Genomic DNA, 72,089 nt, shown 5'->3' on the forward strand with positions numbered 1-72,089 from the left:
GCTGTTCAGACAAGAGCAAAGATGATTTAGAGGAAGAGGAGTTTAAAGAAGCGCTTCTAGATTGCATTGAAGAATCGATCCAAAGTATCCTGGGCGAAGATGGCGTGATCTCTAACGGGATTTTTGAAGACATCCAAGAGTTAGTCAAACTAGCTAAGGATCTCGAATTTGATGAGAATCAATCCTTCTTCTCCAAAGTGGCTGCAGTCACCGAGGGTCGATGTAATAGTAAATTTGTAAACAAGCTCATGACCCAATTGGAAGGGCCAGGAGGAGTGTCTAACATTGACACCAAGGAAATTGCCAATAAGCTAGTCAACGTCCTTGGCTCGAAAGTCGAGCTACAAGACGCCTTCAAGGAGATGTCCGAGAAGAATCCTGATTTCATCAAGGAAGTCTTGGAACAACTCAGCCACGAGGGTCGACACTCCACCAATGAGAATACCGTTGAGCTTCTACAAAATGCGATCGTCAAAGCCGTGGAAGACAACTGCCAAAAACAATTAGATGTACTCATCGATCAACTCCAGGAAGCTGGCGAGACTGGAGCCCTCACGGATGAGGATGTGAGGTCAATGTTGAAGCAAGCCATTGGTTTGGCCAAATATATGAAGCGACCGCAAGTTGTTGATCAATTGACCGAGCTACTTCATGACCCAGTCATGATCAATGCCATCAAAGATGATGGAATGACCCGAGACATCTTGAGAAAATTACTCGTCTTGCGGAAATTGGCTGGAAGGGACAAGAAGAAACGGCACAAGTTGCAACAACTGGAAAACTACAACTCCGATTCGGCCAGAGAGGACGACAGCTTGAAAGAGTTTGTGAACCAATCCAAAATCCTGACCACCTCCACGGGAATGAGTGGGAAGCTGAAGAAATCCAAGTCGATGATCAAGAAGAGCAAATCCATGATCATGACGGCAAAAGACATTCCCATGACTGCCTTTATGGCCATGAAGAGCAACACCGATGAGAAGGACGAGAAATGGTTGCAGAATTTCCTGTCCGAGTCTGTGATGGAAGACATTCCTTGGGAGTGCTCCAAAGCCTTGATCATTCTCAAAGAAGGCCTTCAAGCCATCATTCCTCGCGAAGCTTCTCGAAGCATACTTCTTGGTGATGCAAGTTACACTTTGATTGACGACAATGGGGTGGAATTCTTCTTATCGCCCAGCGACAAACAGCGAAGAGAAAACGGAGATGCCAGTCCCGAGAGTGCAGAGCCCAAGCTCAAAACCATGAGAGATCTGCTCCAATCCGATCCTGACTACAAGGGCAAGTTCTCCAAACTGGGATCCAATTACGTCGATAGCAAGGTGAGAAAAAAGCTAGTTCAATTAGAGATAGTAATCCTTCAAATAAATCATTTTCTTTGGCTGCGGTTTGGGGACCGATGAAATTGGATGGGTTTCATAAACGGAACACTTAAGGGGATTGTGATCATATGCGCAAATTAAATGAATTCATGGAACAAATTAAGTGTAATTAAAGATAAGCAATTAAAGTAAAATGGTATAAATAACTGTCACTAAATTATTGTATCACACTTAAGCTTGTTGCTGCCAAGTTTTTGACTGTAATAACTAAGGTTCACATAAATTAGCGTAAAAAAGGACCTCAAATATAGGTGCAAAAAAACAAGCTCAGGATGCAAATAAGGATGCAAATAAACTTCAGAGACGCTTTGTATTGTTTTGGCATTCTAAAGTATTTTAAGGAATTTGTTAAGCTGGACACACGTATATTCTAATAACAGTATGCCCTGTTCTCAGTGGTTCAGCGTCTGAAGAGTAATCTAGCTAAACTAAACTTCCATAACATTCACAGGTGTTATCAAAACAAAAGCTTTGACTTGTTCGCTATTATTTGAAATCGACTTCAGCCAATGCCATTCTTTGAAAGCGCTTGGTGGGTTACTGTTAATGGGGTTTTGTTTGATGAAATATGCTTATTCAATGTTACCAGTATGTTGTACAATCGTTTGCGTCCTAGGAAAGAGATGGCGGCGGGACCCTGAATTGTACAGGCTTAAGTCAAGGGTGCCAATTTCTCATCAAAATAGTGAAAATACAAATTTTTCGTCCAAACAAAATCAGTCAAAAGAAGCCTAAAATGCATAAAAATGTGAAAACGGACCAAAGATGTAAATGATGCAATAAAGATTCCAGATGCAAAAGATGCAATTAAGGGGCCAGGATGCAAATGCATGTTATTTGCGTAAGTTTGAGAACAACTGGAACCCTGACATTCATAGTTTTTCCAGTATCCATTGATACGTAATTTTATGTTAGGCATTCTATGGTGGCTTGACCTCTGGCATTGGTCACTTGCTTCAGGAGTGGCAAGGAGCAGAGGTCTAGGGGGTTGAAGGGATGCTGATTTTGAGGAAGTTGGGGAACAAAACTTCTTGACAAATGGGCGTGGTCAGCCCAGAAATGAGCAATCTTTGGCAAACGTCTTACAATTTGGGGAAGAAAACATCTGCATTACCATTGTTATAACATGTAAAAATACATGTGACTCAAAAAGCCTCGATATGATACAAAAGTTTCAGTTACAGTTTCAAAACTCCTTGTCAGAGATCATTGTTTGATGGAAAGCACTTAAAAGCACATTGCGTACGGTAGGGCATAACCACAAAAGAAAGAAATGAATTAGGGCAGAGATGGAAAAAAGGAAGAAGCAGAAAATATCTACAAATAGAGACGAAAAGTAGACAATATTTGATATACATTTACATGAATGATGTATCTATAAACCTATAAAGTTTTAGTGTTCTCGTGTGAGTTGTTAATGGGGTAATACATTTGAGTAGCAATAAATATGAAATGCTTTGAAAATGATTCCGCCAGCAAATCTGACTTGTCCTTTTATAAAACAGATCAATTTGGGTTGGAATATCAGCAAGCTGGCAGCTAATACTTGACACTGAAGACTAACTTAAAAATGTTTTGTCACTGAGGTAATGGCTAAGCTACAGTAGTGTAATAATTGTAGGCTGAGGGTCGAGAGAGGACAATAGAAGCTAATCTCAACTATGTATGCCATTATATGGGCAAAGCTGTGAGTATAAGTGTTCCTTCAAATAAGAACATGAGAAAAGAATTAGGAGTCGATGGTTGACTTAGTTTCAATGTCTCATATAGGTGGATACAGTAATTGGCTGATGAAAATTCAATACGTCTTGCCAGTTCCATTTTCTTTTCATAACGAGACAGACTTGGTCGTATTGAATATAAAGACAAGAGAAGTATGAAATCATGTGAATGAAAAAAAAGAGAAGTCGGTCTGTCACCCTTGTCAAAAGTGTCTTTTCAAGATCCTTCTAAGGACGCATAGAACCACATTCCCAGATGATAGGCCAGAGCAATGTAACAAAGAGAGTCAAATTCTTTGTACAATGGGCAATACCCGACCAATTCTTGCAACATCCATTTTGCTTTTTTTAGACAGATCGACAAATTTCGGGAAACACTTGTACTTCATCCAACTTGGCACTTTTGGAAGGCGGAAAGTTGGAACGGTTTTATTGTAGGGTCGATCACTTTGCTGAAAAATCAGACTCGCAGCAATCAATGAAAAAGTGAGATTCGTTGGGTTCCCGATAGCTAGATAGAGCATCCTCATCGTTTTCAATGCTTTGTCAAGGTGAATGAACCATAATGCTATGAGACATTTGGTAACAAATCCCAATTTGTTTTCAGTTAGGATGTCATTTTTGAGCAAATTGGAACTTTCGCTTCCCCAAGCCACCCCTTTAAGTTGTGCCATAGATCACGGTTTTTCTTGCAGTTATTTCTTTTACAGATCAAAGGGCCTACCATGGACTCGATTCCATTCAAAGGAAGTTTATCAAGCAGCACTAAACTGAACGGCGAGACGTCTTTCGGTTCCAAATTGAGAAGCTCAAAATCTCCGTCGCCTTTGGATGACATAAGAAAGCCTCCCAAACCAAGCGTCAACTTCAGAATTGCAACCGATGCGGAAATCATGGACTCCCTCGAGAAGTATCGACCCAAGAACCATCGACTGCCCAATGTGCCCAATTTAGAGGCAGGCCCACCCGTTGCCGATTGTAGTAATATTAATGACTTGAGGGACTACTACGCAGGTTTGGGCACCCACCAACGTGCCATGAAGCGTTTGAGCCTCCTCAATGGAGGCCATTCAAGAATTCAGGACGAGGATGAACCGGAGCATTTCGAGACTTTCAAACCACAAATGCCAAGTAGACGCTTCTCTGTCGATAGCTATTCCAATCCAGGTCCGAGAAGCTTTTCGGTTCGGCCCAACGAGCCTCATTTTCAGCGCGGATTGGACAGGAATGATCATAACAATTGGGAGGAAGAAGACACTTTCCCCGGTCGACCGGGCCCAAATGGAGCGAATCTGGGTAGAAACATGGACAATTATCGTCCGGAGCGGGATGAATTCATGGACCAAATTGGCCCTTCGTACCCACGAAGGCCAAGCGCCATGAGGCAACTGAGTCGCGAGTCCGACGAAACGCCGGCCATGTCGGCCTACGACATGTCAGGGTTGGACGATTCCACCAAGAAGATTTTGGACAGGGCCCGGTCCATTCGATCAAAACCCATTTGGGAGGGAGAGGCCGATAATGGTGGACGAAGGAACAAGTATGATGAATCCACTGGGCACACCAAGAAGATGTATAATTGGGATGACGATACATTTGAATACGTCCCTGAAGAGAAGGCTGCACCAGCCCCTCAGGACGACACCATGCTCAGTTCCAAGACTAGGACCATGTTAGACAAATTGAAAGAGTCGACAATGGCTCTCCAAGGTCTAAACGAGCAATCTACAGATGATCCGTATGCCCGGCCATTTGGCCAGGGTGTGGAGGCCCCTCAATCTCGAGCAAAGAGGCCCTCGAGGTTTCTTCGCAGCAACAGTGCCATGGACGGGCCAAGGGAACCGGCCAGGGCTCCATCGATTGAGCCGATCCGTTCACGATTTGCAGCTTCGCCGTCGCCACCCAATCATCGACCCTACGGAGCCGCCATGGGTTTGGCGGATAACATCTTAAGTATCCGCTCTGACAACGGTCGAAGGTCAAGTCGGGCGCCTGATGACGATCCTTATAATGGGTATACCAGAAACACGAAAAGAGGCGAACCGAGTTATTCCCAATCCTCACGGGGACGAAGCTCTCAATTCGGAAGGGATACAGCCTCCCCGGAGAATGACAATTATCCTCGGTTCACTTCTAGTCGAGATTACAATCATCGGCCAAGACGCGAATCGCCCGAGCTGCCAACCAAGAGCGGGAACAAATTTTCGTCTTCCAGAGGCAGAAGAGGCGAAGACGACGAGGATTTTGACTCCATGATTGCCAATTTGAAGAAGAAAACCTCGGGGAGGGACATGTTGCAACGGGTCAGCCAAATTGAAGGACGTGACGTCACACCTCCTCGTCAGGCGGGGGGTGGGTCCAAGTATGGTCGACAAACCTCCGGTTATGGCGATGATAGCGATAGCAATGACGATAACACGCGGTTTCAACAAAGGCCGGCTCCGGGTCGAGCCCGATATAGTAAGGGACCATCTTATTCATCCCGAAACGACTTTAGCGACGATGAATCGGACTTTCCGACCAGACCCAAACCAACGAGCCGATTTGCCAGGAGACCCCCACCACCACGTGACTTTGATAATGAGGATGATGACTAAAATAGGGTCTGTTTGCTTGTCTTACCACGATTTGTACTTATTTATTGTGATAAATGTGTTTTGGAATAAAACCACCTTTTAGTTTAAGAGTGTGAAAAATGTCCCTACGGTTCATGAACGAAACTAGCACTTTTCAGAGAAGCCCTTGTTTGTACACTTTGCAAACCAATGTATCAGAAAATTACACAAGACGCATTGACCCAGCTTCCGACTTGAAAATGAAATATAAGATGACAAAGAAGTTCTGAGAACTCTCTATTCTCCACAACTAAAACTAGGATTTAAGGTGGATTCTTGGATACAGTCATCTCTTCTCCTCTCGTCTCACCTTTCTCATCAAAAGTCAAAAAACTTTTAGAGATTTAAGAGAATTATTCGATTCCATCTTGGTAGCTTTCTATGTCTCGCAAAATTATCAGGAGCACTTTTGATCTTATGGGTTTCTTCAGTTATTGCTCAGACTGAACGGTAATATCTCTAAAAGTTACCAGTATATGTATAAAGAAATTCAGCTTTAGTAAAATACCTAGAAATGCGAATAAGTTCATGGTGACCAGATGGTTTAGACCAATAAGAGCTGAGCGCATGGGCATGGGCCTATTTGGAAGCTAAAAAAATTAACGAAAACTGATCAAAATAAAACATAAGAAAAAGATATAAACATTAAGAAATACAGTTTTGATGTTTTATGTACCCAAAAAGATGTTATGACCAAAAGCAATCTGAGAGCGCGTGGTATATTAGACTGAAAATTTATTGACTTTTAAAGCATAAATAACATTTGCATCTGAGTGAAAATGTGAATAAGTTAAAGCGAGAAGTCGAACTGATCAGAGTTTTTTGGGGAAAAAAATATGACATTGGTCAAAAAGGCTTATCTCGCTTGGCCTGCCATATGATTTTGGATGTCCTAATTGGGGATCTTCCCCGCTTTGTCATTACAGCCAATATTGATTCTTACCTCATTCTAGCTTGAGAATTACCACAGGTTCGCCTACTTAAGCTTTACAAACAAAAACTTGTGCTGTACAATTGAAATACAACAAAAAAGCTTCGGTTTGGCTAGCCTGAATTCAAACCATCGGAACGTGGACGGTTTACCAATACGCTACCCAAAGCTAGTCTCCCTTTATATGGTAGATCATTTGAAAATTATTGGGTCTCTGGCAGTCATAGTTTTTTTCGCTCATAAAGTACGACGTCTGTGAATGCTACCACGTGTTAACATTTTATTTTCAAGAGTCTTATTATGATTGGAATCCAAAGATGAATCGTTCCTTCTTCCCCGAAGATCAAGTCGCACTCTAGGGCAATATCAAAAAGCCTTCATTGTTAGTTGCTTCATGTATGTCATGATGGGAGCATTGTAAATTTTAACTAGAAGCTAAGGATCTGTTTTCCCAAGGAACCTACCCATAATGCAAGGAACAATATCATTAGCACTCTCTCAAACTTCAAGTTCGCGCTAAAATTAGATTTTTCTTTCCTTAAACCTTCGGCGCTTCCTTCCTCTCATTGCTCACAAGAGGGTTTTTTGCTTCAAATTTTCCCCCATTTTCAAATATTCCCGACCTCTGCGCTAATTTTGGAGGAGTCACATTGCAACATTGATCCTCATCCATCCTAACATCTGGAGAAGCATTTTAAAAGAAATTTACGAGCTAGACCATTATTCAACTTGTAGAGAAAGGGCTTCATTCAAGTTTCTTGACTGTCTGCATCTGCATGATTTGTGGAGAACAAAACCACACCTACCATTTTTCACATCATTGCTGCAATTTACAAGAAACTATTACATTTTGAACTTTCTTATACTCTAAAGATCTGGCAACTGGATTTGAGACAACCCTTTTAAATTAATCTCTCCGTCGTTCTCAAGCGCAAAACACCGTTATAAGTGCTTCTCACCAGACAGCAAAGATCACGCGCATGGCTTTCCTCAATTTGTCATTTCAAAAATGCATCAGGACTCTCTGGCGAGCAAAGAATGCACTAGTTAATAAGCCCAAAGAGTCGGTTAAAGTTTTAGCTCAATTTATTTTTTAGAGAGCTGGGATCGAATCTATGAATCCGAGTTCAACTCGATCCCGCGTTAATCAACTGCTACAATGATCTCTCCATCACATTCTTTTCACGTCTTGGATATCTGACATCTATTCAGAGTATCGAACTCTCCCTCGTGCCACATTTGTTAGATATTCTAAGTTGTTTCCTACTCATGCGGAGAAGTTAAGCAGAAGGCGGATTTAAAAGTTGAGCACATAGAAAATGTGTTTTCACATAATTTGATGTTTAAGTGAAACACACTTTTTCATGACATTTTTGTTCAATTGCCACTTTCTCCTCAATTTTGACCTAAAAACAGTATTTCAGCTACACATCACTTTCGTATGAGTTCAAGGAAATTTTATCGAGCTCATTATTTTCAAAAATTGAAACATCAATAAAAAGTTAAACAAGCAACAAGATTTTTCCGCATTCTGTAGAATTCATAAAGCCTTTCAAAGAGAATTTAAATGTGGAAAAATAAGACCTTCACACAGCTGGAAAATGGGATAGCCCCACAATAGTGTTATTTTTCAGTTGGAAATTTTAGGCATTTTATCTGCAAAGAAGATGTGAGAATGACAAAAGATATGCATCAGTGCAAGGTAAGTAAGTTGCAAAACTGTACAAAAAGTAAGCATTTGACATTTCATTGTTATAGATAACTATGATTGATAAAAAACTAAAATTGAGGCAAGTTCAAACCATACAGGATGCGTTTTTTTTTAACGGTCCAATAATCTAAATTTTGCAGGAGAATAAGAAATGAAGGTATTGTAAGCTGTACTCAAGCTTGCAGAGCAAGATGCAGTGCCAATAACTCAATGCTTTGCTGAGCAATAATGTTTTCACATAATCATTATACCTCACTTTTTGCAACCATACCTATCAAACGCGAGTAGTTACATTCAAAACTTGGGGAAAAGTCACGTTATTCCTAACGTTTTGCTAACTTCTTCACTTTTCATCGCTATTTTGATCACATAGAAATGTCATTTTATGGCTCAAAACATCCCTTTCCACTCCGCCCTCTAGATATTAAACTACTATTATTTCCCATGAGGATCCTTATTTACCCAAGTCATGTGGAAAACTCTTCTCATTGCCTTTGTGTTACCTATTTGGAACTGTTTTCCTCCCTGAACAATTGCAGTGGTTGGTTGGTCTGCTGCACATTTCCCCCATTACACAAAAATCACGAATCTCAAATAAAGATGCCACCAGATTCCTTTCAAACATTGGCACCATTTCATCTTTCCACCGCTTTTACCCCAAAAGTCGATTACGGGGACAAGTTCCGTAAACAAGCAACCGAGTGCCCAAGAAACTTGAGGAGCGAGCCAGCTAGCGAGCGAGCACCTCAAATGTTCCATGTCCCTGCCCAAATTCCAGCCTTGCTTGATGGAATCTTGGAAATGGAATAAGATGCTCCATAAGCTGCTACATATACATACACGAAATGTAATGCACCACATACGGCCCAACGCTTCATTTTCTTCCTATAACCGAAACCAAAGGGTGCGCAGTAAAACTGAGCTACGATCAGTCTTCATAAACGTATGTACGTATGACTTTTGAGTAGTACGAGTACAACAATGGCACAGGAAACATGAGGAAGTAAATGGACATTCGCAACGAGTCCACCCAATGTAGAATGTGTACGTACATCACCAGCTTGGACCTTCGGCGTGGATTCGTCGGTGAAACAGGAACCTGTCCCAGACCTCAGAAGAGGGGACGGGGAAGGAGGGTGTGCATGTGCCTGACCTGGGACGGACCGATTTCGCTGGAGTTCCAGCAATGAATCGGCCACTTGTTCTCTCCCATGTCAGGATAAATATAGGTGTCGCTCACTTTTTTGGATGGCACAGTGAAAATCCCCAATCTTTTGGCCAATTTCCAGCACCGCCACGACCCAAACGGCCACATCGGGTGCTCATTCCATTGATGAGGAATTCTTCGGCCTCAAGTCTCAAGGAGGAAGCACAACAAGTACGCAGCCTCACCTCTGCGAATCTCGAGAAGGCAGCCTCTTGTTAGCTAGAACCCTATGTAGTACGTACGTACGTACGGACGGACGGACGTACATTTTGTACATTTAGTACACACTTACGGTAGTTGGACGTGCAGGCAAAAGAAAGTCGAAAAAGTCCACTTCACATGGAGTGAATGCTAGTTTTCCAATGATGGCTGCCTAGTTAGAGAGAGAAAAGTCCTGAATCCTTGTGTGAGAGTTGAGTGTCCAGAGATTCCCATCGGACTGGTTGGCAAGCTAGAAGATCCAAGGCAAACGAGCAGTGATTGTGGTTGTTGATTGTTGGATCGGTTGTGAAATAATAGTTATTGAACCCTTGCTTAGACGCCCCATTTGGTGAGTAAATTCCTTGGTTCATTAACTAGATGGAACAGAGTGGTTCCCCGGGAGCTATGTGATATGTCATAGGTTGCATATTAATGTTGTTTGCCCTTGAATGGTCGCATGGGGAGCTGTCAATCATTGTTAGATGTTCCTTTCCAGTGATTCCAGGTGGAAATAGATATGGCTAAATTGGTGTTCACCAAGCAAGTCCAGGGCCAACTCTGTGACCGTAAGTACAAACACCCTTGTTTCTCTTGGTTGATGTGTGGTGTAATCTGTTTTATGTAACATTAATTAGGCCTGAGGTGAGGTAATCCCCACATGGTTTCCCTTCAAAAGCTCATTCACATTGTAATTGTATAGCCTGAATCCGGAAGTAAACTCATCTTCAACGGGAATTTGAAACCTATTTCACCACATGATAATATGTGTTATATGACATATAATCCATGCTCGAAACATTACTATTACTTCATTGGTTCTTTACTGAGTTTTGACCAAATCTGGTCTTTCCGTCATCCATCCACGCTCAATGGTCTGATTTTATTACAAGGAACTAGCATAATTTCTTAAGATCTAGAATTCAACGTAACTACCTCTAAACGAGCGAAATGCCAGTTATGTTACAAACAAGTAAACCTTTTACCTCTATATACCACAATTAACCGAGTACTTGATAAGATCAATATTGAGCCTTGACCTTGTTTTACTTGATGAAACTGATCATGGGCGCTAAATTTTCAGCTGGAGAGAAGGCTCTTCTGTCTTGCGCTACGGATGCCAATATCCCGGGCCTGACAGCCACATGGCTCAAGGATAACAAGCCTTTGGATGACAAGATCGCGGATCGTGTGAAGGTCATGGCTAAAGAGAACCACTTTACGCTGGAGGTAAATGGCAGCGATCCGGAAGACAGTGGGCAATACACTTGCCGCGTTTCCAGTCCCAATGGCGACACCATCACCTGTTCGGGACATTTGGAGGTCCATAAATGTGAGTTATGCTGATGGTGAGGGTACAGTCTTTATTAAACCTCGAGCACACCAGCCCCTCGCCTAGGGCTTCTTTATGGGCCATTTGTTGAATTATTGACTGCAGTTGGGGGACTTCTGCGATCCTTCAGAGAGAAGGGCGAAAGCACTCCAGAGTAGGTAAAGGCCGGGACCGACCACGTTTATGAAGATCCATACAGGGTGAAACGGGTAGAACCCTTGAACAGGCTATGGAGTGACCCTTAGACTGGACACACTTCCTCACTTGGGGAGGAAAGCGAGGGATCCAAGTGGAAACTAATTTTGTGACCTTTTTAGGAGCCGCAGTAAAATAGTTATGCGATTAGTTTGCCTCACCCAGATTCGAATGAGGTTCCAAACTAAAGGGAGGAATCACGAGCAACTTTCTTCTCTTGAATATGAACTTACATTTTTCCTTGCCTTTAATGTAGGATTGCGCACATTACAAGCATCTTAAAGTGCGGGGGTCTGACCACTAGGCCCACACATAATTGACATACGGCGTAGTTCTCTACCCCATGTAACAACGGAGCTCATATCATCGTTCCATAAATAGATATTTCTATTTAAGGTGTTGTAGCGAAACAGAACCAAGAGGCTTACCTATTGTGTCTAGATATTGTGCAAGATATTTGATTCGGTCGTCAAGCCTTTAAATTTGTCAATCTATAGTTGACAAGAGGTTTCTTTCTTACTTCCGGTGATATCTCATTTCCAAGGCTCAAGAAAAGATATTATTTTTTTAGCAAACTGTAATGTATAAATATGTTGACTAAAAAAGACGAAATAGTATTCTGAAAGTTTGCATTGTACGTTGGCCAAAGGTTCAAGAATGTAACACGAAGAAGTGTTCGCAATATTCATGAACGTTTTTCGACTTGCTTTAGATGGGATTATGTCTTTGTTCTAACTGGTAAAAGGGTTCGAACTCTCATGTTGGTACTCTTCATTAAAAAGCTCCTAGTGTGTTCTTTGATGGCCAGTATAATTTTTTTTTTAAATCAAGATCGGAACAAATCATTTCAAATCAATTAAGGCCTTATGGAATGAGCATGCTTGAGCCGGGTTCTAATAGTTTTTAAATGACGAAGAGCTGAAAGTTGTTGAAATGATGTTGGATTTTGGTTTGTACGTGCCAACGTTCCAGCTTTGACAGAATGACTTTGACAAACATTTTATCATGGTGACATTGGTACAAAATATTTGACAGCACGTGTCGAACCAATGGAGGGTCAATGATTTGCATCTTAATTGGGTATGAAGAGAATTTTTTCCAATCGAGGATATTTAACTATAGTTAAAAAGTGGCTATAGCATTCAGACAGAAATGTGATCAATCCTGTCTAGACATTGGATGAGGACTAGATTCTCCGAAAAAAAGGTTTTCTCAGCAAAGTACAAATTTAAGATTGAATAACTTCATTGCAATTGATGGAATCCCAATCACTTACTATACTCATCTAAAGATCCGACCGTGTTCTGAAATAACGTAAAGCTTCCTCAATGTACCTGCAGTAGTTGCAATTATGTGTTCTGTGATGTTCATAAACTACATACAGTTTATGCATATACCCATAACGAGTATGCTTCTTTATCCCTCAGAACATGGTAACATCCCTAGGCAGTAAAGCGAATGATTTTAAGTTCGCGTCGTGAAGAAAGTTATATTTCTTAACTAATATTTGTTGATATTTGAAATGGTGTTGAAAGCATAAAGTTATAATATGAGGAACTTTGCATAAGGCTTTCCGGCTTATATTGAAGCCGTCTAATCTCTCAACTCGTTAAAATTCTTTACAGCAGATCAACTCTTTTTCACTGAGATTTACGTAGAAATGCCAAAAGCTAATCAATGCCTTGATCATATTTTTTTCATTGTAGCGCCAGTGGTTTTTAATTTGCTTTGCACTGGATTCGTTTATGCATCTGATGATTTTTGAGAAAGCTTTATTTGTGGGCTCTACAGCACAGCTCCACCAAAGGGCCAAAATAATGCTCTGGATAGTAAATAGATGTATTATAGCATAACATAAAAATGGGATGCTTCGCGGAATAAGGAAAGTTTCATTCTAGTGAGTTTTCCGTTTTCTAGTGACCCCAGCGGAAAAGAAGGAACGTGAGGAATCGAATCATCCTGTTTTCTTGGTAAAGCTCCGAGACTCCGAAATCCTTCACGGGTCCACGGCCTCATTTATGATCCATGTTAAAGGCAACCCCAACCCGGATGTGAAATTGTAAGTCGTAGAATTTGTAGGTAGATAGTTTTGAGGCTCAAAGAACTAAAGCACACAACGGTTTATTTTGGTCTCAGTTACAAGGACGGAGTTGAAATCAAGGAAGATAGTCGGATTTCCGTGAATCGTGATCATGCTCCCCATGGGAGCTACGAGCTCACTGTTCATCAAGTGAAAGAGGATGACTCTGGAAGTTACTCTGTGGCTGCACTCAACACCTGCGGAACCGCTGAATGTGTGGCTGCAGTCACCACCAAAGGTACATCTGGCTTATTTCTTAAGTTAGTCAAACTATTGCTAGCTTTTGGTTCATCCATAACTGTTTTTAATCCTTTATTTTGCGCTGCTCTTGCCTTAGACGCCAAGGACGTGTTTGCCTTGCTTCAAGGCCACGAAAAGAAGGTGGCGGCTGGAGAAGAACCCACATTCACGTGGTTCAAGTCGGGACAAGAATTCGACCCTGAGGACAGGTTCAAAGTCTTGTTCAAGGACGAGGAGGACACGCTTGCGTTGGTGTTCCAGCATATCAACCCCGAGGATGCTGGCCTCTACACTTGTGTCGCCTCCACCTCCACAGGAAAAATCTCTTGCTCAGCCGAACTCTCTGTGGAAGGAGGGGTCCAACAACTCTTGAAGGTCAGCAGGTTGTTTTTCAGACCCTCCGGGTTTCAAAAGTCAATTCATTTGCTTTTCGGTTTCAGGAGCCGGAACCGCCGAAGATTATTTCTTCTTTGGGAGACGTCGACTCTGCCGTGGGCTCATCCGCCATGTTGGAATTCAAGATGAAGGGTTATCCCAGACCCAACATCAAATGGTCCAAGGATGGGAAACCGATTCAAGCCGGAGGCCGTTTCAAGTTCGTCAATCCTGACCCTGAGACGTGCGCCCTTATCATCACCAAGGTCGAAGCCGACGACGAAGGCAAGTACGAGGTTGTCTTGGAGAACGACCTGGGACAAGCCAAGACCGAGGGTAAACTAGTTCTGGCCGGAGCCCCCCAGTTCAAGGAGAAAATTGGGGATCAAACCACCGCCATCGACGACCCGTGGAAGATCGTGGCCAAAGTCACCGGCAATCCTCAACTCACATGGTACAAGGACGGTGTCCCAATCAAGGAGGACGGACGGATCAAATGCGTCAAGATCGACGATGAGACCTTTGAGCTCCAGTTTACGTCAACTCAAACCGAGGACAATGGCAATTGGGCCGTAATCGCGAGAAACCCTCAGGGTGAAATGTCGCAATTCTTTCAATTCTCGGCTCAGATGCTGCCTAGATTTGAGGTTAAGTTGTCGGATGTGGAGACCAACGAGAACAAGGAGGTCGTTCTTAAGTGCAAGATTGCTTGCATTCCTCCGCCTGAGGTCACATGGTTCAAGGGCGGTACGGACATCACCAAGGATCCTCGGTTCAAAGCCAGCCGTGACAAGAGTGGCTTCGATTGCTTACAGATTCCCAGCATTTCTCGCGGAATGGCCGGGGAATTCGAGGTGAAGGCCACCAATGACATGGGAACGGCCGCTTGCAAATGCAACGTTAAAGTCAATAGTAAGCAGGCCAATCCAATTTCACTCCAAGAAAGAAAGCGTATTGAGATAAGTTTGATTTTACCCAACAGCCAAGCCCGTGTGTGACGACATGGAAGACTCTGACGCCTTTGAGAACGACGAGTTTGCGTTCAAAATCGAATGTGACGGCGATCCCAAACCCGTGTGCAAGTGGACCAAGGATGGTAAAGCCATCGATTTGGCCGATGGCCATGTCACCATTTCCGAGAGTAATGGTATCTACTCACTGAATTTGAAACCCGTGAAAATGGACGACAAGGGCAAGTACGAAGCAGAATTCACCAATCGAGCTGGAGAGAAGAAGGTTGGAGCCAATCTCAACGTGTTAGGTGAGCGAATATACAACAGAACCATGGAACTCAAGCCTAACTGAACTGAACTGGACTGAAACTTGAGACTCTATCGGTATCTTCACCCTAAATTGACAATAGACCCACTGTACTCGTATGTCGGAAATGGGCTAAATGAGAAGGGCACAAACAAAGCCAATTTTCGTCCTGAAGTAACATGCAGAAATTCCAAAACCCTTTGTCCATTCAAGCTCGAGTTAAATCATTTATCATGGTACTGCCAATATAATTTTGGAACGCAAAATTTTGAAGATGTATTCAATCGACAGAAAAAGTCCCATTGGCTCAAGTTATTACGTAATAATAATGATAATAATTATACACTTTATAGCACTGCTTCAGCTTAGCTGAAAAATTGGTCGAAGGGTATTCCTGGTCAAAAAGGAAAAAAAAAATGAAAACACATTTCGAAATCTAGAGCAAATCTTGTACAGAGATGATTTTAGAACTAAAAGAGGAGAGAACAAGAACTTCAGCTTTTAATTATCATATTCTAGTCACACTCTAACTTGAGCAGCTCCTAGGGAAGGGCAAACTTGACAACGATTCCTTGAGGCCCAATCTCAGCCTGACTCTAGGCAATTAGTGTTGATGACATGTTACTGTACACACACCTTACCTGTGCGGACAAGAATGACATCCATTTTTTGTTCATTTCTTTCTCGATGAAGAATATGAAATTTCGAATTCTGCTTTGGATGGGACTTAAAAGACCTGTAACAATGTTACGAGGCTATCCGAGCAAATCAAATCTTGATAATTGAATAATACAATGTCGTTCAAATTCATCACAGAGGCTGGATTTGTCGACAAATCAAATCATGAGTGAATACGAAATTGTGTTTGTGCCATTTTTCGTCAATCAAGTTGAATGGAGACAGCACGTCTTTGACGCTTTTGGCTCCATGTGTACATACAAATATGATATAAAAGTTTTGAAGCAGCAACTTTGATCTTTCCCATTCCTGATGCTAAAAGCGTTTTCATTCTATTGTCTTTCACTTTGTTCCAGCCGAGGATGAGTTGAAGAAACCTAAGTGCATGGAGGACCTAAAAGACAAGAAGGCCAATAAAGGTGATAAAGCCTTCTTCCATGTCAAAATCCGAGGAGAGCCCACCCCAACAGTGAAGTGGTAAGAACTTGTGCAATGAAGACCAGTTCCAACTACGTAGAACAGTGATGTTAGTCTAGGAACACAGGAACAAGAAGACAAGGTGTTCCCAGGAATGTGTACACAGACGAATAATCCACCGAGAAGGGAGAATGCATTTCCCGGTCTCTGGGGAACGATGAATTACTTAAACTGAGAGAAGTGCCATCAGATTACAACCTGACGTTAGAAGCGAAATAAGGCAGTGGAGGCCAAGTATTCTCTCCTCATCATTACTTAACAGAATCTCAAAAATGTTGCTTAGGTCCAGTGAAGATTTTATTCCCTCCGACTTCGTGAAATGTCATTCATGAAAAGAGCTAGTAGAGAAAAAGTCTAATACTTTCATGCGATTGAAGAGACTGATTGATTTCGATCTAATCCGTGTGCAATTTTAAGGTTTCTGAACGACAAAGAGTTGACCGAAGGCGGACGCTTCCATATGTCCGAAAAGGACTTTGTTTACCGTCTGGACATCAAGGACATTTCAGAAGATCTCGTTGGTAAGGTCAAGGTCGTAGCCATGAATGAAAATGGAGAAGACTTGAGAGAGGTAAGAATGAATGAAAAGCTGCTATAGCGCTTACTTTTCAATAGGTCAATCATATGAATTTTTTCTCGCACCATGCATAGGCTGCTCTTGACGTTTTGTACGAGCCAGAGTTCGAAACTATGGGCGAATTCAAGGCTGGACCGGGAGATGTGGCGAAGGTCGTATGCCGAGTGAAGGCCTCGCCTGATCCCGACATTTTCTGGTCCCGAAAGGGTGAGGATGGAAAAGTGGAAAAGATTGAAATCAAGCCTGGTTCCAAATGGGAAAGGTGATTCAATACAATTACCTTACTTAATGGGTATATAATGTATGTGTGGAAAACATGTGCTGATATGCTATCCCGATTGATAGATGCCATTTGTCAATGGAAAAGGATGGACCCTGGGAGGTTCACACTCTCACCATCAAGGATACAGTCTTGGAGGATGCTGGTGAATATCAAGTAAATGCCAGCAATCGTGTTGGCAAGAAGGAGGTCATCGGAAGCCTGAAAGTGGTCACCGAGCCACCAAATTTCCCTGTCCCGTTGCACGATGTCAACACCAAGTTGGGTTCCACTGAGGTGTTCCAAGTTGTGGTTGGCGGTGTCCCCAAGCCGCAAGTTCAATGGATGAAAGGCGACAAAGAGTTGAAGAAGAACAAACGCATGCTCTTGGAGGAGGAGGAAGTTGACGGGGGCAAGATCAAGTACAAACTGACAATCACGGACATTGACATGAAGGATTTTGGCGATATCGTCTTGAAGGCCACCAACATGGCTGGAGAGGCTGAGTCTGTGAGCGTATTCCAAATCAACCCTGTCAAACCTACCATTGAAGCAGACTTCCCCAAGATTGCCGAGATGAAAGAAGGCGGCGACTTTGTGCTCACTGCCAAAGTGGACGGATCTCCCCCTCCAACGGCCATTTGGTTGTGTGAAGGAGAGCCCGTTAAAGCCGACGGCAAGAGAATCATCATTACGGAGGAGGAAGCCGACGATGGCAATGGCATCGTGACCACGCTGAGGATTGTGGGTTGCAAGGACGAGGATAGCGGAAAATATACTCTATTGGTGAAGAACTCGGCCGGAGAAGCTCACATGGATTCGGTTCTAGATGTGGCTGGAAAGCCCAAAGCTCCAAAGGTCATCAAAGAAATCGAGCCGAAAGAAGTCACCATCCCTGGAAAAACTCAACTGAAACTCTCTTGCAAAATCTCAGGTCAGCCCACACCTGCCATCAAATGGTTTCGCGATGGCAATGAGATCAAGGTTCGCAAGGGCGTTTTGATCTCTCAGGATGCTGGTGGAGGGGCTACCCTCATCATTGAGAAGGCCCAAGTCAGCGACGCGGGTAAATACACTGCCCAAGGTATCAACGAGGTAGGACAGGCTGAGACTTCGTGCACAGTCCATGTCACTCAGCCCAATGAAGAGCCGAAGTTCACTTCCTTGCTACGGTCGGCGAAGGCCGTCGAGGGATCACCGGTGAAGCTCGAAGGAAAGGTTACCGGTCATCCCATGCCAACTATTAAATGGTTGAAGAATGAGCAGGAATTCATTCCTGACGGCAAGCGTGTCAAAGCCTTCATGAATCCCGATGGAACCTTCGGTCTTATCTTTGAAACCACAGTCGGTGACGACAAAGGTGCCTACACTGCCGTGGCCGTTAACGCTGAGGGAGCAGAGGCCAGGTCAACTGCCAATGTGGCCATTCGAACCAGAATGAAGGAGGGCGTGGAAAAAGCCTTGCCGTCTTTCGCCAGGCCTCTGGGAGACATCGCTGTGGATGAAGGCCAAAAGCTCAGGATTACCACACCCATTCGAGGTAACCCCGTCCCGACTTTTTCTTGGACCAAGGATGGCAAACCATTGGATTCTGATCGCGTTCATTTCTTCAGTGATGGAGAATTGGTAGGTGTTCAGTGCTCATGGATTATAAATGGCCACGTAAGCAGGTCTATTAATATTTCTTTTTTTTTTACGTGCTTCTAGATTGGCATGGAAATTTCCGATGCCGTCTTAGCTGATGCAGGCAAGTATGAATGCCATTTGGTCAACGAAGTTGGTAAGACAACGGGGGAGTGCAATGTGACCGTGCACAAGATCTTCAAACCACCTGTGTTTACCAAGCATCTGACCGAAGTGAAGCAAATCCCGGGCTGCGATGCGAGGTTCATCTGTGAAGTAGGAGCCAATCCAAAACCAGAGATCCAATGGCTCTTTAATGGTAAACCAGTCGAAGATGGAGGCCGTTATAAGATCAAGACCAATGGTAACATTCGATCGCTAAACATCAAGAAGATCACGGAGGCCGACATGGGCGAGTACAAGTGTGTGGCCAAGAACAAAGAAGGTGAAGCTGAGAGTAAGGCCAACCTCGAGGTCGTTGAATATGTGGAACGCAAGCGCAGCAACGCTCCTGAGTTCTTGAAAACCTTCGGAGATGAACTTGTCTTCCGAGGCATGAGTGCCAGATTCACCGCTTTGGTCAGTGGCGATCCTGAGCCCGAGTTCGAAGTTCTATTTAACGGCGAGCCCCTTTTGGACTCTGACAGGATCCACATCAGCCGTGATCGATCGGGCTTAATCCGAGTGAACCTTGTGTACGTGGAAGAAACCGATATTGGAAAGTATGGCTTGCGAGTTTGGAACGAGCATGGCGAAGCCTTCTGCGAGTCCAAGCTCATGTATGACGGCCTTGAAGTCCAACCTGACCAATCATTGGGTGATTGCTACATGGGATTCGACAAATACAGCATCAGTGGACTTCCGATTGCCTTGCCGGACAAGCCTCTGGTCACTCAAATGTCGGACACGAAAGTAACTCTCACTTGGAAGCCGGCTCTGGCTTTGGGACCCAATCTGGCACCCTACTACATGGTGGAAATGGCCGAGTACCCGGAAGGGGATTGGGTCGAGGTTTATGAGGAGGTCAGGGGCATTAGCTGTGACATCAATGGCCTCACGCCCCTCCGCGATTATCGCTTCAGAGTTTCTGTTCGCAATCGCTTTGGACTTAGTGACCCATCGCCCTACTGCGTGGCCCATAGGACACTTTTGGCGGATGATATGATTCCCAAGGACCTGTTTTTGGAAGAAGGAGCCAAATTTGACTTGTCGCAGTCATGCCGCTTTCCCAAGGGCTTTGACATCTACAAGGAGCCCTATGAAGGGTTCACTCATGCCCCTCGGTTTTTGCAACAAGAGGATAAAACGCAATACGGTGTGAAGAATGCTTCACCTGAAATCATGTGGAACTTGTACGGTTTCCCCATGCCCGATGTGTCCTTCAAGTTTGAAGGTCAGGACATCGAGATTGGGGACAAGTTCTCGTTCAACTACTCAAGGAATGGCGTGGTTAGTCTTCAAGTGAGGGCGTTCTCCGCTGCTGATGTGGGCGTTTACGAATGTGTGGCACGGAATGACTCAGGCGAGGCCAGTCAATCGGTTCAAATGCTCCTGGCCCAACCTCCAGAATTCATTCGAGCTCCCACCGAAGTCAACTTGGTGGGGGTCAATGGAGGCAAGATCGAATGCCAGATCTTTGGTGTGCCCACGCCCAAAGTGGTGTGGTACAAGGATTATCATCCACACAAGGAAACATTCCGTGTTCAGGCCTACCATTACCCTCCAGATGTGTACACCATGTACTTCGAAGACTACATCACCAAGGACGAAGGTCTTTACACTGTGGTGGCTTCCAACATGTGTGGCTCTATTAACCACTCGGTGATTGTGAGGATCATGGAGGACGAGAGGGAATATGAATGGATGACCTACCGGAGGACCAAGCAAATTATCCCCAAAACACGTGGGTTTGATAAATACTATCACATGTGCGAGGAAATTGGCCGTGGCACTCAAGGAATAACTAGCTTCGTACAACAAATCATGCCCATTGAAGCCGACCAATCAGGTCACCACGTGGTTGAGGAGGCGGATTCCAAGTACTGGTGGCTTCATCGCGGAGTAAAGGAACATGCTCCCACCATTGACCCAGTCATGATCCCGTATCGCTTCACTGGCGGTAACTTTGCAGCCAAAACAATGCACGGCACCGGACAATTCAAGTCATGGATGATGAACGAGTTCGAGATGATGAACTTGCTCCATCACCCCAAGCTGATCCGCTTGGTGGATGCCTATGATGCCCGGGATGAGATGACCCTCATCACGGAAATGGCCACTGGCGGCGAGCTCTTGGATGTAGTCACCTCCGAGAAATACATCACCGAGATCGAGGTGGCCATGATCGTTCGGCAAATTCTCGAGGGCTTGGAATACATGCACTCCAAGAGCATCGGTCATCTCGGTTTGACCCCCTGTGATGTACTGTTCACTCGACCTGGAGGCACCGACCTCAAGATTGCCGATTTCTCCCTCGCCAAACGAATTGTGGGCAGTGTCAAGACTGAATACGGCCAACCCGAGTTTGTGGCCCCCGAAATTGTGAACGGTGAAGGAGGTGGTTTTGGATCTGACATGTGGTCAGTGGGCATCATCACTTATCTCCTACTGTCTGGGGTCTCTCCCTTCCGTGGCCAGGTAAATACAGGGGGCTTTTGAAAAAAAAACCGTTTTCTCACTATACCTACCTATGATTTCTGTATTACTTTGTGTATTCTTTGTGTCTATGTATTCTGGGTATCAAACTGAGACAGCCATACCATTCATTAGGAAACAAATGATGGCCAAATATGTCAGATTCGATTCGATGCATCACGCTCTCTTTTCTGCAGAATGACCGGGAAACCCTGCAACGTATCCAAATGGGGGATATCGATTTCGACTTTGAGTTGTGGCAAAACATCTCCCGAGAGGCCAAACATTTCGTTGCCAACATGCTGGTTTACAAACCCGAAGAGCGAATGAGTGTTCGCCAAGCACTGGCTCATCCTTGGCTCCAGATCCTCAAGCAACCTGGCATCGAAATCAGTGAGCAGTATCAAATCTCCACCGAGAGATTGAGGAACTATTATAATGGGTTGAAGTAAGACTTGAACTGCGTTAGTGTCAGTCCCAAAGATACGAGTCACTGATGGGTGATGCACTTTCTAGGGAATGGTATGCCAACGCCTCCTGTGACTTCTTTTACCGTCGACGACCTTTGGCCGGGGCCTTCACTCATCCCTCGTGCATGGTTTATCCACCTGGTGAGCCTGAGCCCATGCCTGAGAGGACCCCCGAACCACCCAAATTGGAGGAGAGAGAATGGCGTCGACCATCTTACACCATTGAGCCATTCGAGAACCCATCCAAGTAAGAACTTGGAGGAAAACTTTTATCGATTACTCCCGATCAATAACATCCTAATCCTAAGAACAGTCATTTGAGAAGCCTAGGATATATTTTTTTCCCTTTTCGGGAAAGAGCAGAAAACTCCGAACCTCTACCTTAATTGGACTATTTCCTCTCCAGTTACCAAATTGGACCCGACTCGTACTTGCTTCAAGTCAAGGATCCCGGGTTCCCGGCACGGCTCCGAGAGTATCTGGGTGTGGCTCGAACAACCAGCAGAGAGTTTAGGGATGTGACGGTAAGGGTATGATATCCCAATATGCTTACCCTCAGTTATTGAACGCCATCGAGAAATTGAACGTACGAGAAAAATGATAACATGAATGAACTGTCATTGCCCTTCAACTTCCGAACGTTCTGTTGCTGAATCTTGAGAGGAAATCGCTTTGTCATTTGCTTTTCAACATGCACATAATTGCTTTTCATTTACTTGAAGTGCCCCATTGTGAAAGAGCGGAGGCGATTCATTGACGTCATGGAAGAGGAAATTGAGATTCGTCGAGAGGATCGCTTGGAGGCTTGGGGTCGAGATGATTTCTCGATTTATAAGCCCCACAAGGTCCTCCAAGTTCAGGAGGGTGAAGAAGTTACCATGGAGGTGAGATACTTTGACATTCAACGGGTTACCTCTCCTTCAGCTTTCTAACAAAACTGTTGTGACTAAGATAGAATGTGCCTTCCTGAAGGTCAGTCAGTGGTACAAAATATCAAATCCGTACGACGATAACAATCACATCGACTGCACGTACGTTCGTTTCCCTTTGACAGAATAAAGGACAGATATCTTTGATCAAAGGACGCTGCTAGTACACGCATGCTTAGGCCACCGCACAAATAACAATATGCCTTAAAGGCTATATTGGGCCTGAATATATTGCTTTATTTAAAGCAACATGACAATGGAGGCAAATACCCCAATACAGACGATACTTTCAAGTTCATTCTGAATGCAAATCACGATCGTCAACGCACGATGTTCATTTTTTAATGCTTTGGCCATTCACCGATGAGGAACGTGACTATTTCTGAATAACCACGATCGAAGGATTTCCCTCGACATTGCAGTACACCAAGGAGAGGGAGGTGATCGATGGAACCACGCCTTTCTTCAGAGAGAAGCCCAGTGATTTGGCTTTGGCTGAGGGCGAGCCTCTGGAGATCACCTGCATGGTGGCCGGGGATCCCAAGCCCTCGATCCAATGGTTGAAGAACGACCTCGTGTTCATGGATGACTCGAGACTCTCTTTGTCCAGTGATGACGTGGGACGATCCCGATTGATCTTGGATCCAGCCATGCCATCTGATGCCGGTCTGTACAAGATCGTAGCTCGAAATGTGCTCGGTCAATCCGTTTGTAACGTGCGCGTGGTTCTCGGAGACATACCTGAATCGCCGGACAGTCCAATTGTGGAAGCAATGACTGACACGGACATGCTCTTGTCGTGGAAGACACCCAGTCGTCTCAACCATTCCCCCATCATCTGCTACAAGGTCCAAATGGGCTACATTGGTGAGTCCAGCTCTTTTGTAATCCGTGACTTGGGGGTGCTTCAAAAGTATGACCTTTCGCATCAGATACGGACATTGATTGGGTGGATCTGGCCGACGACATCAAGCACGAGTATTTTGTCATTGACAATCTCCGTCCTTCCAATGGCTACAAGTTCCGAGTGGCAGCTATGAACAAATTTGGCTGGAGTATCCCGTCCATTCCATCTGGCATTGCCATGACACCCTCGAGTGGATCCAGCAAGGCCGAGTTCTACGACATCTTGCAAATGCTTCAGGTAAATATTCATAACAATGGACAAAATAGTGTGCCATACAATGGGACAAGAAAGCTTTGGGCCCCAATCATGCCTCCCCATTGGTTTGTGTCAGTACAACAAAGGCTGTCGTTTAAAAAGATATCCGAGTGATCAAAGACTCCAAATAGATTGATGTAGAATCGTTGTGCTATCCCATGGTCCTTCGAGTTTTCATGTCACACTGTGCTTACAGTATTTGAGGGGCAAGGGGAGACTTCCGGGATGGAAAGGAGTTGTGATCACGTGGAGAAGGGAGGTCAAATGGGTTGGGAATTTAACAGACTTGAGATTCATCTGAAGAGGGTTTTTGAATTTACGGAAAATCAAAACTAAAGAAAAGAATTATGTTTTTTCAAAAAAATGGTTTGGTCATTCATAAGCTATTCAACGGATGTTTGTGAAATTTTACTCAATTGATAAAATGGGCTTGCTTTTCCAATCGAGTTTACAGTATGCATATACCCAATTATGGTCCAATATTACAAAACAAGATTAGTCCCTTCTGTTTTCGTTCAATGTCATATTTGGGTATAAGACAAAAGGTGCATCTCCACCCATGACAGGCAAAACTTGGTCTGACAATTAAAGCTCCATCGACTTCATCCAAATGACCGTCAAAACTATTTGTATTTGAATTAAAACTTCCCCAGAAAGGAAGCGCATATAGAACATCCCAAATAATTTCGAAGTTTTCGTCACTGGAAAACTCGAGTTGTATCTCCAAGTCAAGAACAACAGTTGCGTTCGTTCCGTTCAAAGTAGCATTTTCGAGCCGCACCAATTCACGTGCATTTCTCTTGGCGTATTCTATCACAATCTATAAAATCATCAGGTCAATTTAGGACATGATGGAACCATTGAAAGACCTATCGTCCAAATGGATGACTTTGAATTCACCCAAACGCCTTGGTATTTCCTCATTAGGCATACTTTCATTACACCCAAGTCGTATTGCTTTTCAGTATATTGATTCGAAACTGATACAAAACAAATATTCACAATATGGGGGCATTTCTATAATTCACATCCTCCTTTGAAAATGGAACTGATTTTTCACGCTGCTTAAAGGAAGCCTAAGGAATTCTCGGAAACGGACAACTCGCCGTCAATCCAATGTAGCCCACGAGATCACGTCAGATTTGAAATCTTTTCCAACATTTGGACTGAGAAGCTAAAAATAGCTTTGGAACTACAGGGGTTACGTCGATCCACGCCGAAACCAGCGAATTCGCGCTCCTAATCCAGCCTCGTTGTCTACCAATTCCCAGGGTGACAGATCAATAAGTTGGCAATTTACGACTGAGAAGAGAAAACTAACTCTTACGAGTTGTCAAGGAGAAAGAAAGACAACTTTTGGTTCCCAGTTGATTTGATGGTACGACGCTCGAGCCTCAAAGATGTCTCAAAAGAGTGAAGGGACATCGAAGAGAAGATTGATGGCCCGGTTAAAATTTTGATACTTCAAAAGCCAGTCCGGAATTTGGTTCAATTTTCCGTATCTCACAGACCGATAATTCGAGGAACTGGCCTAATTGCCCCTTTTTCTACACAGCCGGTCTCGATTTTGCATTTGGATTTAGATTTACTGCAACGCTTTGCTTGTCCCATAAGGTCATGAACCGAATAGCGGGTTAGCGATAAGCGACCTTAACTATTCGCTTAACCATTCCCACCACTGGCACCAAGATAAAAGGTCTTCTTTTCACTTATTCTCCATGACATTAAGCAATAAGAAAACGTCTTGACAAAGAAGTCAATGTCAGTTTTCAGTTTCAAATCGCACTAGGGTTCCACATTTTAATCTTCAGACCATCTAAAAAACAGTCCAGGAAACCTGGCTGCCAACCAACATCTGGTTAGCCAATAAAGAGTGTCAATGCGACATTGAACCAACAGAGCTATTCAATGCAGTAAAAGTATATATTGTTCTCTTGGCTCGTAGGAAGAAATCTCTGGGCCTATAAAAGGAAACTTTAGTCTTTTTTTGGCCAGTAACATTCCTCAGTAATAACAATAATGACAAGGAGAATCCGGATATTTTGTCTCCTTTTTCGAGTGCCAAAACAACGTTGTCACAATTCAAGATGTCGGTCGTCTTCCATGGTTGCAATTTTCTAGTACAGGCTCTCCGTGCGAAGTGAAAATGAACAATGTTCTTCGTTCATGAAGCATGGAAAGACTTCTTCAAACATTCGAATGTGGGACAGAGGTCCGTTTGGAAAGGTATTTTACGATCTCATGGAGGTCATCCAAGACCCGCATTGAATCATGAGGAGCCGAAATCTTGGTCGAGGTTAAATGAAGTGTTTCTCCTTGAAGGCCTATATTGCTTGTTTTGGTTCGCAATATCATAGCGCCATCGATGGCTGCTTTTGAAGTGGGACTGAGAGACGTCTATTGAATGTGGGATCAAAATGATCGGATGGGATCTCTTTGACCCTGAGGACAAAAACAACCAGGTTCCTCCAGGGAATGCACCAACCAGGCGCTGTCATAAAACCGCTAGTACCTTATTTGAGAGCACTTGGGCCTCTGAAGCAAGACGAAGAAGAGATGGCCACATTTTAGCCAGAGACGTGCAGGCCCAATCTACAGTACAGTATGTAGTAGTGGCAACAATTGAAAAACTAGATAGCCTGTATTGCAAACGAAATATCGGCTCGATCTAGTCAAGGATGTAACCTAATCTAACCTAATAAGGGTGTCTCTGTCTTAGCAGAATAATTTGAGGTCTCTTAACCTGCTTAAAGTGATGAAGGTCACTGAAGGTTTTAAGTACCTATTTAGGGACTGTACTATAGTTCAAACAATCTGTATGGACTAATTAATCTAGGAGGCTGCATGGCATACATTTAGCATGGAAAAAACGAATATTCAAACAACAAACAGAGAAATCTTATGAATGGTCCTTTTGACGTCTTCAGCCGAGTAGTTACGTAGCTCTTTTTTTATGAGACCCCTTGTCACGGAAAAATATAATGCAATCTTAAATGCAGCATTTTACCTGAAAAAGCATGGAAGCATATCGGTCACCCTTCGAGTCGCTGGTTCCACTTCGATGAGTCATTGAATGAAGAGGAAGGTTAGGTTACCCATCATCAACTAAAAGGTTAATATGAAACTTGAGACCATTGCTCAACTAAAGGAGGGATTACTGTAATATTCTACTCTAATTATTACATTAAGATAATCTATTCACTATAACAATGGACTAGTTGCAATTTCTGATGCAAGAATGAGAGTTCTTTGACCGTGGGAACTAGGTCACAGTTTCCGCCGAATAGAGGATATTCAAATATGGAACAATTATGCTGGGTTGAGCCAAAGCTCTTTGCTTCCTGAATTTCTTTCCTTCAAACATCCCACGAAGTCCAAAATACATTCTTCAAGAATTTAGGAGGAAAATTGTGAAAGTTGTGAAAGTTTCTTATTCGCTCTTCTGGAATGCAGTGAGAGTGGGCCTACAACATAAACCGATGAACGGAAAGACGGCCATTTTTTGTAATCTATGGTTGTATGTAAATAGAGCTCAACCTAAACTATCAATTGGAAAATTCGTTTGTTTTGATAAAGAAAACATTCCTATGCATTCGTTGTCTGAGCATTGGTATATCTCCTTTAGTTACTTATTGGTTGATTGAAATACCTTGGAGGCAAATACGGGGCTAAATGATCGCGCTTTTTGTGATATACGTATTAAATCCATGTCCGTAAAATGGTTTTGCCATGGTACTTGTAGCACTGAGACTCACTCACCTGCACTTTTCCTTGCCTTTAGGCTCGAGAGGACATCAACCTGGACTGTGAAGACAACATCCTCTCCTATGAGAACGAGAAGAAGGCTAGCAAGATGTCAAATGAGACGCCCAAGGAAGTGGATTTCATGTCCGAACTCATGCTAGGTCAGTTCTCGCTCACTTGCAATATCAGTCACAAGGGTAAAATCTCCACGGCCAAAATCTACGACAAATCGGATCCTGACGGCGCGGATGCGGCTAAGCGAGAGTTCAAAAATCTCAAGTCTCTTCGCCACCAAAGAATGGTAAGTGATACGGAATCCCTTCAAGTTAGAGAAATGCTTGTACTTTTGGACTGCTTCCTCAGTTTCAAATTAGGCTATGAAAGAACAAAATTTAGCGAAGTTTTAATCTTGAATGGACTGATTATCTTTTAAGGTACTACTTCCATCCCAAACATGAAAAGACCCTTTACGATGAGAGAAAATCACACTTGTTATGGGACATATCTGAGTTGACTATTAGAGAACGGATTTTTCCCCGTACGTTAGATCAATGAGTACAAATCGTAACACATTTGGTGGCATGTATTGTGTAATACTGGCGATCATTTCGCAAGCAAAAAAAGGCTCCTTGGCCTAAAAGTACAATTTTTCCTCAAGGGTTGAATCGTTTTGACTCATTGATTCTCAACCAATCATCTCCGAGGAAACAACATCATCTCCTTTTTATTTCGAGCTGCCTTCTCAAAAACACCGAATATGATCTTACAGAACTTGTTTTTGAATGAACTATTTTCAAAGCTTAACAGTTATTGTATCTCTGAAGTGCATTATTCTCTTGCACGTTGTAAAAATGAATGCAATGTACCAATAATGGGAACTGAAGTTAGTTTGACCTCAATCTCAGTCTCAGATGACCAATTCGAGAAGCATCTTTCTTTTGTAGATAGAGTACATCCATTTTCAGAAACATTCGTGAGTTTTGGCATTAACAAAGGTTTAAGGGCAATCTTGGTGACCGGAGAGGATTAGGGCGGGCCTCAGAGGCTCTGGAAGTCAAGTGAGGATAGTGTTTACCTTGATATATCGGATCAATCTGCACTCACCATTGACTGCTACGCTTACAGTGAGCAGATTAACACTACCCGTGATAATTAGGCCATGTTTTTCATCTCCTAGACTTATCCGTGCCCATTCGGAGAGTTCTATCAGCAACTTTCAAGGGTTTCATTGGAACTACCAAAGACACTTTTGAGTCCTACTACTGGACACTCAATAATAAGCCACGCACCCTGAGGCTTCTTGCCACCCTTCCAGCAATTCCCGAGTCCTTTCCAGGATGTTTATGTTCATCAACCCATTTCCTTTCATCCAGCCTATAAAAAGGAAGATTTGATTGGAGTTTCATAGCTCTTAAGTACAAAAGATGCAATCAATTCCACACCATATGTTCATACACGAATGTAGAACATACCTTTTGGCCTTGGCTGCATGACGTCATGGAAACGAGCATTGAAAGTTTGAAATAGCACTCCAAGTGTACAGTGAGCAACGTATTTTAAAAGATGTTACCACTAGCCGATCAAGTTCTTTGTCACTATTAGGAAACTTTTCATAAGGGTTTCACTTTGAAAAACAGATCCTGGGTATTGGATCAATTGATCTCTCATGAATAATACATGGGCCTTTCCAACACATTTCCATTGATCTTGCGTTCATTTGATTCTCGCTACATTGTCTCCCTCCAGGTGACCCTTGTGGAGGCCTTCGAGAACGACAAGATGTGTCTCTTGAAGATGGACACCTTACCCGGAACGGATGTTTTGAGTTATTTAGCCGAGCGTGCCACTTATTCCGAGCAAATGGTGGCAGATATAGCCAGTCAGGCGATTGACGCCCTCGGTTATATTCATTGGCGAGGCAAGGTCTATCTCAATTTGGAGCCGGGAAACATCATTGTTTGCTCGGGTCGCTCCCTTGGCAAGACTGTCCAAGTGAAATTGGCCAACTTTGAGACCGCTCAAACGGTGGCCGAGACCGGAACACAAATCAAAGGATCCTACAACTTCGACTATGCCGGTAGGTGCTTCACTGCTTTGAGGATAGGATCGAATATACAAGTATATGCCAATGGATTTATAGCAAAATGGCCTTCATTAGCCTTTCAAGTCGTGATCAACAATTACACAAGAGGCCTAACGTAGCGCAATGTACAAAAAAGGTCAACGTCAAGATTTACAGTACCTGTACATATATTATGTGGGTGGTAATTGTGAGTTGAAAAGGTTCAACTTGGATTATTTTTGTATAACCCAAGCAGAGCATGACTTTCTAGCATGATTAGACTCCTGGAGTGTTTTAACATTGAAAGACGTGCGTCGACAAGTGTATTTAAGTACAATGGTCTAAAATCTCGTTGATAAAGCCTCGGTTCGTGACGACATTTGTACAAAAGAAATGTCAAGCCAGCATTCCACACTTACGCAAGCCAAACATGTACTGGTCATTGGTATTCTGACTAGCTCTCTCAGATAAATCCTAACGTGCTTATGAAAAACAGAGTTGATGAGTGAGATCAGGATCCAATTTGCTCGAAATTATCTTTTCAGCTCCCGAGATCCTGAAGGAGGCCCAAGCATTTCCCCAATCCGATGTGTGGAGCTTAGGTGTTCTCTTGTACGTGCTTCTGTCCGGTCAACTCCCTTTCAAGGGTGAGACAGCAGAGGAAACACGGGACAATATCCTCAATGTCCGGTTCAAATTTGAGTGGCTTTACAAAGAGACCACCATGGAGGCCACCCGATTATTGATGTGGATCTTTAAGAGCACTCCTTGGTAAGTAGACATTTCATAGATTGCCTTGACTTGCCATGAACGCTTCTTCGCCTATAGTACTAGAGTAGTTGGTCCATTTCTGATTTGAATTGGAAAGGTGTCATAACAAATTCAAAAAGAGGATTGCACTGTCATATCTTGTAATGCCGCCAAACAAGCGGCCCCACGTTTGACCCGGGAAATTGGTTTACCTCCTGGGGTCTTCGATCGGGTCGATAATTCCATTAGAGAAGAAACCCTAATATCGTTACCCCACCTGATGTTCCTCGAAACTTTCCATTCACATTGATCTTCATTGATTCACTTTTAGGAAACGTCCCTCATTGGAAGAGATCCAAACTCACCGTTGGCTGAATCCCTTTGATTATATGGCGAAGAAACGGGCCAGAGCTTATTTCCCATCTATCAGGATACAGGTATGATGTTCAATGACCAATTTTGAGTAACACGTGCTCCTTGATCATAGCTATTGTTGAGTCTGGTACCATGTGTGTCTAAACGCACACGGTCCTGTTGCACATGTTGTCGCTTCCTTCTGAGACTTGAGACAAGAAAGGAGCCAATTGAGCCGTTGTCGTGCAAATGATATGTATGACCAATTCCTTGGGTTCATGGGAATCTTGTGTACGTTGCAGAAATTCGCCCGAGAATACCACCGATCTCGCCCACGGATGGAAATGGATGCCGCATCGTTTTTCTCCAAGATGCTTGATTAAGCGGCAACAGGCATTCCCGATAAAGGTCGTTCGACGAGGAAGACCATCCCATTGATAAATCCACAGCAGCAAAAACCTTATGTCTTCCCATTTGATCTTAGTCTTTGTCCTTTTTCTGTCTCATTGTCTCTCTTTCTCTCTCTCTCTCCCCCATGTCAATGTCTGAATAAAGTATCACTCTCCACTTGAAAAAACGTTGCAATACAATGGTGACAGCTTTAAAAAAATACATATTCTAAAGTTTATTTTTATTTTTCGGGACGTAAAACTTGAGTCAGCCAAGCAGATACTTCTTCACGTTAAAAAGAACATGAACAATTAGTTTCAGAGTGAGAGGGCTTTCTTGTTATGCTTTTATTAGAACAAGCTATCAACCTTGAGTAAAAAGTGTGCTTCACCTACCAATTAGCACTATAGCGTCCGTGGGCCACTCACTTTCATTTTCACATAAGGGAATGTGTTCTTCATTCACGTCGTGCCGACGCTCAAATATTTACGTCAATCCTTCAGTTTGCACTTGTTTTTTAACTTTGGCCGTTCACACAGTCTTCAATGTCTTTTATCTTTAAGATACAGATGGAAATGTTTTAGGTTCACCATGTCAGATTGTTGTACACAATCAACTTGGAACATTTCCATGTATTTGAAAGCACCAGGTTATGTGCAAACTGGGATGGTTTTTCATCGTGAGGCTTCTTGCATGTGGCTTTCACCTCATATTAACAGGCGGAAAACTAGCTCAGCTGATCTAAATAAAGCGGGAAAGGGTGTTAATTTGCTCTTTAAAGAAAAACGAGTTATCCATTCGCAATAAAGTTATATTTTTTGGATTTTTCGAGTTCTTGCAATATCCCATTAGGAACGACAGCTGGCAACAAATGAATAACACAAAAGGTTCGTTGTCATGAGCCGATGGAATGAATTTCATTATTTTGTATGACCCCTAACCTTTCGATTGTCGAATATTTTGCCGGACCACATTCCAAGTAGAAAGGCCAGCAATCTCGTTTGGAAGCTTGGATTTGCTCCTTGTCTATAGAATAATGTCTAGTTCAAAGCGATTATAAACTCGCCGGAGAGACTGATCTAAGTTTAAAAGTTTAACGTACCAACTATACGTAAGTCCTTGCTCGACCTCTTTGATCCCATCCTGTTTGATCAATGCCTGTTGACCAAGAGTTTGGCATCGAAGTCGGGGCACAATTTCATTTTCGACAGAGTGAATCCTAACGACCATTTGTCAACTCATGGCAAGTCTTTCAAGTCCACTTTTTCTTCTTACAAAGTTTTCTCATTCCTATATTGGCCTTCAGTGATCCCAAAGTGTCGTCGTCGTCCTCTTCTCCAACAAGGCCCTTACTTCCTTCCCTCTTTCATGCTCTTCGTTCCTCTCTTTCTCTCTCTCTCTCTTTCTGACAGAGCCTGAGACTCTCGCTCCTACTCCTTCGCTCTCTGACTTTGGTGCGTCAGGGTCTGGTCTTGCTCTCTTTAAGCGGTCTTTGGCCTTCTCATTCTGGAGCTTGTTGGAAATGAGCGTGTTTCTATTCAATCTCGATGTTTGTCCTTGGGTCAGAGAGTCGCGGTTGGAACATCAGAAGAGGAACAAGCATTCATTTTACCCGATCTCGTTCCTCGAGGAGCAATTAAGATGTGAAAGTGATACTTAGTCAGCCAAATTCAATTCCAAATCCATAATGTGCTCGTAGTAGAAGCTAAAAATAAGGCGTGATACAATGTATTAGTCACAACCAAACTATAGGTAAGGATCACTTTTAGCTCTCATTATGTAATGGGCAGGCAATGTAAGGGCAGGATTAAGGTGGGAGTACTCTGTTCAGTGAGTTGCATCTTAACCACTCAATAACTGGAACAGGACCTTTTGAGACAGTGGTTAACACTTTTGAATTTATCACTCCATGGCAATTCAAGCAATTTGTTGTTCGATCAGAAAGAATTCTTTATTTTGTTTGCCTTTTTACTGACATGTTTGCCGCCAATTTGTGTATTGGTATATTAATCAAGTGACGTAAAATTTTCATTTATTACAGCATTTATCAGATCCAGCAACGAACCAGAGCCGACGGAACTAAAAAAACACTGAACATAAAGCTGATTCGAAATTTTCGTCAAAAAATTAATCAAATTTAGCAAAAGGCTACGAACATATACATATTAATTATGAATATCGATTGGTTATATTCTATTATAATTATAGATTGATTTACTGCAAGGTTTCATGTCATCATTATGGTTACAAAAGTATAGGGAGTGGAACGCATGGAGGTGTTCACTACACAGAAGACAGACGCCGGTCATAGACGGACAGGGCTGGAACTCTTTTTCGGGAGCATGTAACGCAGTTATCTGTGTCCAAAGTCTCCTTGAAGATGTTTCGTCGTCTGATCGGGTCAAGGGGGATATGAGAAATTGTGTGGCTCCGTCAAAAATATGAAGGGATGTCGGGCAAGGGATTCGTCTAGGATGTCGCAGCAGGTAGCTGATCGAAGAGAGTATTTTAATGAGGCAATCTAATTAAAATGTAATCGTGTGTTGAAAATCTGGCGTGGTCTGTTTTTAATGTGAAAACCGCGGTAGAGCTGTCGATTGAAACTAGCTCTGGTTGATACTTATTCAATCAAATGATGGTTTTAAACGTTTGAGAAAATTTCCCAATAACAACAGTTTGTGGTCATAGGGAATTTGAAACTAGGAGCTCAATAACCTGGACACAAAAGAAGAAAATAGAATTACCTAAAAAGCAGAACTTTGCCAGCGAAAGGGCTAGCTTATCCCTTGCTTTTAAATTGGCAAAGCAAATTATATTTTGAACACGAAAACAATACTTCAATCTCCTCTCCGTTGAATTGAGAAACAAGATCGAGAATCTTTTTTGCACTTTAGAGCTGCACTTGGAATTTTAAATTTTAAGAATTATTCTGTCAAGATTGAGCTAAGCAAGAGCTTTCCCTCAGGAAAATCCCCGAACCATCATTAACACAAGCTTGCCGATGTTTGCAAGTTTATTTTCTTCTTTTCTTTTCTTTTCAAACTGTACCATTTTATTACAGTACTGTGCGTACTGTACCCTCACTTAACCTTAAGTCCCTATCTGGCAAGGGATTTATCTGATGGGTAGGAGTAAATGGAAGTGCTTGGCATTTCGCATTGAAGGATAATTTTCTGACGAACAATGGAAGTCCTCAATGGAGCATGTGACGCCGTTTCTTGGCAAACCTCCTCAAGAGAAAATAAACCCATTCGTTTCGCAATATTCTACTTGATGGCTTAATTCTTTTTTTGCTCGATCAAAGTTCATATAATAATTCATTAAGCTGCATTTTTATAAAGAGTCTCATAATAATCTTGATAAAAGACGAGCCCACGATAGTTGAGAATATGGTGTTGAATTTTGAGCAAAAAAATATGACCTCATATTGAATGAAAAACGATGCATTAGAATTAGAAAAGCCCGATGATTTAGAATACTTTTGAACGAAAATGTACCGATTATTAGCAAAGTCGTGCTGAAGTTCGTCATCGACCTTGTCGTCACTCCTTGTCTATGATTTTATCCTCAGCTTAAATACTCATTTAATCCCCTTTCATAGTGGAATAAAGGTGAGCAAAATTAGTTTACAATTACATGGAATGAAGGTTCCGCAGAAAATTTTAAGTGCCCCGGATTTTGAGTGTCAATCCGATTTGGTTCAAATTAGAGGGCTAGTCAGAGAAACAACACTCACGATATATAGGGGGATTGGCTTTGAACACATTTAGTTACGTGATTCTCAAAATGAAGTTCCGAATTCAGGGAGCCAGTGAGTTGATGGCTCATTTGTCTGCTTTGATTGAAATTGAGTAACGAAAGGGAAGTCGATCAGCCCGACACCCTGTTGCCCAAACTACCAAAATGCGTTCAAATCAAAGTTTCAAGTGGCTTGGTTGGAGTGTGCCTTTCAAAATGATATCGATCAATCTATTTGATATATCAATCATTTGTCATTAAAAATAAATGTCACCTTAAGTCGCTGAATTTTTTTTGCGGACTTCCTTACCGCTACTGGGTATGGAATTCTCAGCAGTTCAAGACGAAAAACTTACTCATTTTAATTAACTTTTATTATCACTTATTAGTTGGTCGACCAACGAATTAGAGTTGGCGGATCTACCTAGCCCTTGAATATAGGGTTGATTAGGAATTTTAGTCAAAAACTTACTTGTCCAAGCCTGATTTAAGGAATGCTACTGGATCAGCACCTACATATTCCCTAAGAATATTTGAGGGGATAGCAAATCAAACAATAAAGGAGCCCGAGAAAGAAGAGAAGTTGAGTTCATTGTTCTAACCAGCCTGGATTCTCGAAGGCTTGAAGGTGCTCTCAAAACGCACGTTTGAATTTGAATACAATATATGAACATTTTCTAAAGCCTGATGAAGGATTTGGATTTGGCTCTGGAATTGTGCCCTGGTGCCTTTTCTTCCCAACTGAATTGGCTTTCGTCAAGTGATTGCATTGTTTATGAGCCATTTGCAGTAAAACGTACGGCTTTTACGGCGACTCAAAGCGGATTTTATAACACCCCCTAAGTAGTCATAGCCAACAGAAACGTTCTTTCGTTGTGCCATATGAAGCGATAAAACGGCCAACTTCAAACTCTCCTGGTGGCATTGTTCGCTTTTCAGTTTTAGGCTCATACTATTTAATGCCATATTTTTGCGTCGTTCTTCCTTTTTCGTTCTCCTTGGCCAAGATGCCAAGCTCATCAGAAAATTCATAATATTCCCTGGCGTGTTTTAGATTGAGAGGCAACCACAGATGAACGTGGTCGGTCCATTACAATACACTCTAAATTAGGTATCTGGGATGGAAGCGAACAAGTTAGGAACCAAGCGAGCGACTGGCAGTACGATTACCAATCCTGCGAAATAACCTTCCCTTACATTGGATCCAAGGGTTGGTCTTTGAAATTGAATGTTTTTAAACAGAAACGTATGGAACAGCGGCGAAAACAGACACCGTTCGTCACATTAGCATCAAGTTTTTAATCCCCTTCGTTCAATATTTCATGAGACTAAAAAGACTCGGATTGTCTTTTATTTCGGCTTACTTGTTAAAATTCTAGGATTTGAAACTCTGGAGGGATGCTCTTGGCCTTTCTGCCGTAAAGACTTCAAGTTAATAAACAAGCATACATTGGCTTTGGAGTCATTCCAGTGCAAAGAAAAGTAATAAAATACACAATGCGAGTAGTATCTGTGTTAGCCATGAACTAGTTTAACCAATATCCTTAGCGACTGCTGTGTGAGGATTGATCATATCATTCAGCACGAAGCTAAAGAAAGATTGAGTTTGATATACGACTTGAAGTGCAAAAACAAACATATTGTTTATTGTATGTCCTGCAAAGTTCGACGAGAATCGGAAAAATACACACGTTCATCTTTCGGCATGAGAATGTAAGTTTCAATTACACAAATCCCCTCTGTATCGCAAGAACAACCAACGTGGACATAACAAGTTTCTCAAGTTTCATTCTTGAAGTAATATTGGTCAACTAATGAAATGTATTTGCTGGTTGTTAATACATCAGCTTTCTTTAGATCGCGTACTTCATAATATGTTTAGATGTCATCGAATTAGGTCTCTTGAGGGGCATTGAGGCCCGCTTGTTTTCACCTGAATTATTCTCATTAAGCAACCCATTGTTCCGAGATAATGATGCCTCTATCATATTCCCGACTCAAATAATGAAGATAACTAAAATCGGTGTTGTAGGGCTTTGAAGCATTTCCATCCTCACTGTATCCATCAAAGGTTGCTTTAGGTGCCGAACTAGAAAATGATTTCTCTTTGCTCTTTATTCGAAAGACTTAAAACGACTCCCGAACACTTTCCAACGAATGAAGTATGACCAGCTACTCCTTAGCTGAATACATGTGTCTTAATGCAAATATATATTCGATTCACACACTCTCTGATGCTTTGCATGGCTTTCATTGCTTCAAAAACTTCCTTAGTTGTGTCTTGCCAAGTAGGACATTGCTTAAAATACTCGGATAAAAAACAATTAGATCAAGTTTCAGTTCATTATTTTGCCGACGGGTGAATGCGGGAAAGAGTTGTTAAAGATTGCATGAACTTTTCAAATTACCAGTACCATTCTTCACCATACGAACAGGGACAAACAGATTGAAAGACAAAACCGAAGCAAAGTTTATGACTGGTGACTTTCTCCTTTGCTTCGGTCCAATGGACCAATCCTGTCAAGATGCTGAATTGATTTTCGATTTACTCATATGGAACAGAGTTTTGTAGTATCGCCAAAAATGAGAGGCGTCGGGGATTATTTGGCCATCAGAGGTCGTGTCGGCTAAGAATATTGAGAAACCCAGGGTGACCACGTGATGGTCTCTTTCTGGGGGTAAGGACGAGAGGGACAGACACATAAAGTACGTTCTTTGAAAAAAGAAATGACATGATCAGAAAGAGTCAAGTTTCGGAGAAGTAATGAGGAGAGCCAACAATTATGAAAGCCAAAAGCAATGAGGGACAGCTTCTTCAACAACACTTAACAGGACACAACCGTTGGGGGGGAAGCTTACACTTCTTAACTCCCCCTGGGACATTATTGATAGGAATTCCCTTATCTTGACTTTATTTGCTATTGTTTTGTCTCCGTTTTTATACTTGCTATGACTGAAATAGATATTGCATTGGTAATAGTTATCATTATCTGAAAGCACATTGTCAGTACATGTGAGTCTCTTCAGTCTTGAAAAAGAATGAGTTAAGGATAACTGAGGCTACGTCTCGGTTTAGTTTTTGAAGAAACGATCGTCAAGTTGTAGATTAGTCACCAATGCTGCTAACCACTTCAGAGTCTTTCAGATATCCATTTCCCTGCTTTTTCAGTTTTCCAATGTTGAATTAAGACACCAACGTTTTGACGAACGTGAAAATGATCCAAAGTGATCCAAGTGCGAATTGCGTTTCCATTCTTGCTAATGGATCATGGGAGCAAGTGGTAAGTATTCTGGTGGATTTCACGCACACACCCAGGTCTCAAAACAAAGAATACAGATAAAGCTTGAGCCCTGATCTCGATTGGCAAATCAATCAACTGATCCATGAGCCAATATTGACTGAGTGAACCCACCCTCACCACTGTTTTGTTCCTCGATTCCAGGGTTTCAACGAAAACTGCACCAATCTTCTCCGGCCTCACATTCCTTCAATGGCCGCCATCTTGGAACATATTGCCTCGCCCAACTTCTCACGAGATGACGAACTTCCAATGTCGTTCCAAGAGCCTTCCATCGATCCGTTGGACTCTACGGAATCGAGTTCGGAAGAGAGCCCTTTCCAGATGACTCAAGTGGCCGACACAATATGGACGTTCGTGTTCAGCACCATGATCGTCAGCGCCATTTTCGGCAATCTGGTGGTCTTCTGGATTGTTTTGGGTAGAAATTACACAAGCGATACTGGGCCTGGGCATCCCACGCCCATTCGAACAAATGTAACGATTTACTGGGTTTTTTTCTAGCTCATCGTCGCATGCAAAACGTGACCAACTATTTCTTGGTGAACCTAAGTTTGGCAGATCTGATGATGTCTTGTTTGAACACAATATTCAACTTCATCTTCATGAAAAATCGGTTCGTCAGTGTCAATGACTCAAATCAGCCATGAAACTTTATTAATTGGAGCCTCATTTTTGTCCCATTTAAGGACGTGGATTTTCGGTTCAGTCTACTGTACCATCAACAACTTCATCGCCTACTTATCAGTCGCAGTGTCAGTATTTACCCTTATGGCCATATCCATTGATCGGTAAGTACTGATAGGATGACAAATTTCCTCCTTCTCTTCCTCTTCTCTCCTTCTCTACTATAAATATGAATTTGATTTTGGTGTCACACTTGATAACTAGAAAAATAACTGCGAACCCCTTCCATTGGTTAATCCAATCAGGCTTTTGAAGCTCGAGAGCAGTTTTTCCAAAACTAAGAGAGAACAAATTGGATGAGCCTGAGACTATTCCTGTCAAGGGCACGTTACAATTAGGGGTTGGGTAATGTCAATCACGTTAGGCAAGCTCCATTCCATCTCGAGGCAAATTTGGGAGGAAAAAAACCAGGCTGGTTTGGTAGTACGACAATGTTGCAGTGGTTGAATAAGCTCTCACGAAACATACAACCTACTTTCGTTGGAGGGTCAGAACGCAAGGCAGGAGTTCTTGGACCCACAGTAACCACATTCAACGTATGTGTATTTGAACATAAGGCCAAAGCCCGATAAAGGTTGATTAATTATGTCTTGGGAAAAGTGTATGAAATGCAAATCTACTAGAGGAAGTGAAAGCCTAAGCCATGCTTTTCATTTCTGTGTCTACAGGGTCCGTCATGAGTGGCTTGAATACTTGAATAAACCAATTTTAAGGCCAAATGTCTCTCTTTATCTATGAAAAATAGCCATTAATAGGTTGAGTTGGCAAGACTCATTTGCCTGACACCATCAGATGTTATTCAGTCATGGGCAACATTTGTCAAGAGACCGTACTTTTGCCAGTTAATCAGCAAGTCTTTTGCAGCCACCACTTCTTCAATATATGTTCATGTGCCGAACAACTTTGTATACTGCCTTGACCTTGCATCCAAAACAATTAAGAATCTACTTGATGGTGTGCCCTGGCATGTTGCTTGATCTGTTTCCCACCTTGCCGCTTTATCATGCAACTAAGAATAGTTTGTAAGTCTCAATTTTTTCAACAACTCAGTTTCAATTCTATTTCCAATGACTTACTTTCTTGAACGTTGCCAACGTTATTGGGGAAAAACAACAACTAAAATTATGCTTTCAAGAAGCACTTGATGTTGGCTACGTTGCTCATGGACAGTTGATTGAAGCAAATATTTTACTTGCGAAAAAAGTTATGTACTTCATAGCTTAATTTGCTCTGGAGTCAGGAACAAATACGAGCGCCACATTTCTGGTGAACCCTGTAAGCGTTCTCCATTCATGATTTTGTCCTTGGATTTTCTGACCCACGTATTGGACGTATGTGATTGCAGGCGCTGACAGTTGTTCGTTGTTCCTTTTTTCAGATATATAGCCATTGTTCGCCCACTCAAACCGAGGATGTCCAAAACGTGTGCCCGCATATTTTTATTGGCCATCTGGGTCACTAGTAGTATCCTGTCACTCCCATCACTCCTCTATTCAACCACGTGGACTTTTGCGTGAGTATTTGCAGACTCCAGGATGGAAACTCAAAAAGGTTTCAAATTCCACAACTAGAGATGATGTCTGACGCTCCAGAAGGGAAATAACTTTCGTGTCTCATCATATACCTTCCAATTATCAAAAGTATTGAAAATTACTAAAACATTCATTGACACTTTGAGATTGCATCTCCCTCTCAACATCCTGGGTTCATTTCGTAATGCATCACTTTGAATACGAAATAAAATGCCATTACCTAGCTTTTGGTCTGAGGACGTGAAACCTTCCAATCTATTTATGCAGACAATAGGCCAAGCTCAGACGATCTTTTTGGTGCGATTCTTAATAGTTTTTTCAAACTCATTTACATTAATGGATTTGGGGCATTGTGTAACGAACCATGCATTTTTGAGGATGGCCGTTTCTCTATTTGGTTCATAAAGAGGTTTCTCGTGGGAGAAGACTATTTGAAGTGGAAACACAACTTGCTTGCATAAAGAAGTCTTCTACTGTAAATATAGGACTAGATTCGCTCTCTGGATCAAAGTAGGGAATGGACTTGACACAAATGTCTGTCAACCTGTCCGACAAAATCAAAATTCGCTAATGGGAGGAAAACGTTGCTCATGTCTGAAATGGCTCTATCCATACTCAAGTAGGGTGTACTTCAAATGAGACACTGCGTCTTATTTTGCTACCCACTCAAATGCAATATGCATTAGGTGCAAAATGAAAATGATAATCTTTAGGAAACCCAAAGCTAGAAGATTTAGCCAAACTTAGTTCAGCCATTCCCTCCTCAAATCATAGCCTACTGACTACACGCGTTTCAGACATTTACAGATGTAGATGTACAAAATGGAAAAATATTTTGCCAATTCATTTTTAACAATCATCGTACAAAGAAAGTATCTTTAATGACCCGTCAGTTTAACATGTTCCAGATATCGAGAGGGTCAAAACCTTACAGTGTGCCTTCTTCTGTGGCCCGATGGACCACCCACAGTGTCAAAGCAAGATTACATGTGAGTTCAGATCTCACACTCATTTAGAAAACATTGGTAATCCTAGAATTGAGGTGAAATCATGGCTCAACTCGTTTCAGGTACAACATTCTCTACTTTGTCCTGACTTACTGTGTTCCAATTATCGCCATGGGAGTCTGTTATGGCCGCATTGGAACAGTTTTGTGGGGAAAGGGAATAATACGCGAAAATGCTTCGAGTGACATGGCTCAGGAGAGAAAACTTCTTTCTAAAAGAAAGGTAAGGCATGAATATTTGCCCCTTGATAGAACAGCTGGGAGCATATTTGCTTACCAAGTTCCAAGAACCATAAATCGTGTGACCTCTCCGCAAGGTTGTTGTAGTTTTCTAACTGCAAACAAAATAAATTTTTAATGTTCCACTACATCGCCTCATTCAACTTCTATCAAATTCGAGTATGACGACGCTTTGGTCAATTAGTTCATTTTTCCTAGAAACTTGCGATACATTGGTTGGACTTAATGTACTCCTGTGAAAGTCATCCTTGGTGTTTCCTACACTACAAAGCAAGGAACTAAGATATCATATTACCTTTTCAAGTGCCGCGATACCATTTGACTTGTAATGTGATACAATCGTTCTCCATCATTACAACCACAGCTGGAGATGATTTCAAGAGTTACCATTCGGTAGTTGGTCCCTAATTGAGGATCCATTTTCTTCCACTTCTAGGTTGTCAAGATGTTCATCGTGGTGGTAATCATTTTTGCGGTGTGCTGGCTCCCCTACCATATCTACTTTATCTACACGTATCATCACAAGGAAATCGTTGCTCAGCCATTCATTCAACACGTCTACTTGGGCTTCTATTGGCTGGCTATGGCCAATGCCATGTTTAATCCACTCATCTACTATTGGATGAATGCTAGGTGAGCAAATCAGAACTCGCCGAACAAAGTTTTATTTCTTCAAGTTCGCAATCATGGACAAAAGAGGGACACGGCATCATTTAAGAGGGAACGGCCCCAAAAGTTTGGTCGGAATCCAGCAGTCTGGTTTCTAGTTGCCTGTCTATCTCTCTGTTGGATTGGAGAGCTAATGAACTTGGAAAGTTTCCTTTTTGTTTAAATCGCCGGGACCGAGACACGCAAGGTACACGCTAAAGGTGACTTATTTGCGCATGATGAAAGATCTTTTTGCGATCAAGTACCCGCATCCAAAGCCACAACATGGAACTAAAGAAAATCACGACAACAAAGGTTTCTTCTTCATGGCCGCCAGGGGATTAAAACACTTGTCACCGAAATCCTGTCGTGCACTTCTTCTAAAGGCAAATTTCAACCAAACTTGGTGAAAATTGACTTTACTTAGAAATGAATCCATGTTGAAATTGCGGTAAAAATGGACCCTATTTCCAGGTTTCGAGGCTACTTTCTGGCTCTGATCTCATCTATCCGATTGATTATTTGCCAGCCAAGTCGTCTGTTCAAAAGATCAGATTCCAAATCATCTCTCACCATTGGAGTTGTGCCTGTTAACCGAGGTGTGGTCAAAATGGAGTTGGCACAAATCGCTGTTAAAAGCCATCAAAAGAGAAGTGAGACCTACTTTTTTTGATTGGTCACTGGTCTAATGATTGCCACCGGATAACCCGTCAAGTGACAACTGTAAGTTAACGAGATGTCAATGTGAACCTTTGTTTAAGGTCAGCAAAACATGGATAAAGCTCTTCCCGGAGAGAGGGCCCAATGCCAGATTCAAACGGTGAAACGATCTCCTGGCCGCAGTCCATCCCCTTTTCTCGTGGTCTCGTCTACCAATGAATTTCAAGCGCCCGTGAACGTGCAGCGGTCCTTGCGGTCACAATCACCCAGATTAGGTTGTCACTTAGAGATCGTTGGGAGTGCCACTTCAGACTCAAACTTGTATCGCAAAAGAAGTACAGATTCAACAAGAGTTAAAATAATGGTGAAAAGTCAACCAGGATCTCCTCAAGACTTTGATGATTCAATGTTCAGGGTGGCCATTCCTTTCAGAAATAATCCCGTGTTGAGATACCCGTAATAATACTCGACGAATTTAAGCTTCGTCCTCTGTCAAACCAACAAAAATGTGATCTGTTGTTATTGTCCGTGAAAAGTTTCTGGAGACGAACACATTTATTTGCTCAAGCATTCTATTTATTCATGTTTGATCGTCATCTATCCCCAAATAAAACTCCTTGACGCTAAAATAAAATCATAGAGCCAGATTTTGAATGCCACCCCACTTGTTACAATATTTACGTAATGAATTGCACCTCAGATTTTCATAAAAAATATCATATTGAATGAAAACTCCAACTATTACCAATGTTTAGACAATATAAAATGAGCAAAGAATTTTCATCTCCTATGATAAATATTTTGGGGATAACAAAAGTGGCTTCATCTTTAAACTTGAAAAAACAAGAGTGATCTTAACTAGGGGAGTGAACCCCAACGGAATCAGGTCACTCACGCCTTTAGGCAACGCTCCTTAGAAAATATGTTCCTGGAAACAAGCACACCACTGTTTATTTCAAATAGGGGATGTCAAGTAACGGAAATTTAAGGAAAAATGTGGTCCGGCACCCTGATTTTGGGCATTTTGGGGAGGGAGAACTAAGACAAACATCGCAGTCAACTCGCACCATTCGCACATTGAATTTTTAATAATCGAGTGATTTTGAGCGAGTTGTGTTACAAAAACTACTAAATGAGCATGTTTGGTGTTAATCAGTGAACACACTATCAAATTGGCTCAATACCACAATGCTAATTGCCTAGACAAGCATGTAAAATGGAAAACATGTCCAAATCCAATGCATGCACGGTGCAGTTTGGCTGGGCATGTTGTCTTTGATTTTACTCCATGGAATAACATCAGTTGTCCATGAACGCGTTTACTTGACTAGCCCTATAAATAATATATCAGTTACAGTTTCAAACAAATTCATTTCAAATGTAACCAATTGCAATTGGATGGTTTTGCTAAGTGTAATTCAATTAATTTCAATAAGATCTCACTTGGTTTCCTTTTTGTATGTCCAGTACATTTGTCAAACAATTCTGTCATGGCAAGTCTTTGACCAACGTTGCCAAGAACAAAAGTTCAAGATAGGGTTAGCTAACAAGGTACCAAAACTTCCTGACCTGATTTGACCAATTGAAACCATTGCGTAACATTGATTTTTCCGGCCACTGTTTAACCCTTTATCCATTGGCTGATACATGGATTGCTGATGCTAGTTCAAATCCATTCCAGCTATGTAAGTGGTATCCTCATCCAATAAACAGATATTGATGCAAGTTATTTTACTGAAGAAATCCAAGATCAAGAAATATTTGCTACGTTTTTGGACTTTAGCAGATGACACAACCTTGGTTCGCTCTCACTCTCAAAGAATGCTAGGGTGCTTCTGTGAACCACTCACATAACTTTAACTGAGTTCACCGAAATAGTCATTTTTATCAACACATTTCAAATACTTTTGACCGCCCATGTTGTATTGCCCATTTATCACTAAGGAAACTTATGCACCTAAGTTCATTTTCAGTGTTAGAAATTGTGAGCTTTTCTGATCTTTGAGATACTAAATGAAAAATATCTGTGCTTCAAATATTATAAACTCAGTAAATCGACTGAGCTTATTACTCAATTGGGCATGTCAAGTGAAGGAAATTCAAGGAAATATGTGGTCCGGCACCTTGATTTTGGGCATTTTGGGGAGAGAGAACTAAGACAAGCATCACAGTTAACTTGCACCATCCGCCCGTTAAATTTTCAATTATTGAGTGATTTAGAGCGAACTGTGCTATAAAACCCAACAAAATGAACATGCTTGGTGTAATTCTTTGAACGCATTATCACATTGGCTCAATACCCCACTGCTATTTGCTTAGACAAGCAGGCAAAAAGAAATGAATTTCAAAATTCAATGTATGCACAGCGCAGTTTGGCTAGGCATTTTGTCTTTGATTTAACACCATGATATAACGTCAATTGCTCATGAACGCGTTCACTTGACAAGCCCTATAGGGGATGATTTTGAAGGTTTAGGTGATTCCATTATCATCTTACCGCCAGGCGCAAAAGAGGGTGTCATGGGTGCTAATGAGGATCAAATTAATAATCACGGGAGGTTGCAACTAGGGCTACCAATTCACATTACCAATGACCTATTACATTAATGGTGGAATTTCCGAAACCCGTTAATTAGCTTCAAAAAGAAACCATGGTTTTTCTTCCGTCCAACCAGGGTTGTTTTTTGCTAGAACTTCACTTTTTGCGTTAGGATGGCATAGATAGGTGCTTTCACCTTCCACGTTTTCTGACAACCTTGAACTTGAAATTTAATCCCATCACTAGTTATGGGTCGTTTGGGTAATTTTAGGCGGCTGGGACTAGTTTGGGCTGTTACTTGTTTTTTTTCTTTTTAGGACTGCCATGGCCTGACTCATAGATGTTATACTTTTGCGTCTTTACACTCGTTAACTCGACGAAACTGGTTACTTCTGATGGGGATCAAATTACTAGTTTTCCTTCCAGGACCAACTCTTCACGTTCACTTGTGTTTCAGACAACTACTCGCACTCAAATCTCTAGGTTTGTTGCTTGGCGGCAAAACAAGTTCTTACTCCGAGCTTTAAAAAAGTTAGCCTCAAAAAGTAACCCTGGATTTTCTTCCGTCCAACCAGGGTTGCTTTTTGCTCAAACTTAACCTTTGGTGTCACGATGGAATTGGCGGTTGCTTCCATTGTCCCCGTTTTCTGGCAACCTTGTATTTGAAATTCAATTTGGTCCCTATCACTTTTGGCTACCTATTTGATTTGAGTTTTGCCGCGTGAGCTAGTACGAGCCGGACACGGTCAGGTCAGTTGACTTCACAATCTGAAATGAAGAGGTTTGGGTGGCGGGCAAGTAATTGATACCGGTCAAGAGACCCTCTCTAGTGGGAGTCAAGGATATAAATTGTTTCATTAAATTAATCAAGCAACAAAATACAGTTTACGAGCACTTGGTAGACCATGATGAACAAAAATCGTCAGTGTTTTTCTGTAACTGTAAATTTTGCCGCAAGTAGTTTAACTTAGAGACGCTAAACCTCTTATATGGAAAAAGAATACGTCACTGAATTTGGTCGTTCACGGAAAAGGAATCATAAATCAAGTTGTGTTGTAAATTGAGAAATTGACCCTAAGACAACAAATTTGCAAAAATTTGTTTTAAAATAGATTTTTGCCATTTTGAGGCATTGAATATTTTTTTCACGTATTTTTACCATAATAGAACCTAAAACTGAGGATTTCCGGAAAAATTAAAGGGACTTTGTCACATTTATGCAAATTTTAGGAGAAAAACTAGGTGGAGAGAAGTTCACGGCCACTGGCTGTGTTTGACAGTGTTTGTCCCCGCTTAAAAAATTGTATGACCTTGAACCCCAACCTTTGATGACTTTTGAGGAACTGTTGAACATACGTTATAAAGCTACACTGCAAATGATTTAATTTTAGCCTAAAGGCGATTGGTAACCCCCCCACCGTCTATTTTTAGTAATTTTACCAGAAACGCGATACTATTTGAGTAACGTTACTAGAAATGCGTTATTTTTTGAGCAACGTTACTAGTAACGCGTTAACATTTGAGTATCGTTATGGTAACGCCTTATATTTCTTATAACGTTGCAAGTCACGCGTTAATTTTTGAGTAACGTTATTGGTAGTGCATTACTTTTCAGCAAAAGTAACGGTATTGGTAAGGGTTGAGAGTTTAAAGCCCTCCCGTTACCATTACTTTCTTCTTTTTTCAGGGGAGAATGAAAATTAAAGCAAAAAAGGATTTGAGCCCTTTGATAGCTTTTTATCCAAGGGATTGAATTTATGGCGCTTTTCGGTTTAAGGGTTAGGAAACAAGTAATGGAGACATTTAAAAACAAAGGATTAGGTAACGTTCATACCTACACTAAATACTACATAACCTCAATAATTCAAGGCGATCCCAACAAGCGAATTTTGACATCCCTTTGAAAGATATTCTGAAACTCCTTCCTACTCGCTCAATATAATTTAACCCCCCCAGTGGTCATGGGGGGCCAATTTTTGGAAACGTATTCAAGATAAGGCTGAGCTATTGATTTGTAAAGGGTTTTCACAGTAAATGCGTCCCTCAATTTGAATGCTCGGTATACCCAGCCCCGAGTCTGGAAAGCCTTGGTCACTTTTGATTGGATATGATCTTCATATTCGCATCGTCTTAAAGGATTGTTCCAAGATCCTTGATTGAGTTTACTTGTTGGATAGGGTTTTGGTAATTATCGATGTAAATAAGGGTTTCTATCCCAACTTGGTCGTACGTCATATTACGGGCTTTATCCCCATGTAACTCCACATTGTGCAGTTGTACCCAATCATAAATTGTGTCTAAGTCGCTTTGCATCTCTGTCCCATTCGCTTTATTTCTTCCACACACTAACTTGGTATCGTCAGCATAAGAGGAGATTACAGACGCAAGTAATTTTATTGCCTGATTTTTTTTTTCGAATCTCCTTAAAAAAAGTACTTTCTGTACTTTATTGCCTACGTTTTCATTCATCTTGAATAGCTCTTTTTATCGGAATTCAATGTCATGGAGTTTTCACACAAGGATTTATTTCGGGATTATCAAAACGTTGAAATTGGTCATCTTGTGCTCATATCTGGTATCTTCTCAAATCAAGTTAACCCTTCAACTCATGTGTGCTGATTCGGAAAGGCAGCTTTTTAGCTTAAAGGACTTTCGCTAGGGCTCCCATCTCTAGCAAAGGAGGGTACATAAGTAAAAAAATACGCTTAACCACGGACTTCTAAAAAAAGAGATGGACTCCGCTCAGTCACAGATTCTCTTTCTTGGGTGACCCACAAGGGAGAAACGACAAAGTAGCAACGCCAATTCAGCTTGTATTATGTCTTAAGGCTGGTTTAATCTTGGCTTGATTGGCTGGGTCAACAGTTTGGCATTAAGTGGTGAAATGGGCTGGAATTTTCGACTCCTCCTACTTGCCTTGAAATTGCTCATTCAGGGCTTCTCTTTTCAAATGAGGAGGCTAATGATAAGGTTTAATATATACACTTCATTGAAGGAAAGCCACCAGGTGTCAAATATTTTGAACTGCATTATTGTGGAAATGCTTGTTATTATTTTCAACTTCATTTCATGGTTAAACCATGTCCATTACCAATAACTAAATTCCAATAAAAAGTCAAGCTGGCTTTGGCTATCAAATCTGATTGAACCCTGGTTGCGCTCGAGTCAAGAAGTGGCCATGACGGAAAAAAAATTCGCCTGAACTAAGGTACTTCACTAATCTACGTTAATTGAGTGTCAAAATAACATCATTGTTGACCATATTTTATCCAGGGCACCCTAGGCATGATTATCTATGATTCAGTGACGCTGTTCTTGTAGTGTTTTCAAAACAAAAATTTCCCATTGACATTGTGGTCAAATGTGAATTTCACCTTTAATTGCCCTATTCCAATATGGCAAAATCACCAATGTTGTGTCCATAGGGAAATTCTGAAGGCAAAAATCACAATGAAGGGGTACAAAAGAATGAGCAAGTAGTGACACTTCTGGTACTTAATGTTTTAAACTCTCATTTAAGTCTGACTCAAAGTGGCAGAAGCATGTGCATATCTCTTGTTTTCGACCAAAGTTTCAGTTTGTCAATGCATAACTAATAGAGTGACGTGATATGAAGCCAAAGCAAAAACCTTCGAAAACATTTGGAATTCCTCAAAAATCAGATCGTTTTGAAAATCACTTCATTTTGAAATTCAGCAAGAGTTATCATATCAATCCAAAAATTTGATATGCTCACTTCTTAAGATGTAATGATGCAGCTGAGTCTTGGGTTTGTGGTGTAATCACCCAAATATCTGATAAGAGATCCTTGCAATAATTAAAGTCTAAACTTATTTCATAGTTATCTATCACCTTTATTGACTCTAAACAACTATACTAAACCAATTGATCTTAGTCCTTTAAAATATGTTCTGCAGGAATCACTGTCTCATCCTAGAAAAAGAATAAGAATAACTTTTTAGTACTCTCTTTAACACCACTAAAGTGAATACCTAAAATCAGAAATATGAAGAATTGGGCCTCAAATTGCCTTGACTATTGAAACGCATTATGAATTGCGCAATACCAAAAGAAGAAAATTGTCTTTCAGTAAAAGTTATTAAAGCAGACTTCCCTAGCTGTTTGAAGTCCTAGTTGTTTCAAAAGATATACAAATTGGTATTAACATGCCACTCATACTTTGGGAAGTACATGATGGGAATCAAGTTCTTCAATCCAACTCTCAACTCTTACTTATTCAAATTACAGCTATTCAATTTTTGTTTCTTTAAGTTGCTCCCAGACCTCTCAACAAGCCTGGAAGATTTACGTACTTGTTTTTGCTAAAATATATCAGTGTATGTGAAAGACAATCAAAGTTACTGATTGTTAATGTTTGTTTAGGAGAATTGCAACAATGAGGTCTTTGCAAATCCCTATAATCAAGCATTATCCAAGGACAAAGTAAACAAATTTTTAAGTAGCATTCCAGATCAACCCTACATTCAGGGACTAGCTCGGTCTGCCAACTCAAACTCGTTGGTAGACCAAATAACATTTATCGATTGAAAGGTAATGGATAGATGAATATAACCTTTCATTTCAATAGCACTGGGGATGGCATTCCTTGTAGCGGTTAGAAAAGCCCGTGAAAAAACAAACAAAAACCCAGAAGGAATCACATTGAAGGAGCTCCTTTAGATTGAAAATATGTTCTTGAACCTCAATTACTTGTAAAAAAAACAAGTACATAATACCTTCCCCGCCCTAACTATTACATACTTTTTTGGATTGTAGGAGTTATAACGCACGTCATGAACTTGCTGTCATAGTTTAACACCATGCTGTTTCCAATTCAATTCAATATTAAATGTTTTCTACTGAGGAAGACTACATGTGGAAACTGAGAAGCTCATTTTCAATTCATTTACAATTTTGTATGACAGAGTTGCTTTGGATCATTTAGATTTGATTGTAATATCCAAGTGGAAGGGTCAAGTTATCTTTGAAAGTTTCATATTGATTTAAGCTAATGTAACTAGAGGCTCATTTTTGGGTAGAGATGAAAGAAGAGTTTCGCAAATATCATGCTATATTAGGTATTATGTCTTGCTTTTACAATTGGCAATAAGTGCCCATTGAAACCTATATCTTGGGTTTGTCAAGGCAGGAGAGTTTTACCAACACTACTGGAATTTGCATTTTTAGCTTTAAAGAAGAATTAATGACAGAAAATTAGGAACTAAAAATAGGGCAATTGTCTTAATAATTCGTAACTATTGATATTTTTTGTATTTTCCATGAAGAAAGAAGCACTGAAAATGATGTCAAGGGTGCTCTTTCAAACAAACAGAGAGATCGCCTCTTTCCCCTCTATGGGTCACCTTCTTTTTGCCGTGCGCCATCCAGGTCTTCTAGAAATCCATGGCTTGACCAACTGTCAAAACGGGCATATGCCCTTCTAGGACTCGAACAAAGGGTTGCTCAAGACTCATTCTTCATCTTTGATTGCTCGGCAGTACCTATTTTGGCTCGAGTTGAGAACCCTAACTGAGGTCCTTGAAGCTAAATAGCTGATTCACATGAGAAGCATATTGACGAAAATGTCGACTTAGGAGCTCCCGGGTTTCACACAGGCACACAAAAGGCGGGAACTGACGGAACAAATAAACCAAGAATCAAATCAACCACATATTTGAGGGAGGATCAAGTACTTTTAAAAAGCACCTCTTGCAAAAAAAGGACACACATTTTAACAGTTTAAGAATTTAACATTGAAGGAACCCAAAGAGAAGCAAGTACTTCACTGTTTGGACTAGCCTGGATATTTTGGAGGGCTCAAAATTGTAAGCCTTTTGTATTCTTTGCAATTGACTGTTAAAACCTGGTTGAGGAAAAAGCTCAGGGATATTTTTGAAGGTATATTATAAAAGATACCTTCTGCACCTCCTTTAAATACTGCCCTGTCCCAATCTTCTACGTTTGTCGCAATAAAATAGTTGTTCTCTAATTGTCACATTATTCCTGCTTGTACTGTTGGTAAGAGCTCAAACTTTTCCTGAAAATGCAAGTAGAATCTCAATACAAAAAAAACCCTAAAAATATTGGCATTTTAGAGGTATCTTCACCCAGAGGAACCAAATTTGATCAAGAAATTTGCATGGTTTAGGGCATCAATTTGGGGGTCTAAGTTAGGAGACAACTTCGAGAGCTTTTGATTTCTAGGATTTTGAGATAATGAAATGTCTTAAAACCTGTGGTAATTGCTTCAAACTTTGCAAAATTAATTTCACTTTTTATGTGTCCTTTTTTTGCTTTTAAGCAATCTCGGCGTTTGAGATTTTTTTTCTGTGGAAAAAGTTATTTTGTGCTTTCAGAAAAAAATGATTAAGTGATTTTTCGGCCCTCAGTTCGGTCCCGTCTTTTGTTGAGAGCAGTCGCAACATTTTGTTGTTCCTGATCTTTTCAAACGGCTGGTCTGAGTGTGTTGTGTTGTGTAAGGGTCGCGTGGCTGCTTAAGGTAAGACACTTTGTTTCTTTAGCTTTCATTTCTTCCTATCTCTAGTAGTTTAGTCTTATATCTTTTATTTTTATGCTCATGTCGTATTTCACTTTTTTCGTCTGTCAATATATTTTATCCCAATTCTAGGTTATTTCATGTAGTTTTGGCTTAAGGAGTAGTTCATTTTGTTTTTATTGTAGGGTTTGTTCATTTCATGTACTTGTAGATGTAGTCGATTTTTCTTGTTGTTTACAATCCGTTTAGTTTCCTATTTTCAATACAAAATTGTGTTCTAGAACCTGCTTTATTTGATCCCATTCCATTGATGTTAGCTTGTTCCTGTAGTCGAGTTGGTGTATGTTGGCTGAGGCTAGCTAGCTGGTCAGCCAAGAGTAGGTAATCGTAGTCGACGACTCTTATCTCTTCTTCTCTGCTGGTAGCCCCAACCTAGCGAAATCACCTATTCTCTTCTTCTTGTCTGTCCCCAGGGAGTACGTTCCCCCTTGGTTTCCACCTAGCACGTGTGTTGTTTACCTGCTCTACAGCTGGTTCTCATTCACACGCGCTGGTTTCTCACTTTGGCTCTCTTGGCTCTGTCTTCTTCTTCTTCTTCTTCTTCTTCTTCTTCTTCTTCTACTTTTTCATCTTTTATTTTCCGCCCGCTCATTTCTAACGGTTTTTCTCTTGAAACTGAATGAAGCCTCCAGAATATTTTTCCATATTTTGTTCAGGTCTCAAGTATTTTCAATTAGGATCCCTTAAATACCCTTGCTTTCAATAACCATGGAAGCTTTGTTGAAGGGACTTTCTGAAGGGGCTAGGAATTGTACTTTAGTCTCTAGTTTTGGATGGGAAAACTCCGTCCTCTATCAATAAGCCTTTCATTATGGAAGTTTAATCGCTTGGGTTGGTCACATCCAGCCACTACTTGACTGTGGGATGAACCAGTCAAGTGTAGGCAAAAGGGACACAGGCACTGACACTCTTGATTCGATTCAAACGCCCCTTGTAGTCAAAGAGGTCATAGAGGTCAAAGAGAGCATAGTAGAGAATGCTATCGAAATTTGCGATGTCCATAAACGACAGAAATGCAAAAAGGCCGGCAAAGGGTGTAAACTGGCTCACCCAGAATGGTGTCCCAAACTTAAAGAGTTTGGCCTTCTCAAATTCAATGAGAAGTGCTGTTCCAAGCAGGGGTGTAGCTTTTTCCACCCATTTATGTGCATGAGATCTTTGAGGCACAAGGTATGCCTCAATTTCAAATGCACAAAAGCCCATCTCAGGGGCACTAGGAGGAAGAGACAGCAGTTGTCTCAACCTCATGTTCAAGTCTCTCAACAGACTTACCCCACCCCTTTCCTCTCTCCTTCCCTATTTCCCTCCCCTTGTTCCCTCCCTCTCCTACAACCTCACCCTCAATTCCTTTAACCTCTCTTCTGCCTAAACTTTGTAGCCCTAAGCCCCCCTCTGGTCGCCATGAGCCCAACGAAACTTTTAGATCGTATGCTCAGGTGCGGGCAGAGTTCCTTCTCCCTCTTCTTCTCCCCTTTTACCCTCTCCTCAAAGGTTCTCTTATCCTCCACCTAAGGTTAGTTTTGTCCAAAAACGGGATTTTTTAAGGTTAGAGAGCCTAGTCAAAGATTTGATAGTTCTAGTCCATCGAAGGGCTATCTGCCCATAAAAGGGCTTTATTTGAATGTGCATTGTCTTATTTCCAAAAAAGACAGCACAAAGATCAAGATTCTTGAGGAACTAGCTTTAGATAAGCAGGCCTCGTTCATTTCCATGACAGAAACCTGGCTTCGACCAAGGGTCTTAGATGAAGAGCTGGCCATGGTTGGTTTCAATTTAGCTCGATGTGATAGAGTACGCCTGACAATCCCATTTTTCCGCATGGGGGCGTATGTCATATGTTAGAAATGACCTGCACACTAGTCATGTAAAATGTCTAATGGAGAAGTAGAGGTCTTAGTTTGTCATCTTCAAGGTCTTGATCTGTCCATTGTGACAATATACAGGCCCCCTCTTGTTCAGTAAGCTCGTTCTTGTCAGCTCTCAAATTCATAGGAAATGAGTTGGACCAGTCACTTTGCTCAAAGGTTTTCTTTGTAGGGGACTTCAATTTTCCGGCTAGCGTTGTAGAGTGCGAGGCTAGTCCAGATGGGTATATTCCCGTATCGAAATCGACGTCTCAGTCGTTCAAAAAGCTGGAGGAATTTGCGATCTTGCGCAATTTCTCCCAACATGTTGGTGTAACCACCAGAGCGAATAACGTTTCTTAACTTGTTTTTCTTCCAATGACCCTGATCTGATCCAGTATGTCCATGTGACACCTAGTAATCTGTCAGATCATCATGTTCTCGAGATAAGGTCGACCATTACTCAAAAGCCGGCGTGCTGTAGAGTAAGACCGGCCAAAAAGGTCGGTCTGGCTAAGTTCAAATTCAAAGATGAACATTGGCCGTTGATTATTTAGATGATTCCCCTTCCAATCCCGGTAGCGGTAAGGAAGTCCGCATAAGAAAAATAAATTAAGAAAAGAAAGAAAAGAAAAAAAAAGATATTTTGATTTCAGAGACCTAGTGATCAGGGCAGGAGGCACCATAGACAAGGCAAGAATCTGTTATCAAGGGAAAGCACCTTCACATCCAGGTGCGAGAAGATATTATGATATACGCATGTTTCCTTTTCATCTACTTGTTGTCTGATATGGAAGGTAAAAATAGGCCTTTCAATCCCCAAAACGAGTCGATCCCTGTTTCAGAAAGTTTACTTGAAATTTTTGTGCAAATTCGGTTGACTTTTCATCCAAGCTTGGTGTCAATAAATGCCATATTTATCTGCAAATTTTGGCCGGTACTAATGATGAGGCTTTTAACTGCCCAGCTTCAGCCAAAAGTTTTAATCCCATATTCAAGGCCGCTCTCGACGAGTGCATTACAAAGTAACAATTTTAACCTTGTTGGAACGGCCTGTTTTGCCACGATAAGGGTAAACATCACTTTCCTGATTGTGTTCCTGACTAGACTTATATGATCCTACCAATAAGATACGTGAGCACTTATTTTGAATAGCGACTGGGTAAAATATTCACTTTTTGGCAATAGATACCTTCACATTTTCCCAAATCGAGGCCAAAATGCAGCAAATAAGTCTTTTCACACCGTTACAACAGATAAATCAAGCAAGATGTACTTAATACTGTCTCTGAGCTATATTATGCAATCCCAAAATGTCAAAAGCTGATGTGATCACTTTTGGTTCGTTGATTATATGTGAAAAATATTTTGTATGTAAAAACATTTTTGGTCCGACTCTAATTATAATTTACCATGTATCAAGTAAAAGATTTTTTTATGTCACTTTGATCCGCATTATTTAGAATCATTTTTTTTTCACTTTTTCATAAATCTTACTTCAGACTTTGGTTAGACCAGAACATGACAGACCTATGGGAATTTGGCATGGAACAATACCAAAGACTTATTTGGCGTGTCTCCCGCACTGATATCAAGGAGGGCATGAAGAAGAGACTTCTTGTTTCGAGGGTCAAAAGTTTCCTTCACCAAGGATGATGCCCAAGGCTGGTCAGATTTACAATGAATTGCTTCATGTGACTGTTCACTGTGCTAAGCCAAGCTGATAGTGGCTCGTTCACTGGTACTTTCTGATTCCAATTCAATGAGAATTGATGGGGATTAAAACCAAGGGTCTGAAAATTAGCTTGATCTAACTGATGTGACCACGTGAAAAGACGTATTCAGCTGAATTTTGGCCTCGATTTGGAAGAATGTGAAGGCATCTATTGTTGAAAAAGTTTATATTTTACAAAATCGCAATTCAAAATAAGTGCTCACGAAACCACGTGGGGTATTTCATTCAACTGACTATCTATGTTTAGTCCCAGGAATTTGAAGATTTCTCAACATTTTTGGGGCCAACCTGCTGAACAGTACGACCATTAAGTTCTAACCTAAAATCACTAATGACATTTCAAGGACTAAACTTAACAACCTTAGTCTTATCTAAGTTCAACACTAGCTCATTTACTTTCAGCCAACTTGCATAGTTTTAAGACTTTGACTGGCTTCATCTTCCATAACTTGTAGATTATTTCCAAAGTGTTGCAGGGTGGTGTAACATCTACACATTCATTATTCTGTAGTCCCTCAATTTCGTCGTCAAAATGTTGAAGAAGTTGAGTCACAGTGCTAAAAAAGAGTATTAAACCCATCTGTTTGGTCAGGAATGTTGCCTTTCATGTCAAGGTATTTGATAACTTTTCGTTTTCGAATTTCTATATGACCTTGGCGAAACTTGACGTTAGCGATATAGGTCTATAATTACCAGGTAGACCCATATCTCCTGCTTTACAAATTGGCACTATATGGGCTGTTTTTAGTTGTATGGGCGCCTGACCCTTTGATAAAGAACTTTTCATAGAATATGAAAGTATTGGAGCAATGATTTGTGCGATGCGTTTAAGGAACTGGGCCGTCACGCCATCAGGTCCTGGTGCACTCGAAAATTTCAAGGCTTCAATGGCTTTAAGAACATCATGCTCTTCAAAGACAATGTCAACTAGTGAGGAATTACTGTTGCCCAAATAGGGGTCGACCGCTACATGATCAACTGGGATTGAAAATACCGACGCAAATTGATCACTCGGGCTAAACTGATTGGGTTGGACACCTTGTTCGGTAGTCTAAAGGCCCCTTCGTTTAGAGTTGTTGTACGAGCAAAATGCTTTAGGGTTGAGTTTGACATCAACCCGTGTTGACCCTTATACTTACTGTCAACCCGTGGGGCGATGCCTAGATGCTGAATACGTTACCCTCGAGCATGAAATCCTCAAGTTTTTGGTAGGAAGTGGATGAGGATTTGGGGAACAGTATGTAACCAAGGGGATTGAGATGCCACTCAACCACTGTTTTTGAGAAATTAAAGTCACTTATTATCATTGTCGCGAGCAAGTTGCCTTGGCCGGTTCGTCTTGGATGAACCTTAACATATCGAAAAATAAGACAGGAGAGCAAGAAGCTGGCCTGCAGACAGTAATCAGGGTGAATCAAGGGATGTTACATGAGCAAGAAGTCGAGATACTTCTCCATGGGACATTTTTGTAATATAAGTAACATAGTCATTCCTGAAGTAAATGCACACTCCACCAAGCGGACAGAAAGGGTTATTTTGGCCTCTTCCACTCACAGCGGTACAGTGTGTAACCTTTGATCATTATTTCTTCGTCAAGGACAACATGTCTGAGCCAGGTCTCGGTAATTGATAAAAATGACATGTGTTGCGCTAAAACCAAATGTTAAGTAAATCCTCCTCTATGAATCTATTTTTTTCCCGAAAGTAAAATTGGTAGTTTAGGTGGGTGATACAGATCAAAAGCTTCGTTATCAAAAGACAGGCGTTGACTTGAATGACCTTTTCAAAGTAAAACATCTCGGCTAAAGCCTACCTGCCAAAACGGCAAAGCACATGAATGACCCTTCCGCCTTTCTAAACGGTTGAATCCTACGGCCCATCTCATTAATGGGTGTTTTGATAAAAAAACAATTTCATTTGACACTAGTGGTGATAAAATCGAATGCAGATACTACTAGCCATGATATCCCCACAAATGGTTAAGAAGTCCACAAATAGGAAAGACGGAGCCCTGCTCGAACAAATAACACATCTAACCCATCTGAATGGGTCTTCAAGGTACAACCAAAGCATGGTAAGACCAATGTCAATGCTCAAAATGGTTCAATGATCACATCAGTTAGGTTGAACGTAGCAATTCATGGATATCCACACCAAGTGCAAGTCATTTGATCAGCAATATGTACTTCCATGGGCCCATGTTACACAGTATATCCAAGAATTGATGGTGGTTTTCAAAACTCATCACAGCTATTAAATGAATCACCCATACTTAGAAGTACAAACTATTATTTATTTCCCAATATGGGGGCCTAGCCGACGAATGCATTTTTGAAATCGTTTAGGCATTCCAGTATATATCTTTTCCAGGACGCCTGGCGGGCTCTTCCTCCAGGAATTTTTCAGATTACGGACGAGGGTTTGCTCCGAGGTCGCCGGTGCTTCGCTGTTGAGTTGCTCTTGGAGCAAGGCTCACAGATTTTCAATAGGAAGCAAGTAAGGGCTAGTGGCAGTCCATATGTTAATGACACCCGTTTTGGGCCTTCCTTAAAGTGTGCGCTGGAGCGTCATCTTGTTACAAAATCCCTCTTGAAGGATCAAGCAATAATTTTCGTTCAAGAATGGAACCATTTTTGCAATTCCTTGACAAAGCGGGCAATAATGACTTGAACAATATTTCATCAACATGACTGATAACCGCCCAAACTTGAATTTTCAATGGAAACTTGACAGTCGGTATTATTGGGACGTCTTTAACGTTATTGGCTCAAACGCAATCTGTCTGGCAATGTGGAGGATGAAAAAGCTCGAACCATAGAAAACCAAATAACTAGAATGCTCAAGCTCCACAAGAGTTGTACTGGATGAGCATGATTTCAGGTCAGCTGACGCTGGGTGGCAAGTCACAATCACACCTCGTGAATTCTCCCTTGAGGCAAGTTTAATCATTCCCATGAATCATTCGTTAGTCTTGTTTTCTTTTAATTTCTTACAAATATGCGTATAGAAAGAGCGGTAAGATAAAAAAAACATGCTTTTTGGGCATAACACACGTAACATGTTCAAAAGATTGGGACATTAGCAGAGCAAATCACATATTCTATTAATTGCCCTTGTTTATCAACGCATCTTGAAAGTGTAGCACAATGTATCCGAAATTGCAACGCAATGATGAGGCATTTGGAATTTCGTTTCAATCTCCCAACAATTTGCTTCAATGTGGGTGACGTGGTTACACCTTTACGTAATTGAGATAATTCCGAGACCTCTCAAGGTCAGCCTGAACCCAGGCTTGTTCCTTGGGTTTCAGTTAAGTGTTTCCACCACATGGATGAAAATTGCAATTGGAGCCCCATCATAGCCCCTTCAACATTTTGGTGTTAAAATTGTGGTCGGACAGCTTTCTCTAACCCGTTTTTTGAAGGGTGCTAGAGGAGAGCAATTGCTCGGCAAGGGGTCGCATTAGTAGTTTCAGCTCAGAATTTGCACGCACCGTCAATGATTCAGATTTGTACCATAGTTGCCCTAGGAATTTGGACTACGAACGGAACTTTTTGACACCCAGCGACAGCTGAAACGAAAACATGCGATCGCAGCTCCCTTGATCGATCTATTTTTGGAGTATCTATGGCTCGAACGGACTGTCCTCGCTGAACAGGATCCTCCTCCAGTCCTCCACGGTCCAGTTCTTCCGCTCCTTGCAGAATTGAATCCGTGCCTTTTGCTGTCCCTCGCTTAGCTTTGGTTGCATTCGGGGTGGGTTTGTACGGTTGAGCGTTGAGTGTTTCGGGCAAATATTTGAGGGCAGAGAACTTAGACACCGGGTATCCTTTTGCAGTCAGCCTTTGTGCCAGCTTTTGCGTAGATTGCCGCTTCTTCTTTAGAGATTTGGCGATGACGAGCTTTGCAACACTGGAGATGGTTGGCCGCCTTCCACGGCCAGGTCGTTTTTTCGGCGATTCTCCAGCCTTTGCTAGCTTCCACCAATTCTCCACCGTTCGCAAAGGGATCTTCAGACTCTCGGAGACGGCCCTCTGGGTCATTCCGGCTTGAATCATGCCTACAGCCTTACCCTGCAGCTCGCTGTTGCGCTCTTTCACCATGGTGAGAGGGTGCTCAGAACTGACCTCAAACAGTTCCAATAGAAGGGGTTACATAATTTTGGATGATGCAATCGCTAACAAATATGCATTAGAAAGAGAGGCAAACATTCAAATGATTGCATTAGCCAAGTTTCATAGCAGTACTGTTGCTTGTATAACTTTTTTGCAAGAACGGAATATCGCCTTAATAACTTTGAACACATTGAATACACTTTGTCCCATGTCCAGTATGCAATTTTGGTGACCAGCGCCAAAGTCTATGACTTTGTTCCCCAAAAGTGCGTACTGGACATCAGACAAAGTGTTTATAACATACACGAACGATAGAGGGTCTGGTGAAAAAATTATCCCGAACCGCTGTAAGACGTTGGTGACGAGTTTCGTGGCTGTTCATAAAAATAAGTTAAAATTTGAATCGATGTTTTTGAAAAAATTCATTTCGCAAAGCGTTGCCCAAATTTGAAAACTTTGAACAACTATTTCGTTCTTGATGGTCCAGGCCTTGTTTCCCAACCGCTCTAACACGGCCATCCAGCACTTACCCACTCTAAATCACACTTTTAAAATCAGAAAATACGGAATCTGTTTGTGTTGTAGTGGCTCTCTCGAGGCTGGCACAGGGTGGAGTCACTTATATCAATCCGTGCTTGAATATGTCAGGAAACTAATGATGCCAATAGTTGTTTGCTTTCAATACTTGTAGACTCCTCACTAGCTCCTTTCTCTTGCTCACTCAGAAATCCACCAGTTTGTTGATTCTGTTTAGACTCATTGTTATGAGTCTATTGTTATTGCAGTGCCAGCTAGACGTGAAATTGCCTGTTCCGGGAAGGGCAATTTTGGGTCATTTTTGGGCCATGCCTTATGTTTTAGAGCTGCCAGGTTGAAATTACCATCATCACTGACCTCAATAATGACCAACTGTCAAGCCTGGTAGAATGCAACAACAAGTCATCCAGGGTCTCTAGCATCAGCGATGGCAAAATTCGACTGTAAAGGAATTTCTGCCACTTTGGGCCACCATTTTCTGCCATCATTTTCTGCCAGGAGGTCAAATATGGCTTTTAATAAGTTCCCATCCAAGTTATTTCCTTGTTGGCAAAAATCCACTTTGAAGGAATTTCTGCCACTTTCTGCCACCATTTTTTTGCCACGTGGTCAAAAATGGCTTTTAATGATTTCTCATCCCTGTCTGCAACAGACCATGTAATGACTAGACATAGCGCAAGGAAAAATGCTAACACTTGCCTTCATCAGCTGGTACATAAATTATGCCCATTTGGTTTGGTAATCCCAGAAAGGAACGCAGTTCGCTCACACATGTAGGGTCAGGAAAATTTAAGATGGCACTCAATTTGGCAGGATCCGGTTCAACGCTGTTGGCGCTGACAATAAATCCAGAGAATTTGATCAATTCGCCGACTTCTAGTTCATCAAGTAACAATTTGACGCCAGCTTTGCGACTTCTTTTGAGCACAACCTGGAGGCGGAAAAATAGTTATTCACGGGTTGCAGCTTGAACGAGCATGTCATCAATGAAGTTTAATAACCACTCCAGACCCTCAACAACCGCATCTGTTTGCAAGTTGAAGTGGTTGTTGCTCGAGCTAAGGCCCATCGTAGCAACAGTGAATCTCCAATGACAATTGTACCACAAAAGGTAGTCAGGCGTGAGCTCTTTTTGTCTAAAGGTTCCTGGAAATACCCATGTATTGGGTCAAGTTTGGCGAATCAACAAGATTTGGGACAAATGCTTTTCATAAGATCAGGAGCACTACTAAAGGGTGACCTGATCTTTGTACTGCCTTATTTAATTGGTGATAATCGGTCACCAAACGAACTTTCTTGCCACCGGGTTTACCCACAAAATGAACTGGTGATGTCCATTCTGTGGGTTCATGATCATGTACGATCACTCCTGCAGAAGCAGGTTCGGTAATAAGTTTGTCAGCCATCAGCTGAAAACGTAAAGGCACACTCCGCGACGTTAATACCTTGCATGGTTTAATATGTACCGTTGGGTCCAGCTCAATTCTTATCTTTCCCCAACTATGGTTCCTGATACTTCTCCAAGAGATTAACAAAGAATGTCCTTCAAGTCTTACTGAATGGAATCTAAGGAGTCGGTTGTTCCCGGAGGAGTTGGCGAGGACGTATAAATGACGGAAGTAGAAGTAATGTCAGGAAAGGAAGGCGGGAGTACTCTGAAAGCCACAAGGTCCAACCAACTTATCAATGCTGGGCCTTCAATATCTGGAGAAATAACGGTGTGTATTGGTATACACATGTTAAAGCCATTCCATTAGTAGCAAAAAGACGGGTTTCAGAAGGCACTCCTCTGGTTATGGTCACCCAGGGCAAGGTGACCTGAGAATACATGTACACTTTACACATTAATGATTTCTCATCCCTGTTTGGTTGCTTGCATTCACATGCAGGGATGAGAAATCATTAAAAGCCATTTTTGACCTGGTGGCAGAAAATGGTGGCAGAAAATGGCAGAAATTCCTTCAAAGTGGAATTTTGCCAACGAGGAAATAACTTGAATGGGAAATTATAAAAAAAGCCATTTTTGACCACCTGGCAGAAAATGGTGGCAGAAAGTGGCAGAAATTCCTTCAAAGTGGAATTTTGCCATCGCTATTCACATGGCCATCCAGAGACCAAAGCCCTGTCATCAGGACAAGTCCTAGGAAATAAGGATGGGCGGTCTCAGGGCTGCAAAAAGTAATGCTGCTTTGGCCTCAATAGAGGATAATTAGTCACCAATGACGAATCATTACATGCCTTTCTCTTCAGTTTTGAGTCCTATCTGGATCTTGTGATACAAAGTTTCCATATGTAGAACAGACAATCAGAGGATATTGGATTTGCTTGATATCCTCAATGGCTCTACCCAGTGTAAGGGGACGTGTAGAGTTGGCCAACTTTTTGAAATGGTTTGACAAAATGGTAGTGAGGTCAATCAAGGGGCCGACCACAAAGTAGTAGTCACACACAATGATTTGAAAGCCAATTTCACTTCAGATTTTGTAACGTTAGAGCACGGTTGCTTAAAATTTAGCCCTTTCAATGTCTCGCAGCCCAGAATAAGAAGTCATTAAAAGCCATTTTTGATTAGTTGGTAGTTGGCAGAAAATGGTGGCAGAAAGTTGCAGAAATTCCTTCCTTATATCTATAAATCTAAATCTATTCTTGGGTTACTGAAAGTAACATGGCCCTGAACGTAATGAAATTCCGCTCAATGACCTTTGGGTCAATTACTTTGAATACTCAACTCATGGTTAATGGTGATAACTATTTTGAGCAGGTCTTATCTATGAAAGATTTAAGTGTAGTCCTCCAAAATGATGTAAAGTTCGATGAGCATATCCAGTTGAAGGTGAGTAAACCTTTTCAAATGTGTGGTTGGATACATTCCAGAGATAGCGTCACGATGCTAACTCTGTACAAGTCAATTGTTCAGCCACATCTTGAACATGCTTCACCCATTTGGGCTCCAATGAGTTCAGCAGGTTTGCAAAAGGTCCAAAGTCCAAAGATGTTTTACTAGGAAAATTGAGGATATGAGAGAGCTCTCGTATTGGGAGAGGTTAGAAAGGTTGGGATTGTACAGTACTCAGAGAAGGTACGAAAGGTATCTGATACTGTACGTTTTCAAAAGCATCCATGAGCTTTGTCCCAACCCAGGATATAGGGTCAATTCTAGTGACCCGCAGAGGCTTAATGTGCGTTTTGAGAGCACCTTCAAGCCCTCGAGAATCCAGGCTAGTTCAAACAATGAAGTCCACTTCTCTTCTTTCTCGGGCTCTTTCATTGTTTAATTTGCTTCCCTCTAATATTTGTTGGGAATTTTTAGGCCTTGTTGATCCGGTTGCATCTTTCAAGTCAGACTTGGACAAATTTTTAGATAGCATTCCAGATCAACCCTACATTCAAGAACTAGCTCGGTCTGCCACTTCAAATTCGTTGGTGGACCAAATATCATATAAAGATTAAAAGGTAATAAATAGACGAATTATAACCTTTCCTTTTAATAGTACTACATTCCCTCTAGCGGTTAGAAAAGCCAAACAAAAAAAAAAGATGCTTTCTACAAAGAGTGACAATTGAAAAGATTCGAACTAGTTCGAATCTTAGTTATAAGGATATAGTGTAGCTGAGCTGTCTAAGAGGCAGGGCGAACAAGGCAAAAACCCTCTCTCTCGTTGTCGTGGTTTCAAACCCTGGAGCCGGCTGTAAATCTTGGGATGAGACTTGGTGCAGTGAATGGCGCGGTTTCCAAACTTGAGAAAGGCCCCGTGTTCGATTCTCATCCCCGATCATTTTTAAGGAAACTTTTAGAAGCTTACCACACCCATACATGCATGGTGAACCAATCTGATACAGACTATGATATTGCCTATGGGAACTATAAATGGGCGAAGAAATGGCTACCATCGCTGGCCGGGCGAATCTCTTATTGAATCTAGATCATCTGAATTTTAATACACCAGACAAAGAAATGTCGGTTTGAAGGACCGAAATTCCCCTTCCACAGGCAAGTGCTGTTTTGAGTCTTGGAAAAGACTACAAGCACGAGTTTTTTTCCCACAAATATTTCAGACATAATCAGGCACAAATCATGAATATAAGGCCCTTTTAAGTGGGACAAATATCAAGATGGACTTTCCGTGTCTCTTAAATTTCTCACTTTTGATAACTGATTTGAACATATCGATGCCATAAAAGAGGTATTAATTCTTCTTTGGCTTTTAGAAAATGTAACAAAATGTTATCTTCGTCTGCCCCGTCACTTGTAAAAAGAAGCGGTTGATATAATGTTTGAATATTGACACGGTTTTGTAAGTAGAAAGCATAACATGATGATAATAAATACGTATCTTAGATTGTGCTTCAGCAAAAGTGAACTAAGAACAGATCTTGGTGATTATGTTCGTTTGTTGCGCCAAAATCTTGAATAATATTCTAACGTGCGTGGGTTACGTTTGAGGAAGCAGCTCAGAAAGTAAGGATGCGCTTCCCTCAGACTTAAGTAGTCACAATTTCCCGTTCCGTCAGATCTCAAGCAAGTGTAAATATAAGTACTATGAAGAAACTATTCCAAACGTATGTGAGGCCAGTTTTGGAGTACTATTCTTCAGTATGGTTTCCCCCTTGAAAATAAGATTCTGTAAAAGTGGTGCTTCCACAACGTGGGTTTAAAAAGCTAATGGCAAAATTGAAATGTCTCTCATACTGGGAGAGACTTGAGGCCTTAGAATTAGACTCCCTTCAAATCCAGCAATTTAGATGCGATGTGTGTACTGTATTTCAAATCAGGAGGGGGAAGTTGTTAGTACCGTCTGGTTTCATCTCCGATTTGAATAAGCTAATGAGTAATCCCGAGTTTACTTTACGGAACATGAGAGGAGCTTCTAAAATCAGGAAGCCGATCCCCCGATCAACGATTAGGGGTTGGTTCTTCTCGATTCATGTGCTTAATTTCTGTAGTGATTTAGATATGTCCATCAAGAAATGCCAGAGCCTCCGTCAGTTCAAAGAAACACCTGTGTAAAACAAGTTTGATCAAAAACCTTAAATATTTGTGCCTTGTTTGAGCTTTCCCTGCGTCTGATCTGATGTGTGTTCTCGGTTTTAACTCCTTTTGTACTCCCTATTTTCTCTTCCTACTATAAAATTTATACTATAAATCCGTTAGCTTGACATTTACTCATTACGCACCCTAGGGAGTGATATACTTTTAAAACAAGTATTTGAACAAAGCTAATCTTTACTTTACATCCTTAACTTTTGAGATTTTCATGGGTGGTTTGCTTTTCAATACCACTTAGTTCAGAAGCAAATTTGCAAAACGTGACTCTCCAACGAAAAATTGAAGAGTTTTCAAGGCCTCTTCCCGATCAGCATAAAACCACGTTTCAAAATGAGCCTGGCCCCTGATTGACTAAGAGCAGCAGTTCAAGCAGCTTTTGGGACATGCTGGTTCATTCTAAAAAGAAGCAAATGTAACATGTTGTGGAACACGGTTTCTTCCCGCACATGTTTGTTCGCACTGACTTAGTCGGAAATTTCTCTCTATTTTTTCATACGGCGGGGACTGAAACCGTACGTGGACGCACGCCTGGTCATTCATAGTACACTGAACACGTGCACACGAGAACCGTACGATGGGGCTTGCATGACCTAAAGGTTCCTAGTAACTCGCTACTTTCGAAACTTTGCATAAAAGCAAGAGATGGCTTGGATTGTTTTCTCCCATGAACCATGCAGATCATATCAACAGCTTGGCCCCAAGAATTGTAAGGCCAAGTGGTTGATAAAAAAAATGTGGCACGATCATGTTGAAAAGTGGTTGATTGTGGCAAAACCATGCTCTAAAGACTAAATGGCAGATAAAAGGACGTGTTGATGATCCCGAAAGAGACAAAATATGCAGTTCTCTCAGTTGTATTATACCCATCCATATTCGAATATGAAATGACGAGGTTGAGTAAGTTTTAAGAACATGTAAGAACACAAAAGCTTGCAAATTATTACATATTACAAGAAATGAAACAAATTCTCGAAAGATTAATCATCAACCTTCCATGAACTAAAATCTGGAAAAAAATGAGTGACGCCAACGAATGAAAGAGCGAGGGTTAAACCATTTCTGATTTTGTTTCTTATGAAAGACGGATTTTCTAAATCACATTGATGATCTTTAAATTCTGGTTGCAGCATTTTCCTGCAACTGCATGAGGAGATACCTAAGTCAAATACTAACCGTCCAGTTGCAGTGACTTCAATTTTTGGGATCAAGAATAAAGAAGCATAACTAATCGTTTTATTATATTTTTTGTAGCAGTATTAAATATAATTTTTTTGTTCAGAAGGTTGCAAAAATTGTTAATAAATGGCTTTGATATGCTCAAGTATTCGTATTTCCTTTTCCCTGATAACGAATCCATAGACCTCAAATACTTGAATCCCCTGCTTCTTTTCTGAAATTTTGAGGTTCTTTAATGTGTGAGATTGCCACACAATTGCTAAGAGTACTTTCAAGATAGTAGTTATATTCACTGTTTGCAACTTTGATGTTCTTTGACCCCCTGAGAGTTCTAAAAGAAACCGTTTTCAAATCAAGCTTGTATGCATAAAGTTTATCCTCAAATTTCGGATTTTCAATCTGACTTTTCCATTCACCAATTCGAATCCAAATCCAAATCGGAACAAAACGTTCAATCCGATTGAACCTATAATTTTTTACTAATACGAACCCGAATCCAAAAATTGTTGGTAAATCCGATCAAAATTCGATCGGATCCGAAAAGGTTGTGTCTGGCATTTACGCAATAAATATCAAAACCAAACTGTTTTCGAGATCTTTCTGAAGTCATAGCACAGCGTAAAATGGGCAAAACACATTGGCGATCAAGACTTCCAAATGGAAAGAAAAAAAATGTCTTGGGCTTTCTTGGTAATTTTCAGATTAGAACTATCAGATTTTTGACACCAAGAAAACTGTCAAAACACAGACAAACCCCCATTTGTTGACATTACATTGCTTGATTCGGTAGTATCTTTCAAGTCAGACTTGGACAAGTTTTTAAGTAGCATTCCAGATCAAGCCTACATACAAGGACGAGCTCGGTCTGCTAACTCAACTTCGTTGATAGAACAAATATCATAGAAAGATTGAGAGGTAATAAATAGACGAATTACAACCTTTTTAATACTGCTGTTGATAGCATTCCCTATAGCGGTTAGAAAACCCCGTGAAAAACCAAACCGCCATTACGCCATTTCAAGGGATTGACTTTCCCATTTAGTCATGATTTACAGAACATTTGATCGCATCCAGTGCTCGAATTTACCCTAGAACCAAGGATATCATAACTTAGAACGAAAGGCTGTTTCGGGATTGGTAAAAAAGACCAATCCTAGCACAATTGAAAATTGAGCACTTGGTATGTAATGTATAGAATCGTCGTTGGGAGCAGGTAGCAAGCTAAAGAAAATTGGTTCTCGTTTCAGTATCAAGGAGGACTTGCTCTTTCTATCTGAAAGATTGTAGAGATTATATTGCATTTCGTACCTGATGCCTTTTCTATCGCTAAAGCTACATTTAATTCCTATATTAGGCAAAGAGCATGGAACCCATTAGAAATTGAAGAATTAGACAGTTTTCGTACCCAACCTGACAACTATATAATTATTTTAGTTGAAGTCGTTCGTATTAACTAACATCGTTCATACCTGCAAATAGATCTTGTAAAACGTCTCTGCACTCTATCAATCTTATTTAACCCCTCTGCAGTCGTGGGTCGGACTTGGGGCAGCGTATTGCAGATGTGGCTGGACTATTCAATTTTGGGGCAAGAATGGCAAGTAAGAACGGCTAAATACGTAAGCAAAACAAAATTTGACAATATAGCGCTCTTTTTATATGTGTCTTAGAATACTAAAAGCTTTTTACACGTCTCCACGTGTCGACCCAAATGACAGCCATGAGCATCTTCTTTCCCAAGACACCGAATGGTCGTGCCTGTTTATGTCCACTTAGTGGTCTGAAACGTTGTTCAAAAAGCAAGATAAGTGGTATTTTCAATCTCACACCCTTTCTTTTCAGAATGACACAATTTAAAGCATGTACATTGGAATAAGATTTGAACTGAAAGGTGGCATCACAATCAAGAATAAGTCACTAGATACTTGTATCCTTGTTCTAAGACGCATCCGAAGTTAGAGATGCCATCTCATGTTTTTCAGAACTAATATGCACGGTTGCTATAAAAATAAGAAGAAACAATGCGATTATAACACGATTCCAGAATCTTGCCCAAAAATACTGGACAACCCTGTACATCTCAGAATTTGAATTCCAAATATTTTTGGAAGGCTTTGATCACTTTTGATTGTATCTGCTACTAATTCACTCATTGTTTTTGACTAATATCTAAAGTCTTTTTTTAGAACTCACTGACAGGATGGGCTCTTGGTAATTATTAGGGTTTGTTTGCAATTTTACCCCTATTTGGTCGTGAGTCATGATTCGAAGCTTTTCCTATTAAAAATTCCAACAAGGTTGGACCCATGATGATGCTTTGACTTACCTAAAGTACGCGTACGCTACTAGGGTGGACTAAGAAGCCTTCAACTCGAATGGCTTGACAGGTTGAGAACGGATGGTGATCAATTTTCTAGTTCTAGAGAATGTATCACCTCTAATCCATGTATAATTCAAATTTGACTTCTATTGTTTTGAACTTAATTTAGTAAAAAGCATCAATTTTGCGAATTTGAAGGTGGAGTGCAGAAGACGAAAAGAGCTTCATTTGATGGAATTCGTTTGATGTAAAATGTTGTTACCCATGTCAGAACTGAGCACTGAGTAGCTTATGAAAGCAAGTTATTTCCCATCTATTTGGAACACTAGACAAGGTTATTTTCCAGCCTTTATACTGTACGTTAATTTCAAGCTACCCATAAACTGACGCGTAGGTGCTTCTCCTGCGCTCTAAACCATTCTATATGGAATGAGACTTGAATCCAGAAATCAATATCTCTTCGAGAGCAAGGCTCAATCAGAAAAAAGCTGGCGTAGCCGAGCAGTCTAAGTGGCAACACAATCAAGAAACGAATCTTCGCCCACGTGTCATGGGTTCAAGCCCCGGTGCAGGAAAAAAAAAACCTAAAGGACGGAGAAGGGCGTAATGGAGGGCGCAAATTCCTAGCATGGGAAAGGTGCCCAATTTGATTCTTGTTTCATCGAGCTTTCCCCATTTGACGGGCAAGGTTCAAGCAACCAAATCTAGCATCCAACAATAAAAGAATAGTATTTATGGTCTATTTTTATGACACCGAAATCAAAATTATCGAGCCCAATTCGTCAATTCTTCATTATGGGACATTGAAGCGGAAAAAGAAGATGACGTCATGACCAGTTTTTGGGGAGGTCACTTGAACTCTTGGGGCTTAACAACTGTTTGTGAAGGGATTGGATTAAAGTTTCAAGTCATTTATCCTTGCAACAAATTGTTAATCTATCATTGTAATTTCTAGGATGCTACAATTTCATCCATTAAGACATAAAAAATACCTTAAAGCCTAAAAATGTTGTTTTGGACTGATTTTTGTTACTTTTAAGTTTACTTCTTTTACAAATATGTTTTGGGAAATAATTTTGTAGAAAAGATTTTGGTCTTAAATCAAGAGTTGTATTTTATTTGCAGGGATCACTGAAGTGGAGAAACTTTCTCAAAAATTAAAATCATCTTATCTAAGACTACGTCTGTTTGAGTATTGAGACCAAGCCCACTTCTACTAACCTCTCCATAATCGACGGGCAATTTTTATCTTAGAATTTAAACGGACTGATCTGTTTGACCGGTCTTACTCTACAGAGTTGCTATTAAGCTCCCCGGCAGACAAAATGAATAATTTCTTGAGAACCAGAAGACATACAACTCGAAGATTTTACTGACACATTTGAATAATACCCTGGAACAAAATTTTAAAAAAATATTCCATATGGCCCCATTTGCATCAACTGTTCTTTGCAATCGTTCAGGTACCGCATCCACAGCAGCACGCACCACATCCATGGGAATATTGTCCCATGCAGCCTGGAGGCCGACCTTGAGGTCATTCAAATTTTAAGGTTTTTTTGCAGGCCTTGTCCTCAATACTAACCATAAACAAAAGTCCAATTGATTAATATCAGGGCTAGAGGGAGGCCAAAAGGTCTTGTCCAAGAATGTTTGGTTTTGCTCCAAAAGCTATGCCTGAGTGAATTGACTGGTATGGGATTGAGTGAGTGAAGGACCGATTATCTTCCCATACTCCTCGTTGGCCCATGGTAGTAGGGCTTCCTCCAGGGTTTGGTGAACATAATACACATTGTTAATTTTCACACCTGGATCCAGAAAGACTAAAAGTGACTTTGCTCCTCTCCCCACAGCTGCCTAAACCATGACTGAGGCCGGTTTCTGCCTCCTGAGATAGAATTTGGCCTCTGAGGACAAGGAGGCAATGTTGTAGGACAAGATTCTATCATTTTGCTTGTTGTACACTGCCTCTATTGTGAATAATTTCTCATCCAAGTAGATGGGATTGGGCAGCTTGTTGGGTTGCATGCGGGAGACAAGCAATTTGAGGAATTGTTTGCTTCTTTTCATTCCTTTCTCTTTTGTGGCCTCTGAGAACAATTGTGCCTTATGAAGTTTGTAGCAGCAAACATTGAGGTCCTTGGCAAATAATTTCTGCCTGGTTGACTGGTGCATTCCATAGTAAAGTCTTTAGCAAGGTCAGTTTGGCGACGACAGAGGTTGCGCCGAAGTTTCTCCCTAATCACTGCAGGGGTACGTTTTGACGTTGGACGAACTTTCCGAGGTCTATCATTGGTTGTAACAAGTTCCTGGTATCGTCTAAAGGTGTCTATTACAAAAGTTTTGGAAACTTGAAACAATATCAAGGCCTTTTTTATCTCTCCATTGACCTTCCCTTTTAGGTGAAGGTCAATGACTAGCTTTCTGAGGCCCTCAAAGTCCGGTTCTTCCATTTTTATTAAAATCCTGTTTGGAATTCACACAGAAGGTATGATTATCTTCAATAGCTGACACTCAAAGCTAAAAGTGTGGGAAATTTGAATTGGATTGGATAACTAGGTTGTGAGATAAATGTACAAAAAAGGGCGAACTTAGTAGCAACCCTGTAGAGCAAGACGGCTTTTGAGTATTGGTCGACCCTCTCTCAAGAACATGATGATCTGACAGATTACTAGACTTCACATGTACATTCCTGGTCAGATCAGGGTCATTAGCAAAGACCAAGTCCAGGGTGCTCTTCGCTCTGGTGGCTACACCAATTTTCGTTAACACTTCAAAGTCATATGATATTTGGCCTAAAGGCGATTTTTTGTTGGCAAACCGGACTTGCTCTTAAACGTGAGGTTGATTGGATTATCAAAAATGTGTTCAAATAAGACTTGAAGGAACCCTAATCAACAAGGACGACATATTCCCTACGAATATTATAGGGAAGTACCTCAAACAATGGAGGAATCCGCGAAAAAAAGAGGATGACCTCACTGTTAGCTGAAGCTAACTCACGTTAAGCCTCTGCGGTGGCTAAAATTGACCCTAAAACCTTGGTTGGGACA

General features: G+C 41.3%; 3 protein-coding genes across 3 annotated transcripts in view; all 3 read left to right on the forward strand.

The window, feature by feature from the left end:
* Positions 1-5,787, forward strand: part of LOC131884897 (uncharacterized) — a 10,062-nt gene extending 4,275 nt beyond the window's left edge. The window contains exons 6-7 of the mRNA XM_059232792.1: positions 1-1,322; positions 3,814-5,787. The exon at positions 1-1,322 is cut by the window's left edge and continues 654 nt beyond it. Of these exons, the coding sequence (XP_059088775.1) occupies positions 1-1,322; positions 3,814-5,700 (3,209 nt within the window). The 3' untranslated portion in view covers positions 5,701-5,787. The remainder of the gene's footprint in view (positions 1,323-3,813) is intronic.
* Positions 5,788-9,861: 4,074 nt separating this feature from the next.
* On the forward strand, positions 9,862-31,581 carry LOC131885906 (obscurin-like). The gene is made up of 24 exons (XM_059234101.1): positions 9,862-10,117; positions 10,265-10,334; positions 10,850-11,098; positions 13,211-13,352; positions 13,430-13,611; positions 13,711-13,988; positions 14,054-14,900; positions 14,971-15,249; positions 16,283-16,403; positions 16,821-16,974; positions 17,055-17,242; positions 17,326-18,865; positions 18,947-21,499; positions 21,694-21,944; positions 22,013-22,213; positions 22,373-22,490; positions 22,689-22,850; positions 23,318-23,762; positions 23,828-24,039; positions 27,839-28,102; positions 29,548-29,878; positions 30,409-30,634; positions 30,945-31,050; positions 31,270-31,581. Exons 2-24 carry the CDS (start codon positions 10,286-10,288, stop codon positions 31,348-31,350), a joined length of 8,979 nt encoding a protein of 2,992 aa, XP_059090084.1. The 5' UTR covers positions 9,862-10,117; positions 10,265-10,285; the 3' UTR covers positions 31,351-31,581.
* Positions 31,582-32,802: 1,221 nt separating this feature from the next.
* LOC131885341 (tachykinin-like peptides receptor 86C) lies at positions 32,803-43,942 on the forward strand. Its single transcript, XM_059233367.1, has 11 exons — positions 32,803-33,109; positions 38,265-38,376; positions 38,539-38,815; positions 38,899-39,010; positions 39,084-39,185; positions 40,460-40,594; positions 41,522-41,602; positions 41,683-41,842; positions 42,296-42,492; positions 42,982-43,160; positions 43,269-43,942. The coding sequence occupies exons 2-11, from the start codon at positions 38,311-38,313 to the stop codon at positions 43,625-43,627; spliced, it is 1,668 nt and encodes a 555-aa protein (XP_059089350.1). The 5' UTR covers positions 32,803-33,109; positions 38,265-38,310; the 3' UTR covers positions 43,628-43,942.
* Positions 43,943-72,089: the final 28,147 nt, after the last annotated feature.

The sequence above is a fragment of the Tigriopus californicus genome, chromosome 8, assembly GCF_007210705.1.
Source record: "Tigriopus californicus strain San Diego chromosome 8, Tcal_SD_v2.1, whole genome shotgun sequence".
Classification (NCBI taxonomy): domain Eukaryota; kingdom Metazoa; phylum Arthropoda; class Copepoda; order Harpacticoida; family Harpacticidae; genus Tigriopus; species Tigriopus californicus.

Bases quoted from the DNA above. Each gene is read 5' to 3' on its own strand.
- LOC131885906 (XM_059234101.1), top strand. From the start codon at position 10,286: ATGGCTAAATTGGTGTTCACCAAGCAAGTCCAGGGCCAACTCTGTGAC. The intron at 10,335-10,849 runs GTAAGTACAAAC...CTAAATTTTCAG, and splicing joins CCAGGGCCAACTCTGTGACC to CTGGAGAGAAGGCTCTTCTG. The intron at 17,243-17,325 runs GTGATTCAATAC...CCCGATTGATAG, and splicing joins CCTGGTTCCAAATGGGAAAG to ATGCCATTTGTCAATGGAAA.
- LOC131885341 (XM_059233367.1), top strand. From the start codon at position 38,311: ATGATCCAAAGTGATCCAAGTGCGAATTGCGTTTCCATTCTTGCTAAT. The intron at 38,816-38,898 runs GTAGAAATTACA...GTTTTTTTCTAG, and splicing joins GGTCTTCTGGATTGTTTTGG to CTCATCGTCGCATGCAAAAC. The intron at 39,011-39,083 runs GTTCGTCAGTGT...GTCCCATTTAAG, and splicing joins TTCATCTTCATGAAAAATCG to GACGTGGATTTTCGGTTCAG.